We start from the raw sequence: 72,089 nt of genomic DNA, 5'->3' as shown, positions 1-72,089 counted from the left end.
TTATTTTTCTAAGTAAATTCTAATTCCATTTATATATCAGTAAAAGGATGTTTTAAAAGAAAAATCATGACTCATAAAAATATACAATTTTACTTCAAAACATTATATATTTCATTAATTAATGATGGCACCAGTAAGATATCACAGGTGGCTCAAAGGATAATCCAAAGAGCCACATGTATTATCTTTTTTTTTGAGACGGAATCTCGCTCTGTCACCCAGGCTGGAGTGCTGTGGCCGGATCTCAGCTCACTGCAAGCTCCGCCTCCCAGGTTCACACCATTCTTCTGCCTCAGCCTCCCAGGTAGCTGGGACTACAGGCGCCACCACTTCGCCCGGCTAGTGTTTTTTTGTTTGTTTGTTTCTGTGTGTGTGTGTGTGTGTGTGTGTGTGGTTTTTTTTTTTTTTTTTTTTTTTTTTTTTGTAGTTTTTAGTAGAGACGGGGTTTCACCATGTTAGCCTAGCCAGGATGGTCTCGATCTCCTGACCTCGTAATCCGCCCGTCTCGGCCTCCCAAAGTGCTGGGATTTCAGGCTTGAGCCAGCGCGCCCGGCAGCCACATGTATTTTAACAAAAATGTAGACTGACATAAATTTAGAAATAGATGCAAAACTATAAAATTATTTCCACAGGAAAGTTTATTTGCATTTACATTGTTTGTGTTTTAAAGAATTCATAGAGTTGTAAATTAGCTCATACAATGAAAGGCAGAGATAACCTGAGAGGATGCCCTAGACAATGCCTACATGTCTAGCTAGTTATCAATAATTTTCTTTGGTCCATTTCAAAAGCTTTTATGGTTTTTCCTTATAGTACTCTACTGTATTGACTAATACTGTTGCAACTAGTCACATGTAGGTATTGAGCACTTGATTTGCGCTTACTACTATTGAGAAACCAAATTTTTTAACACAAACCTCACTAAACTAGTTTCTGTGAGAAAAAAATGATTCATATAGAATGATTTTTTTTTCCTGCACAATGATGTAACATTTTAATGAACTAATTTGAAATTTCACGTAGGCAGCGTGAATTACAGCGATACCTACACAAATCAAAATTTTAAATTAAATACCCTTTACTAGTCGGGTGCGGTGGCTCACGCCTGTAATCCTAGCACTTTGGGAGGCCGAGGCAGGTGGATCACAAGGTCAGGATTTCGAGACCAGCCTGGCCAATATGGCGAAACCCCATCTCTACTAAAAATACAAAAATTAGCTGGGCGTGGTGGTGTGTGCCTGTAGTCCCAGCTGCTTGGGAGGCTGAGGCAGGAGAATTGCTTGAACCCAAGAGGCAGAGGTTGCAATGAGCGGAGATCAAGCCACTGTACTCCAGCCTGGGTGACAGAGTGAGACAACATCTCAAAATAAATAAATAAATAAATAGCCCTTACTTTATACTCTATATTAGTTTTTTTTGTTTGTTTGTTTGTTTTTGTTTTTTTGTTTGTTTGTTTGTTTTTGAGACAGAGTCTTGCTATCACCCAGGCTGGAGTGCAGTGGCCGGATCTCAGCTCACCGCAAGCTCCGCCTCCCAGGTTCACGCCATTCTCCTGCCTCAGCCTCCCGAGTAGCTGGGACTACAGGCGCCCGCGACGTCGCCCGGCTAGTTTTTTGTATTTATTTTAGTAGAGACGGGGTTTCACCGTGTTAGCCAGGATGGTCTCGATCTCCTGACCTCGTGATCCACCCGTCTCGGCCTCCCAAAGTGCTGGGATTACAGGCTTGAGCCACCGCGCCTGGGCTATATTAATTTTACATTGCTTTGCCAGCAAACTGCAACAAACTTCATGGCTGAAAATAACATAAAGTTATTTTCTTACAGTTTTAGAGGCCAGAAGTCCAAAACGGGTCTCAATGGACTGTGTTGAAGTTGTCAGTGATGCTAAGCTCCTTGTGGAGTCTCTAGGGCACAACACATTTTTTTGCCTATTTCAGTTTCTAGAAGGCATCCACATTCCTTGGCTCACGACTCTATTCTACCATATTCCAGGGCAGCAGCATTAGGATCAGTTTTTCACATACTACTGATTCTCTGGTTCTCTTCTGTCTCCCTTTTCTACTGAAGAACAGTAGTGATTACTTTGGGCTTACCCAGATAATAGAGAATAATCCCTATATCTCAACCTTGATTTCATCTGCTACCATAATTCCCTATTATCATACATGCAGGAAAAGATAAACTCAGCCTGGGTTGCACACATGCCTGCACATTATTAAGGAAATCTTGTTTTAAGAATCAGTCCCTGACTGGCTCCTGGAAACAGCTCTTGAATTCTATGGACTGTTCTACCCTATATGAATGTTTTTGTATGATTGTGACCTTGGCTCACACTATACTAATTTGATCACATGTTTTATACTAAAAATGTGCATTTATGGTGAACAGTTATTTTTGCTCAGGGGTCAGGAATCTGAGCAGATAAGGTCAGTGATGCAGACACTATATGCGAATGTGAGTGACCTCTCTGCAAAAAATCCTGGACTCAAGATTCAGATGAGCTTCTCTTGTGGGCAACATTTAAAACATGTAGCTACACATCATTGTGGGGTGAATTAAGTGTGTCCTGTGAGACTCCTTTGTGAAGAGACACCTGGAACCTAGCGCTTGGTTTTTTCTGAACTATACCTTTTGCACCTTTTCACTTTGCTGATTTTAATCTGTGTTCTTTCCCTGTTATCAACTGTAAGTAGGAGCATAGCAGTTTATGAGTCCCATGAGTCTTACTCTCAATGGTTACTGAAAGGGAGAATAGTCTTGGGGAGCCCGAGTATACCATGTAACTTTACATCATTATAGGTTCTGGAGATTAGGACATGGCCATTTTGGGGGATTGCTAGTCTACCTACAACATAATATAGTAAATTCATTTTTTTAGCTTACAAATTAAGTATGAACATTTTAAAAAATTAAAATAAATGTATACTTTTGAAGCAGAATCAAGTGAAGATGCAGAAACTATTACCAGGAACATTAAAGTAAAAAGAGAAGAAGAGGAGGAAGGGGAAGAATAGAAGAGGAGAACAAGAGGTACAGGAGGAAAAGAAGGAGGAAAGAGATAGAGGAATGGCATATTAATTCGCTGCTACATAAGAAAATGTAAAGGTTCTTGTCTGCACAATAAAATTTAAAGGTAATAAAGTGGACACTCTTAAAAGATACTACTTGCAGTGGCATAGTGAATTGTATAAGAAGAGTAAAAAATAATCAGTAAAACTCATCACCTAAAATCTGAATTTAAATAAAATAGAAGTTTCTTAATTTAAAACAAAATCTGAGCTTGTAAATTTGGAGAGCTGCAAAATACAAATAAGAAAACAGTTTTTAGCTGAGGTATTCTCTCAATATTTAAGTTGTATACATCTTAGAAATGTAGGAGAAAAGAAATTTTTTTTTTTGCAAAAGTGAGAGATATTTATTAAGCATTCAAACAACTAATTGCCTATAGAATATAAAACCTAGTTAATAACATCATAGATCAAAGGATTCAAAATTTGAAAAATTATATGTAACTTTCTTTAGATTGAGTCCATGATATGAGACACTGACAAATTAATGTTGGGCATATGTTTTGTCTCAAATGACTTCTAGATTTAAGAAGAAATATAATCAATTTGTGTCATAGGAAATCAAACCATGACACAGATGTTTTACAATCATTTTTGTCTCAGCATATTAAAAATAGGTTGTATTATCTTTGATCATGCTTTAGCTATATAGAAAAAACATTTGGCCTGGAATTTTAATACAAGAGATAATTCTTTTAATACAATAAGATAATTATCTCATTGAATATGTTTGCCTCCATGGTACATGTTAAACTTTTGAGCTCAGTTCTCTGAAAAGGACACTATATCATGAGTACAGTTGTAAAGAGTGCATTATGTATGCATCCAAATGGTATGAATAATTGCTAGGTTATGGAAATGTTAAAAAAAAAGACTATACTTTTTTAAATCTTATGTTTACTTATCAGTGCTTATTTGGGTGCGTTGTGGAAAAGTTTACAAAAATTTACAGTTAATTCCTGTTTAAGATTTTGTAGAAGCAATAAGAATAGTTGCCAAATTATTATCAAAGACAAAAAAACACAACACTTTGATGTTTACTTAACAATATCATCCTGCATATAGTACTCTATAAGAATTTATGTCTACATAAAAACTTTCTTAATATAAATATATTGTCATCATTTTATACACTTTTCCAACGTCCATCAACATGCAGATGATTTTAATTGTAATGGACAGGGACAGTGTTATGGCAGCAACAACTAAAAGGAAAATTTAAAGAATGTTTCTTTGATATCAATACCCCCAAAATTTCTTTTCAATTTTGCTTTTCAATTCATGCAATATCCTTTTGAATTTAATGTGAATTACAACAAATTGACATTACTGTGAGTAAATTTCCTTAACTTACATAGAGTTTCTTTTGTTTTTGTTTTTGTTTTTGTTTTTTTTGAGACGGAGGCTCGCTCTGTCGCCCAGGCTGGAGAGCAGCGGCCTGATCTCCGCTCACTGCAAGCTCCGCCGTCTCCAGGGTTCACGCCATTCTCCTGCCCCAGCCTCCCTAGAAGCTGGGACTACAGGCGCCCGCCACCATGCCTGGCTAATTTTTTTTTTTTTTTTTTTTTTTTGTATTTTTAGTAGAGACGGGGTTTCACCGTGTTCGCCAGGATGGTCTAGATCTCCTGACCTCGTGATCCGCCCACCTCGGCCTCCCAAAGTGCTGGGATTACAGGCATGAGCCACCGCGCCCAGCCTTGCATAGAATTTTTAAAGTAAAATACTATTACTTTGAAACCAGATTAATTATTCTAAAAAAAATGAAAAAGTGCCATTAATGTATATGTGAGTATCAATAGAATAAAAAGTTTGGTATTTGATCTAGTTATTATAATACTTTCAAGTATATTAACTATACTTGAGTATGTAAGTTTACTGTTTTAGTTGTATATTTTATGCCAGCCAACTATAAGTGAACTATTTCTGATAAAATGTTAGCTCTGAATTGAGATATTTTATAAATGCCAAATAAAAGATGGAAACTCAGTTTGAAGAAAAGAATCTCATCTATTTCATTTATCATTTTATATGATTTTTATGTAGAATAATACTTAGAATATAATATTTTAAAATTATATTTAGATTAGCTACCTGTTTTTTACTGTGGCAATAAACATTTTTAAACTACATATGGGAATCGATTTATTCTTCTATTTTACAGTGTTGCTGTATCACAATGAATTTAAGGTATAATTGTAGGTATGTCATAATACTTTCAGGCTAATTACTTCATTAAGATTAACACAACTTTTTTAAAGAACATTTTTAGAGACCACAACATGGTCTCTAGCATTTTTGTATTAATAATCAATGTAAAAATGTCTAAAACAAATAGTTGGTTCTTTCTTAAGAGGTCTGAAGGCTGGGCAAAGTGATTTTTCCACAGAATTTCATTAACTATTGCACTGAAAAAACTAGTCACAAAGAAAAGTTACCTCCAAAGGACTTTATCTTATTATTTAATTTCAAATTTTCATTTATTTATTACTCCTTTATATGCTAAGCAACTTTCTAAACGGAAAATGTCTATATTCATCACATTGTATATTCAGGTCGATTATCATATATTAAAACTGTTCATGCTGGCAATGATAGATATTTGACAAACTGCAGAGACCAGGAGAATCAAAGGGGTTACTCATCAGCCGCTTCCTCACAGATTTAGATGTATGCATGCACTTGCGTGCTTTTTAGTATTTACTTTAAACTTTTTTCCATATATAAAACCAAGTTCTAAGTCAGTTGACTAGTGGAAAATACTGACACTGCATGTGAGCCTTGGAATAAAACTATTAAGTCAAAAAATACAAAACCTATATTTTCATTGATGTCATTAGTTAACTATGATAAAATTGATTGTAAGAAAATCATGTATATCAGATTTAAATCAAAATGTATTTGAGGGAGAGAATTGAGAAAGAATATGTCTGTGGGAGTTTTTAACAATGTTTCTAAGAAAACTCAATTTTGGGGAAACATTTGGAATCATCTGAAAGTCTAGATACATTTAATACATTTGTATTAACTGCCTTATGAGAATTTAATTGACAAACTGCACATATGTAAAATGCAAAATTGTGTAAGTTTTGACATTAATATGTAAAAGTTGATCATAGGCATTGGATCATTCTTGTGATACTTAACTAAAACAGAGTTGAAATGCCAGAAGATAAAGGCACTCAGGACTTAGAACACTGCCCCAAAATTGTAATTCTCTGCAAGCCTGGCTGCTGACACTGCTTTTTGTAATCTGAAACCAGTTTCACCTAATAGCTGCTGAAATAACTAACTACAACTCTAGGCCTAATTTATCTACCGCCATCACTCACCAATCTAAACTTGCTAGCTCCCTAGACCCTTACTAGTGCCAATAAACTTTCTCAAACGGCAATATATATAACATTTCTCCTTTTTGTAAAACTTCCAAATGCCTCTTTGTTTTTAGAATATGCCAAAAGGCACTAGTCTGCATGTGTGTTCTTAATTGTGATTCTTTATTTCCAAATAATTTATTAATTTTGGATATTTATACCTACATTTTTACTTTTACTTCGACTTGTCTATGTCAAAAAACTGAAGGTCTGAGGTTCATTTACTTACAAGCTAACAGGTTCTCATAATTACTTTGTGATTTATCTCTGTTCTTGCTTTCATCAATAGCTCATTTTTTGTTATTAGTGATAATATTCCATTGTATGAATATACCAAAATTTATTTTGCCATTTACCTTTGCATTGTTTTTCAGTTTTAGCTACTACAGATAAAGTGCTATGCATAACTGTGTTCAAGTTTTTTGTTTGTTTGTTTGTTTTTGAGATAGTCTTGTTCCAGCCTAGGCTGGTGTGCAATGGTGCAATCTCGGCTCACTGCAACCTCCACCTCCGTGGTTCAAGCAATTCTTCTTCCTCAGCTTCCAGAGTAGCTGGGATTACCAGCATGCACACCCATGCCCAGCTAATTTTTGTATTTTTAGTATAGATGGCTTTTCACCATGTTCATCATGTTGTCAGTCTGGTCTCAAACTCCTGATCTTGTGATCTGCCCACCTTGGCCTCCCAAAGTGCTGGGATTACAGGCATGAGCCACAGCACCCAGCCTCAAGTTTTTATATGAGTATTTTTGTTCTCTTAAACAAACACCTAAGACTACAATGGTAGTATAACATGGTAAATGGATGTTAATATTTTGTGAAACTCCCAAAGTATTACCCAAGGTGTTTGTATCATTTATAACGTTTACCAATAGTGCAGGAGATTTCCAGTTTTATCACATAAAGTTTCAACACTTGATATTGCCAGTCTTTTAATTGAAGACATTCTAATAGTTGCTAATGGTTTCATATTGTGGGCTTACTTTGCATTTCCTTAATTACTAATGATGGTAAGCATCTTTTCATGTGCATATGCATTATTTAAATATGTGTGTGTAGGTGTAGGTGTGAGTTCGTGCGCAACCAATTGCCATCAAAAAATACAAGGTATATGTTTTCCACCTTTCCATATTTACAACTGCATTCTTATTGTATTCACAATTGAGCTAGATAATTTGACTTGTACTTTAAGTTCCCCCAAAATCTCCATTTTCTGAGTTCTACTGCTTATTTCCTATTCCACATTCGTTATCTGATATTAGTTCTACTCTTATAATTCAAAGCCCTCATAAATGTGCCAATGACATCATCATAAAACACTGAATGTCACGAGAAAACAGACTTCTGATTTGTTGAAGATGGAGATTGAGGATAAGTTGTTTAAGACTTCAAGCAATAACATCAAAAGAGTTTATTACCCCACATAACAAGATGCCTGCAGGTAAATAGAGTAGTCCCGGGTTAACTCAGTAACTTGTATTGTTGCCAGGAGCCTCATGTGTCCAAGTTTACGTGTTGTCATTCTAAGCATTTTAGTTTCATCCAAAGATTTATCTTCTTACGGGCTTAAAATGATGCAACAACTCCAGATATTATATTCAACTGCACATGGTAGTAGGAAAATATAAAGATTCATGACTTCTCACTCTTTTTAAAATTGATAAACTTTTCCAGAAATATCCCTAACAGATACTTCTCCCCTATGTCACGTGACTGAACTAGCAGCCTTTCTATTGCCAAAACAATAACTGGTAAAGGAATGAGAGCATATTTTCCCCAGATGAAGATGGTCATTCAAAAAGAAGAGTAAACAGTTATTTTCAGAAGGAATGAGCTGAGGAATAATTCCAGGGTAGGAAAGGAACATCACAATAATTCCACATAGTTATTTTGTTCACATGAATAAATACATGTTCATCATTGGCATAAAAATTATTTCAAGTGTGAAGTATATTGAATATAAATATTTTTTTAAAATGGAAAATACATCTTCTAACAAAGACATATATGCTGAATTTTATACTTGATTTCTTAAATAGCAGAATTATATAAAAGGAACGTTCTATTTGCAGTAGACACAAGATCAAAGGTATTTGTTTGCATTTAATGGTTACTTTAGTATTATTTAGTAGCAGTTGGGTTGGAGATTATCATCCCACCTCAAAACAAAGTACCTTCACTTATTTAAGGTGAATACTTTAATCACTCTTCCAAATACTGAGACTGTGGTAGTTTATGCTAGATGAGTTCTTCAGCCATAGTCAGTTAGCTCTTGTCTCAGTATAGTTTGAAAATGTCCACATTATCAGTGGTGGTCTAGTGACCAGCTTAATCTAAGGCTCCTCTGGTTCTAGAACCTAAGAAATTATTCCTCTCACTATGCAGATGAAGTAGACATAAAGATATAAATTACCTTAAATGGCAGTTAGAAAATATGGCCCATGGGGAAAACTAATCCACTGCATGCTTTTGCAAGTAAGGTTTTCTTGGAACATAATCATATGGAGTATCTGTATATATAATCTCCATGTTCGCTCTACCATGGCAGAACTGAAAAGTTGTGACAGAGATTGTAATGCCACCAAAGCCTGCATTATTGTCACCTAACCCTTTAAAGAAATATAATTGCTGACTTCCGCCTTAAATCAAGAAGCAATGAAGACACAAGACACGTGAAAATATATTAAGTAAGGTAAACTGGGTAAGTTCTGTGATTCAAATGAAAAGAAATGTAATTCTGTCATCTCTGCATTCTTTCTTGCATACATTTTTTACTTTCTTTTCTTTCCTGTATGTTATTTAGACTGAAAGAAAAAGAAAATAGATTTTTGAAAAACATCCAATTGTCTTGATTAAAGAAGTTTTCATATGGTGCACACACAAATACACATTCTAGAATATGTAATTTAAAACAAGCTGGAGAACAGGATGGTGTAATATCTGTTATCTTATATGTTCTGTATTCTTAACAAAACATTCACTCTTCTTTCTATCTTTTCCATATATAGGAGGAATGTGGATCAGAAGGCACCTCAGGATAGTAAAAGGTGCCAGTGTAGTTACATGTGCTGGCTGTTTCTTTATACCAATGAGAATGCAGGTAAGGCCATTCTGAACAGTACCAGGCAATATGAATAGTATTTAATAAATATTATTTGATGATATGAATATCATTTAATAGATATGAATAGTATTAGATCAATACTATTAATATTTATTAAGAAATCCACTTTATCTTATCTCTATATGTATTGATCTAATACTATTCATATTGAGATAAAGTAAGTTTCTTAATCTCTCCCAGGTTGAGATGATTAACTAATAAAGAGTATATACAGTGGAGAAAACAAGTAGATGTATTCTGTAATATCTAGTAGTCATTTGAACAACATTTAACATGCAATTTTTATTTTTTAAAAACTGCATTTGTTTTGTGTTTGCTTATGTATGTGTGTGTGTTTCCGTCAAATGAAAAAATAAAAGTAGATCAGCAAACTCTCATGATTTCAAAATTTCTCAAAGCAAATTTATCTTACAGAAATAAAATATTGCTAATATCTCTACTGGCATTAGCAACATCCTAAAACATTGCATATATTTAATTAAGTCAATATTTTGTAAATGCTTTCTAGAAATCATTGATAACCAAGTTTAAAAAATAAACAAATAAATGAAAAATGAGAAATCTAGAAAGCCAATATGTTTTACTTTTACTGTTTCTTATTATATGCTTGAAACTACCTCATAAAATATTTATAGACCTAGAATCATAATGATAAATGTCAGATATTTACTAAGATGACTTTTTCTAATTAGTATTAAATCCCAATTCTTTTCTCATGACATTTAGAGATAAATAATAAAATCGTTTATTAAAAAACAGAAAATTGGAAATATTTACCACAAACACATAATTTTGATTATTCTTATTATGGTAGAACAACATATGATTGAAAGATAAGGACTCACAGAAGCAAAAAAATAGCTTTCATGACCCTTTAAAATCTCTTACAAACAGACAGCAAGATCAGAAATATTGATCATCTGAAATTTGTTCTAAGCATTCTGATACCAACTATGGGAAATAGGGAATTTAGTATGAATGTCAAGCAATTAGAATAGATCATGTCCTAAATCTTTTCTTACATAACATTTAAAAAATCATTTCAGAAACTATGGTGCTCTAATTATCTGATAAGAATTCCAGTGCAATTTACTTCCTCTTTCTTCTTTAAGGAGGAAACCATGCTGTACATTTTACATTTCTTAGGGCAAATTTTCAGAAAGAAATATAGAAACAAGACATTCCCATGGTCTATAAAAAATAACTTGACTCTATACTTAAGAAAAAGCCATATCTTTCAACTAAGAAATTATGTTTAGAGTAAATAATCATTATTCTATCAACTAATAGGGAGAACTGCTTACGATTTGTTTCTAGCCAAAGAAAATTCTAAGCTAGAGATAGGATTAAGAAGTAACATCTTTAAGTACAAATCACATTAATGTGTACTGCTAATGTCCTGCAGAGGATCTCCTGAATAATGCTAATATATCTGTTTTCCTTTCCATTCTCTTGCCACTACTTTATTTCAGTTTCTCCCTAATTTATGTTTTCCTAGTTGTATTTAGGATTTAAATTTGCCAATTTTTCTTTTTTTTTTTTTTTTTTTTTTTTTTTTTTTGATGTAGTTTGCCATTTCACCCAGGCTAAAGTGCAGTGGCACAATCTCCGCTCAATGCAACCTCAGCCTCCTGGGTTCAAGAGATTCTCCTGCCTCAGCCTCCCAAGTATCTGGGATTCCAGGTGCCCACCACCATGCCAGGCTATTTTTTGTATTTTTAGTAGAGATGGGGTTTCACCAGGCTGGACAGGCTGCTCTTGAACTCCTGAAAATTTGTCAGTTTTTAAGTCTATTCTATCACCCTTGTCTTCTTCCACACAGATTGGATCATGACCTTTCTGTATATAAACCTTTAAGGACTTCCTTCAACTTTAACGGCATAATACACATATGGTACTTGATTACTATGTTTTGAAGTTTTGTCCCCTCCAAAACTCATGTTGGAAGTTAATTGCCATTGTAACAATATTAAGATGAGGGAAATTTCAGAGGTAATAGGGCCATTAATGTTATTATGAAAGAGCAAGCTCAGATCCATTTTGCTTCCTGGTTCTTCTGTCTTCTGCCATGTGAGAATCCAGCCTTCCTCCAGACACCAAATTTGCTACACCTTGACCTTTGATTTCTCAGCCTCAGAACCGTGAAACAATACATTTCTGTTTGTTATAAATTACTCTGTCTCAGATATTCTGTGACAACATCCCTAAGATAATGATGGTGTGATTTAGACTCCAGTCATCATTTTCATTTTAGTGTCTATAAACAGTTTATTTCCTCCTGGATGACTTCCCCTGTTCTTCATCCAGCCGTTCAGTTTTCAAGTTCATTAAAAAAAGTCAACTTATCCATCAGTATGCTTTTTTCTGAATCACATGACTTTTGTTCTTCTGGTGTTTTAACATCCTCAAATTATCTTAGAGTTCTTCATATTTATTAAATATTTATTTGCCAATCTTTTCCACTACAAAATGTCTTTGAGGGCATGTATTATGTTTTATTGGAATTTTTGTTCCTAGAGCCCATCTTAGTGCCTGGCAAATACTAGGTGTTTAAAAAATATTTCATAAACTTTAATGAAGGCTGGAGAAATGTTAGAATAGAAATGCTCAAGTTGAATGGATTGGATACATTTATATTATACTCCTAACCTTGTTTCTTCTTTTGTGTATCTCTGGCACTATGCTCATACCTCAGCTTCTGAAGCACTGTTTATCAGTTACATAGAAAATCAATTTTAATTAATTTCCACAATGTTTATGGCTTTTAAAGTAGCTATCATTTCAAAGAGACAGTACTTGTTTTCAGACAGAATAACCCAGCACAATGACTCACTCTCTGTATAGAGTAACTGAGTCAACATAAAGTTGTATTTACATTTTATATGTGTGTTGGGGAGAGTGGAGACAGAGCTCAAATCTGGTGGAGAATATAGGGAGGACTACAGTTGAGGACATAGACCTCTGCAAGGTCTGTGCTCCTATTCCATGTGGGAGTGAACATAAAACAGATTAACTTTTATCCTTTGTTTCTCCATGTCATAATGTATTTTTTTAACACTGTTTCCTTCATGAATTTTCATCATATATACCTAAGAATGCTCTAATTTCAGAAGATGTATTCAGAAATGCAGTCCCCTCGAGAACTTCGTCTGGTTTCCATCAGTTCTTTTGTGACTGATGTTACTCAGTAGCTTTGAGGGTCTACTGTTTCACTCAGCAGCATTTAGCAGAGGTTAGCATTTGCTTGAGAGTAACAGATGGAAAGTCAGGCTAGAGAAACATGACAAAATCTCAGACAGACTGAAGGTATATCATGCATGAGGCAAAGTGTACAAGAATAAGGCTGAAGGGTAAACAGTGACAAAATAACGAGCAATATAAGCTTTGCTAAAAAAAATTGGTTCATATCCAGATATCATTGAAAAAAAAGTGCATTTTGTAAATAGAGTTTTGACATGGCCCGCCCCTTTTATTTTATTAAACAAGGGACCAGATGCAAGAAGATTTTAATTGTTTATGTAATGAAATTAACACATTTTTATTAAATGTCTACTATACTTTTTGCAGACATTATGCTACACAAAGTTATCCAACAAGAGATTATAAGACAATAGTTTAAGACAATTGTCATGAAGGCAGGAAGAAAAGGATAAACAAAGAAGAGTTACAAATAATAGAAAGTGTAAAGAAGATAAAGAAGTTAAGGGCAATAATCAGGTTCTCCCCATGGGTAGATAAATATATGACAATCTTCAAAATACAAAATTCAGAGTTTTGCGCAAAATTATAGTAAAGAAAATCAATTGAGTTTTGGTCATTTTGAGATTGAAATGCCTTTTAATATTCCAGAGGATATTTTTGCACTCAACCAGATATAGCTCCCTGGTGCCATAAAGTAAGGATTGTCTGGGAGAAAAAATGCAGATTTAACAAGTAGTAAAAAAAAAAAAAAAAAAAAATGTGAAAAAATGGACTCACACAGGTAACTCTTATAAATCCAGAAGTTCCATTAATAGAACATAGATTATTATGTGAATGAAATGTACCACACATAAAAAAAACTATGAAAAAAATATTTCTAATAAAAATGAGATTAAAAGCAGTGAAATGAACCTTCTCAATATAAAATTGGGTAAAGTAAAAAATATCTTGGCAATAATTTTTTATTATTTTTGTGCCTTCATCATAAGCATGAATTGGTGCAAGTATGTGTAAGCATAGTTGTTGATTATGTATCAAAATATTAAATATGTTTACATTATTTGATAAAACATTTTTATCTGTTAAAATCTATTTTGGTTAAATATGTAGAGACATATCTTCAAATATAATTATTTAATATTTTTGTAATGTGGAGAAACTTGAGTCTATTTCTACAATGGAATTTTAAACATATTAGGTTGAATCTTTCTGGTGAGATAATATTTTGCAGTTTAAAAATTGTGATTCTAAATACTTTTTTATGACATGTGAAAATGGCATATTGAATGCATTTCATAAATGTTTGATGACAAAATTAAGTAACATGGTATGTCAAACACTATATCACTGTGATCCAAATCATCCCTTGTATAAAACATTGCACATTTACATATGCATAGACACACGCACATAACAAAGAGATGGAATTTATATCTGAATGATTTTAGCTCCATTACGGTTTTCTGCATTTTGTCATTTTCCTATCACAAACATGTTAATTTACAAATGTAAAGCATAATATTTCTCTGATATAACATTAATGGTCTCTGCAGATAGTCTACAGACAGTCTATTTTGGCATAGTAAGATACCAAAATACTGTAAATGACCTTATGTGGTTTGTAACCATCCAACAAGTTCACCTTGTTGCTGCCTAGTCAGAGCTGACTTATCAAGACACGGGAATTGCAATGGAGAAAGAGTAATTCACGCAGAGCTGGCTGTGTAGGAGTTTCATTAGTACTCAAATCAGTTTCCCCGAGCATTCAGGGATCAGAGTTTTTAAGGATAATTTAGTGGGGAGGAGTTTGGGAAGTGGGGAGTGCTGATTGACTAGGTTGGAGATGAAATCACAAGGGGTCTAAGTGAGTATTTCTTGTTCTCTTCTGTTCCTTGGGTGGGATTACAGAACAGGTTTGTCCATATTATTGGTCTGGGTGGTGTCAGCTGGTACATTGGAAGTCAGGGTCTGCAAAATATCTCAGGCACTGAGATTCTAGGTTTTACAAAAGCAACGTTATTCCCAGCAGCAATTTGGGGAAGTTCAGAAACTTGCAGCTGGAACCTGCATGGCATTTAAACTGTAATTTCTAATCTTGTAGCTCATTTGTTAGTCCTACAAAGGCAGACTGGTCCCCGGGAAGGAAGGGTTTTTTCAGGAAAGGGCTATTGTCATCTTTGTTTCAAAGCTAAACTATAAACTAAATTTCTCTCACAGTTAGTTTAGCCTGCACCCAGGAATGAACTAGGGCAGCTTGGAGGTTAGAAGCAAGATGGTATTGGTTAGCTCACATCTCTTTTACTGTTTCAGTTATAATTTTGCAATGGTGGTTTCAGCTTTGAAATCTAATTTTTCTTAATGAATTTGCTGATTCCATTTGACCTTTAGAAGAAAGAGAGATCAAAATACTTAGTTCTTTTCAAATAAACAGAATTATGCAAAATCTTTAATATTTAAGTAAATGTATCTGTGTTTATGTGATCAATGACAGAAACATATATGTTTGGGATTGTTAAAGAAAAATAAATCTCAGGATCTCAATGTCAGTAGGCCAAGGGAAAAGTCAAGCTGGGAGCCAGGTCAGGCAAACCTGCCTCCCATTTTATTCCTAAATAAGATAGCTAAAGAAGAGAAAAGAGCTACATACCACTCTCACAGTTTGCCCAGAAGGAAATTCCTCGTAGGCCTCAAGATCTTTATCCTAAAACAATTATGTTGAATTTCACCCTGGCAATGCAAACTGATAGTTTATCTTCACAGGTGCTGTAGACAGAAAGTCATCCCTATGCTCACCTGGGACAAATGCATATGTGATGTCTTCCTCTGCCCTACTGTGTATGTAAAAATGCAGATTCACTGAGCCACATTAAATTGTGTATTCAGTGAAAGGCTGATCAAGGACTCAAAATAATGCAACCTTTATCTTTTATCTACCTATGACCTAGAATTCCCCCTGCCCTCTTCCCCCTTTCAGTTGTCCCACCTTATGGGACTGACCCAATGTACATGTTAAACATATTGATTGATATTTCATGTCTCCCTAAAATGTATAAAAGCAAGCTGTACCCTAACAAAGCAAGCATACGTCCTCAGGACCTCTTGGAGCTGTGTTATGGGTGCATCCTTAGCTTTGGCAAAATAAACTTTCTAAATTGACTGAGATCTGTCTCAGATATTTTGGGCTCACAGTGTAAATACTATTCCACTTATTTTGAGAGAAGCTTAAATGCATCTGGAAATGCAGAGAGCGGGGCTGTCAAGTGTTAAGTATCTAATTGAAGCAACTAGTCATGAAGAAAAGAGTTAAGCTTTTGATCACTTACTTACTGTCATGCTTTAACAAGAGGCTAAAACCAGAAAAAGTTCCAACTCCCTCCAATCCATTTCCTTTCATAGAATGACATTGCAGTGCAGGGTCAGGTGGATCAGCACAGATGTGCGTGTCATAGCCCGGTGGAGAGAGTCTCGAAAAAAGATTCCAACAGTTTTAAGGACTTTGGTGTTCAGGGGATGAAGGTAAAGGAGAGAACTAGGTATGGAAAATTACTGAGAATTGAGTCAGAGTAGACAGAAGTTTCGGTTTCCTCTTTTCCCCTGATAAGGAGACCTCATTAGAAGTGCCAGAGAGGGCCTTAGATGAAGGCAAAGAGACCTAGGAATAAGGTGACTACACTAGGATGAACCGGGAAGAAACATGTAAGAATCAGAGATATTTATGGAAAATGATGATATTTTCTTTACTTCCAGGTATTAGAGGAATATGATTCGCAGAGGTAATGGTCTAAGATTTTAATATCTATGTTTACTAGTATTATTCTAAAATTAGACAAAATATTTCTTACTACAGGACTAAGTCATTTCCATTTGTCGTAGGGTAATCTAATGAGAGCCAGATGTCTTGCTATACCTACTTATGACTGTACTGTGAGAGTCCCAAAATAGGGTCTAGGTGTTTATTCAGGAGAGGAATCCTTGTACCCTCACTCTTCCTGAGGAAGAAAGATGAACACTCCACAGTGTAAACAAATTCTCCTCTGGAAAACAGTGGGAAAGATTCTGGGTTCTTATTATTTAGAAATGTTACTAAGTGTCTCTACGGGAAGAGATGAGAGGGATTTTCAAATTTAAAACATGGGATTAATCCTCTTTGAAATGTAATTATATAGGAAGATAACTCATTAAATTGCTCTGGAAGTTTCTTGGCTATTCAATTACCTTTTCCATCAATTCATGACCCTTCTCCTTGAACTTAAGTGGTCAAAAGAGATAAGAAAAAGATGTATATCTTTTGAATGAAAGCAAATGGTTTTACGATTAAGGAAACCAATGACTGCAAGCTTAACACCTAGAGCATGTGAGGAACAAATATTTCTGGGAGATACAAAAGTAAACATATTCTATTTCATAACATATAAGTGTCCATAACTCTGGAGACCAGGACTTTGAAGGAACATTGAAAATTTTGGGAAAGACTCGTCTTCCCTCAGTGACATAACTAAATCCTACAGAAAGTTTTTAGAGTGGTGGAAGTAATAAGCCAGATAATTTCAAGGCAGATGTCCTTGAGAAAAGTGTCTCGTACCTCTCAATTATAATCAGGGACAGCTATCCAGTTTGCCTAATTGCCTAGTTTTTGGGTCAATTATAACAGTAGAAAATAAGGAAAATTGCATTTTTAAAGGAACCTAAAAGGTGGCTATTTTTCTATGAAAAAATATGAATTACAAAGTATTAGAAAAAATACTAACTTTTTTTTATGTCTTTTCTCTCACAAAGTATTAGAAAACATACTAATTTTTTTTTTTTTCCAAATGGAGTTTCGCTCTTGTTACCCAGACTGGAGTGCAATGGCTCAGTCTCAGTTCACCGCAACCTCCGCCTCCTAGGTTCAAAGAATTCTCCTGCCTCAGACTCCCAAGTAGCTGGGATTACAGCAATGTGCCACCATGCCCGGCTAATTTTGTATTTTTAGTAGAGACGGGGTTTCTCCATGTTGGTCAGGCTGGTCTCGAACTCCAAACCTCAGGTGATCCACTTGGGATTACAGGGTGCTGGGATTACAGGCACGAGCCATTGCACTCTGCTAAAATACTATCATTTTTGATGTCTTTTCTCTCACAAAGTATTAGAAAAATAATTAACATTTTTGGTATCTTTTCCCTGAGAGTGTAACTATGCTAACTTAAAGATATTAGTACTTTAAGAATAATGTTAAGTGTCATTAAACACGTAAAAATGAATGTATGTTACAAAAGTTTATTAAAAAACTCAAGTATGCTTCTCTATTCTATAAGCAATAATGCTGTTTGACCCTGCACAAATTGGCAGTGTCATAAAAATGCTGTAAAAAGGCATTTTTAGAGATATAATACTGAATTTCATGATCAGAAAGGCATGTATTGTTATTGTGAGCCTGTCAGATGATGAATGAAGATGCAGCTTCCAAAAATTAGTTAGCTGAAAGAGTATCTACCGATTTCAGTAACTTTCTATGGAAAGCATGCAATTTTATGACAAACATCTTCTCCTTTTGTAGCTATTACCTAGTAATTTTGTAGATCCCTAAATCTGGATGCAAATGAGCTAAGTGCTAACCCATCTACAAAACATAATTATTGTTTGAGTAAAATTATCATTATAAGAACATAAGTTTAAGGCTATAAAATTGATTATTTTTGCCAAATATCTTCCATTTGAAAGTTAATGTGTACTTAAAACATTTAAAAAATTTCTTCTGTCTTCCTAAATGTCAGTAATAGGACTTTGTGTTTAAAAAAAAAAAAAAAAAAGAGTATAAAATGTCTTTAATCCAAAACTCACTGTGGCTGCTGATCTGTTATAATTTATCATATATTTATCTAACTTTTAAACTATTTCTACATATATTTTAATTATTTTGAATTTATGGACAATAAACTATGTCTATGTTATTTAATAATGCATCCACTAAAAAAATTGAGCTTACTCCAAAATGAATACAGTAATTGTCATGCGCGTCTGTGTGAAGAGAACACCAAACAGGCTTTGTGTGAACAATAAAGCTTTTTAATCACTTGGGTGCAGGCGGGCTGAGTGCGAAAAGAGAGTCAGCGAAGGGAGATAAAGGTGGGGCCGTTTTATAGGATTTGGGTAGGTAAAGGAAAATTACAGTCAAAGGGGGGTTGTTCTCTGGCAGGCAGGAGTGGAGGTCACAAGGTGCTCAGTGGGGGAGCTTTTGGAGCCAGGATGAACCAGGAAAAGGAGTTTTACAAGATAATATTATTACTTAAGGCAAGGACCGGCCATTTTCACTTCTTTTGTGGTGGAATGTCATCAGTTAAGGTGAAGCAGGGCATTTGCACTTCTTCTGTGATTCTTCGGTTACTTCAGGCCATCTGGGCATATACGTGCAAGTAACAGGGGATGCGATGACTTGGCTTGGGCTCAGAGGCCTGACAGTAACAACAACAAAATGCCAATTTGATTTTTCTGGTATTTGATTGTGTCACATAAAACTTTATCTCATTTGTTACTTTATTAATCATTATTTGATCAAAGATTTATTAAGTCCCTGCTATGAGACAGAGAGTATGCTAGGCATTATGCTTTGCAAACATGACTGAGCCTTGAATGAACTATATTGCATGATAATTAATCTCTTTGTCTTTGAAACCAGATAGACTTGAGTACAACTCCAATTCTATGACACTTTAGATGATAATTGCATGTTTGTTCTTATTGTAAATTTAACTATAAATAAAAATATTGTTGTGCCCTGAGTTCCAAGACCCCCCTCAAAGACGATCACCAGAAACCGAAGTCAAAGCCAAGCGGCCAGGATCACTTTATTGCAGGTTCGAACCCGGACCTCTCTCCCTACAGGCGTAGTCAGGAGGGCAAGAGAGAGGTCCCCAGCACAGCTCAAGCCTACTTTTTATAGTAAGGCACAAACAGGTTACAGAAGATTAGGGGATTTTTACAGGTATAAACTTGTGATAGGTTGACATTTGAAGTTGAATATTTGGCAATTTCTGATTGGCTCCCGCCCTTGTACTAAACCACAAACGTCTAGGGTTTTTTTTTTTTAGACAAACTGCTTGCTTAACCATGGGTGGGAGGGGGGTGGTTTCGATTGAGCAAGCAGTGGGTACGTGACTGGGGGCTGCAAGCACCAGTAATCAGAACAGAACAGTACAGGACAGGGACTTTCACAACGCTTGTCCATACAACGTCTGGAATCTATAGATAACATAACCGGTTAGGTCAGGGGTCGATCTTTAACCAGGCCCAGGGCACGGCCCGGGCTGTCTGCCTGTGGATTTCATTTCTGCCTTTTAGTTTTTATTTCTTCTTTCTTTTTTTTTATTTGGTCTTTTAGCCCTTACAATACCAATAATATAAATAACAAAATTATGACTTTAAATGAATATAGACACAGAACTTATATCTTCATAAAAATTTATTGAAAACAGGTCAAAGATATAAATATAAAATATAAAAACATAAAACTCCTAGCAAAAAACATAGGAGAATTTTTTTTTTTTTTTTTTTTTTTTTTTTTTTTTTATTGAGAGGGAGTCTCGCTCTGTCGCCCGGGCTGGAGTGCAGTGGCCGGATCTCAGCTCACTGCAAGCTCCGCCTCCTGGGTTTACCGCCATTCTCCTACCTCAGCCTCCCGAGTAGCTGGGACTACAGGCGCCCGCCACCTTGCCCGGCTAGCTCTTTGTATTTTTTAGTAGAGACGGGGTTTCACCGTGTTAGCCAGGATGGTCTCGATCTCCTGACCTCGTGATCCACCCGTCTCGGTCTCCCAAAGTGCTGGGATTACAGGCTTGAGCCACCGCGCCTGGCCAGGAGAAAATTTAGATACCCTGGTTTGGGAATCACTTTTCATACACAAAAACAAAAGCATAACCCATTAAAAAATCCAAAAATGTGAACTTCATTAAAATTAAAACTTGTTATATGCAAATAATACTTATCAAAGAATGGAAAGAGAGATCTCAGGGTCAGAGAAAAGTTTTGCAAAATAGATGTGATAAAGGACTGGTATCTAAAATATATAAAGAACTCATAAAATTCAATAAAAATTAGCTTAAAAATGTGCAATAAATCTGCACTGATACTTCATCAAAGAAGATATACAGATGGTAAATAAGCATTTAAGAAGATCAACATCATATGTCAGGTCATTAGAGATTTGCAAATTAAAGCAACAGTAAGATATCACTATATATCTGTTAAAATGGCCAAAATTTTCAATAATAACAATGCTAAATGCTGGCTGGGATGTGGAGTAACAGGATCTGTCACTCGTCGCTGGTGGGAGTGAAAAATGGTACAGCCACTGTGGAAGACTGTTTTTTAGTTATTTACAAAAATAAACGTACTCTTGCCATACAATCCAGCAATTGCATTCCTAAGTATTTACTCAAATGAGTTGAAAACTTATATATGCACAGAAATGTTTATACCAGCTCTATTTATAATTGCCAAAACATGGAAATGACCAAGATATACTTCAAGAGATGAATAAATAAACAAACACATACTGTATGATTCCAACTATATGACACTTTGAAAAGGGTAAAATCATAGACAGAGAAAAGATCAGTGGTTGGTGAGGGTATGGGGGTTTGAGTAGAGACAAAAAAGAAGTACAGGAGATGTGTAGGGTGGTAAAATTATTTTGTATGACACAGTGATAATTGAGAAGTCATTACATATTTGTCAAAAGCCATAGATATATAACACAAACAATGAACCCTAAACTATGAACTTTATTAACTTTAGTTAATAATATATCAATATTGGTTCATCAAGTATATCAAGTATACCACACTAACACAACATGTGAGTAATAGATCAACTTGTATGTGAAGAGACAGAGTATACGTGGGAACTCTATATTTTCTGTTTATTTTTATGTAAGGATGATAAAACTATCCTAAAAATAAAGTTTATTTCATAAAACACATGAAGGGAAGATTCAGAGAAGACTGCAAAAAAATAGAGCTTTATGTGTTTTCATCTTGCTCTTGGCTCAGTGCATGATGAACAGATATAAGAACTATACGGCAGTAGTGATTCTGATGAATATGATAAGGAAGATAATAAGAGAAAAAAAGAGAAAAGCTTAGATTGGTGTGATAAGTATCACTTTACCAAAAAAGAGCTTCCCATACTCAGAAGAATAAATGAATACCTCCATTAAGTTTGGGAGACGGAGAACAGCTATGTAGAAAGTTTCTACAGAAAAATGCCATTTAAGCTGAGATTTTAAGGACAAGTAAATTTGATTAGACAGAACAGGAAGTAAAGAAGCTTCTCAGAGTAGAAATGCATTTGCAAAGCAGAAGTATCATGCAAACTGTCAGATTTAGGAAAATGACTAGTAAATATGTCAGAAGAACTAAATGCATGACAAGATATGAAGATGAATTTGTAAGCCAGGAGTCCTTTAAAGATATTCTACAGATTACTTGATTTACATTCTAAGTTTAAACAATAAGTATTGGAGTTATAATAATTAGTAATTGTTTTCAATATTCACATTAAAAAGTTATCAAATAGGATTTCCAGAGTGCTTCCCCAGCAATCTAGTATTCAGTATTTTTGAGGTTCATGAAAATGCATAATTTTAGGTAGGATTTTAGTTTTACGGTTAAACCTAAAATTAATTGTCAGTAGAGATAAACTAAAGAGCCTAAAGATATTTAGGTATTGAAGTATTTCAGAACATGTTTATTGATTACTTCAACATGAAAGACAATAGTAAAATATGTGTTTCCCATTTTCTCCATCCAAAAATTTTACTGAGTGAGAATGAATGGCTGAAATTTTATTATTGCTGCTTTGCTATGATTGAAATGTCCCCTTCAAAACTCAGTTGAAATGTAATTGTCATTGTGATGATATTAAAGATGGAATAATTAAGAGGTGATTAGACTATAAAGGTACTCTCTTCATGAGTGGATAAAATGTTGTCATCATGGAAGTGTATTTTTAACACAAGAGTGAGTTGCTATAAAAAACAAGTTTAGGTCTCTCTTGTTGCTTTTTAGGCTTTCTTGGCCTTGTGCCTTCCACCACTAGATGATGCAGCAAGAAGACCATCACAAGCTACTGATACCTTAATTTTGGACTTTCCAGCCTCCACAATCATAAGAAATAAATTTATTTTCTTTATAAATTATCCAGTCTGTATATTCTATTATTACAATACAAAGTGGATTAAGATAGAAAATTGGTACCAAGAAATGGGACTGTTGCTATAACAGACACTTGAAAATGTGAAAGTAGCTTTGGAACTGGCTAATGAGTAGGGGGTGGAAGAGCTTGGCAGAATAGGCTAGAAAAAACCTAACAGTCTGAACATTGAGTATTAAGGGCAATTTTGGTAAGGGCTCAGAAAAGCCTAGCTGTAGGGAAAGTCTGGAAATTATTATAGATTATTTAAGTGGTTGTGACCAAAATGTTGGCAGAAATATGGACGATAAAGGTCATTCTGTTGAGATCTTAGATGTAAAAGAGAAATAGCTGATTGGAAACTGAGGTAAAGATCATCCTTGTTATGTAGTGGCAAAGAATGTGGTTAAATTGTGTGCATGCTCTAGGGCTTTATGGATGGTGGAATTTTAAAGTGATGAAGGAGGATAGCTGGTGGTAAAAATTACTAAGCAAAATATCAAAGCAGCTGTGGAGCTACTTTTAACTATAAGATGCAAGAGGGTAAAAAAATGACTTAAAGATGCAATTTTTAATGACAAGACAGATTTTGAAAATTTTCAGCATGGCCGTATAAATAATAATAAAGCATTTTCAGGTAAACAAACCAATTATATGACCTCACAGGCCCAGAGATCTAGAAGAGTCAAAATGGTTTTGAGGGATGGGATGGTCTTAGGGTGCTCTTCATGGGCTCACTGCTTAGGGCCACCCTGGGTATTTGCTTCCTCACATTCTGGCACAATACATTGTGGCAGCTCCAGCCATAGCTCAAGTGGGTCCAGTTGTAACTTAGCTTCACATGTCCTTCTACGAGATGCAAGCTGTAAACCTTTACAGATTCCACATGATGCCAATTCTTCAGGCAAACAGAATGCAAGAGCTCTAGGACATGGCTTCCTTTACCTACATTTCAAAGGAAGTTGTGGATAGCTTAGGAGCTCAGGTAGAAACTTAGAGACAGAGCCACTGAAGAGAATTCCAGATAGAGCAATGCCTAGTGGAGCTGTGGGAGTAAGAACACGCTCAGAATGATACCCAAGAATGGTTAAGCTACCATTGTGCAACACCAGCCTGGGAAATCTGCAGGCCCAAGACTCCAACTTGAGACAGCTGAAGAGTATATTGAGCCCACTAAAGCCATGAGGTTGGAACCACCTGAGGCCTTGGGGACCAAACCCTCACCCTAGTGTGCCCAGGGTAAAGTAAAAGGAGATTATTTTGGCACTTTAAGACATACTGTTGTTTTCCCTGTTGAGTTTTAGACTTACTTGGAACCAGTTACCCCTTTCTTTTTGCTATCTCTTCCTTTTGGAATGATAATGTCTATTCTGTGCTGTCCCACCATTGTATATTGGAAGCACACAACTTGATAATTTCACACACTTGCACCTGGAGAGCAATTTGCCTCAAATAAATTGTTCCTTGAGCCTCCTCCATACCTGATTTAAATGAGACTCTGGATTTTGGATTTTGAGTTGGTGCTAGAATGATTTAAAACATTCAAGGCTATTGACATGGATTGAATGATTTTGGTATATGGAAATTACCCGAGTTTTAAGGTGTCAAGAGTAAAATGCTGTGGTTTGAATGTCTCCTTCAAAACTCATGCTGACATTGAATTGCCATTGAGATGGTATTGAGAGGTGGGACTGTTAAGGGACAACTAGACCATGAAGGCTCCACCCCCATGAATAAACTAATGTCATTATCATGGGAGTAGGTTTGTTATCCCAAGAGTGAGTTATTTTAAAAGTGATTTTGGTCCTCTTGTTGCTCTCTTATGCTTCCATGCCTTCTACCATGGAGTGATGCCACAAGAAGTCCCTCACCATATGCTGGCCCTTGATATTAGACTTCCCTGTCTCCAGAAGTGTAAGAAATAAATTTATTTTCTCCATAAGTTACCCAGTTTATAGTATCTTGTTAAAGCAACACAAAAGGTTGAAGACTTGCTATTAATCTTAACTTTTAAATAGAATCACTGAGGAGGCAATAATGGACAATTTGTAGGTGATTAAATATAAAATATTTGACCAGAGAAATAATTTCCAAAGTTTATATGCTATAAGCACTCAACATATTTATGTATATTCAGAAACACTGAATAATTTTTTTCTAAATTATTTTATTTCCTAAATCAATAAGTGATGTAATGTTTTCTTTCTTATACTTCTGTAAAGACTCTACTATATACAATTTATTGATTACTAACAAAGTGTCACTGTAAGAAACCTGTTTATACATCTGAAATCTTTTATAAATCTACTATGCTATTTAAAATGTATTTGCTATGCTTATGCTTTGTTCTTAAATTGCTTTATTTATTTATTTATTTTGAGTTATGATTTCTTTAGTGCACTATATTTCTCTAAGAGTAATGCTATCAACTTTTAATTTTTTTTCTTTTTTAACTAAATGCTAGCAGGACCCTAATAACAGTGATACATGACTCAGAAATCACAAGGTGATTGATGGCTCCCCATAGGTCTGATAATGACATAGTCTGAAATGAAAATATCATTTATCTGATGTGAAAAATAGAGTTGTCCCTAAAGCCTCTAAAGCATCATTGTGGATGTTCGTAGAAAGTATCGGTAGTGATTACAGTCCAAGTATACCACAGTTAAATTTAGTCTTTGAGGCACCATTTATTACTGTCCCAAGTATTTTTTTATAGTATCTATAAGCAGAATTCATGGTCATCCAAAAGAGATCAAACTTATAAGTTACTATATCAACTTCTAAAAGTTAACGAGCAGCCTGGGGACTTAAGATTTACTGTCAGTCCACCAAGAAATGTCAGTGCCCTAGATATGAGGAGGCAAGTGTCATCTAACTGGATTTGTGAACTTTTCACTTTGCCATTCAGTAGACAGCAAACAGAAAATTAGTCTATAAATAATTGAACTTGAATTTTTTTTTTGAAAATCTATCACAGCATGTTAAAAGCAATTTTGTTCTTGAATTAGCTCTCCACAAGTAGTAAATATGTCAAACAGTCTTTAAATAATGCAACATATAGAGCAACAGATAAAAAAGTTTAATAAAAATAAAGGAAAGGAAGACATTAGAAAATACACAAGATGTACGATTTTGTTGCTTGTATTTTCATTCTCAGAAAATTGGAATATAAATTCTGGTTCAAAAATGTCAATTAAATGTAGATAATTTGCATAATGATGCTTTAATATTCCATAAAGTGATTCAAACCTGTAAATAAACATTTCTAGTATGACTTTATTCTATACACAAAGGAACCTATGTTTTAACCTTATTAAGAAAGAAGATAGAGTTACAAGTTACACAAATGGCTCATAAAGATATAGAAAATGTATAAAGAAAATATTATTTCAATAAAATACCTACTAATCAGACATACAAATAAAAAGACAAAATGTTTTTAGGTGGTTTTAAAGAACCATATACATAACACTAAAAGGTTGATTTTTTTGTTTGTTTACATTTTGGTATGCAAAATAAGGTAAAAATGTATAACTTAACCCTGATGTAAATAAAATATTAGAGTTGATTTGGGTATTTGGTATAAAATCTAAATTTATTGTCACTAGTGATTATAAATACTTATGAAACTAAAAGTACTATGAAATAAAGGGTTGCATGCCAATAAATATCTATCAAAGGAATCATTAGTTTGCCTAATTAGATTTATTGTTAAATATTTTTAAAGGTTAAATAATCTCAAACTGATAGAAAGTTGCCAAAACAGAACAAATAACATTCTTATTCATAAGCTAATTGAGTGTAAGTTGCTGATATGATGCCTCATTGTCTAAAAATACTTGGGTGTGTATTTATTACAAATAAAAATATTACCCCACAAAACCTGATACAATCATCACAATCAGGCAAGTAACATTGGGGAGGTAGTTTAAGAATATAGAATTATCTCATTCTTCATCAAACTTTTAATATTTACTTATTTCTTTCTATCAGTCTGTTTTCATACATGCCTATTTATTGGCAAAAATCCCTTATTATCATTATTTATTTTGATATTGGATTTTTCCCAGATTTGTAGAGTGAAAGTCCCTTCAAGGTAGCTTGTCGGTGACTTTGACATGTTTGCATTACATGTGAACATATTCTTACTTCCTGTCATGTGTGTGGAACCTGTAATGCAAATATGTCAAAGTCAGGCACAAGCTACCTTGAAGGGGCTTTCACAGTCTTACTTCCTGTCTTGTGTGTGAGTTGCACGCGCGCACGCGCACACACACACACGCACACACAGACACCATGTTCCAGGCCATTTTTTAGTTTTCTATTCAGCCTTGGAAACAGTAATTTCTCCTGGGAAACTTGGTTCCTTTTAAGGGAGAATGGTATTATAAACTGTTATATATAAACTGTTATTGATAAATGGTATTAATTAACTGGTAAGTATGAAACATACACATATACATGTGTTTATATATACATATATATGTACACATATGTATATGTATAATATATATTTATACACATATGTATAAATATCTATGTGCTGTATATATTTTACACATATACACACCTCCACACACGTATGTGTATCTACATATATATTCATATACATGGAGATATGTATATAGATATATATATAATATGCAACTATAAGTTCATATCTCAAATTTCTATCCAAAACTACAATGTTTTAGTTTCCTCTCTTAACATATGTGTGCCTTTCTTCTTTCTCAGTGAAAAATCTTTATGTAATCATCTTAAATCAATTTACTTGTTTGACCAATCTGATTGTATGTATTCAACTCTCATTACTGCTACTGTTTATGGTTCTTGCAGAAATACCTGCCTCAACCTACTAGGTTTCAATCTCCTCCATTTTCATGATAATTTGAAGATATCTACCTGACACATAGTAAATGTGGAAACAGTTGAGAAAACAAATTGTGGTAGAAAATATGGCTTCTTAGCCACCATCCACTTCAATATTCTAAAATGACTTCTTCCTTGGCAAAATTCAAAATCTAAAAACTGTATTTCCCAGAGTCCTTTGCATTGTTGCTCTTGGTTTAACTGACATCAGATAGATGTACTCCTGCAATTTCGACAAACGAAAGGGAAGAATATTTTGTAGGCTACTATTATTTCTATATTATTTCTTCAGGTACCTATCATCATGGAAGTTTTCAGTACTTTTCTCTCAGCTTCCTGGTACTGATAGTTTCTAATCATGGTGGCTTCTAATCATAATTGCCTTACTTAAATTGTGTTTGTCTAATCATAGTTTTGTAGTCAGAAGTTGTTATGGCAGCTTCCTAAATAGGGTGCCAGAGCTGCCTTAGCTACCTGGTTCTTTAGAATAATCCCAATGTCATTTCTAAAATCCAAACTGAAGTTTATTTCTTCAATATTAGTATTGTAATGAATAGTATTGTAATGAATTTCATAGATGACAATATTTTCTCTCGGATAGAAAGTATATTCCATAAATATAGGAATATAGTCTATTTTATTCACTGATACATGCAGACACAAATACCTGAAACAGTGCTTGGTCCCAAGACTGTGCTTCATACGGCAATAAAAGCCCGGAACATAATCACTTGTTAACAATTTATTTTTCTGTAGACTCCATGCAATTAGAAATTCAGTCCATTTCACCAACTATACATTTCTCTTTTCACCATAAAGTCTCTCAGCTTTTAGCCTATTCAAGACATGTATTTCAAGAAACCAGATGTCAATCATGGACTACCAATACATGACCTTCTTATGCTAATGGAAACCTCTTTTGCAAGAAAGTGATGTTATTCTTTTGAAAATTTAGAGGTCTTGCTCTTCTAAAACATTTCTGGAGACACATTAATTTGAATTCGTTGGGCTATTGTATCCAAGCAAAGACAAAGGTAAGTTGATTTTTTTTTTGAGTACTTGCTATATTTCATTGTTCTGTGTGCTGGGATATAAACATTGCAGAAAAACAGACAGAAGTGCCTGTCTTTATGAAAGCATGAAGTTCGGAAGAGAGGTAGTATACATGATTGGTATGAAATAATATAACTTATTAGATGATAATTATTACAAAGAAGAAGTATAAATGCAAATGCTGGGCCTTTCCCATGTGGGCCTTTTAACTTGGATTTTATAACACACTAGATCCAAAGGTGTTTGAAATGCTTTTGGCAGATGAGTGATAAGCATAATAGGAACATAAATAGAAAAAATCTAGATTTATTTCTTCTTTGGAAAATACATATTTTCTTTATGAAAAACTCCTGGACTTTTTAGGTCTTGAACAATCCTCAATTTCTAACAGTAAGTTACCATTTAAGCATGCAACATGAGCTAGCCATATCAAGTACAGTCTGATACAGAAACTCAAAAATATAAGTGGATATAGTAGCAAGATTCTACTGTTACTTGGAAGTTGCCTTTTCAAGGAAAGATTCAAGTAAATTTTAACTGTACTAATAAATTGGATGAACATGTGGCTTGTGCTTTCAATACACCTACTTCTGATTCAGTGACACTTCTTCCTCAATACACACCTAGGATTCCAGGATAAATTTATTATGATCTTTGCCTGAAGAAGAAACAGTTGGCTTTGATTTATGCATTTTGCATAATATGCTAGTATCAGCTGGGATTAGACTATTAGAGGATGGAAGCGCCACTTGAGGGTGTTCTCAAAATACGATAAAAAAATAGAATCTCTATTAATGGGCTAAACTTCAAGCAATATATCTTTGCTGTCTGCTATAGAAGGGGAATTGTTTAGAAGTACTAGTCTATGATTCATAGACAGTTGCTAATTGCTTTGTAAAACTATCAGATATTTGCTATCATTGAGAATACGCATTGGTTACAAGGAAGTTTGGGTTATGCACGTGGAACACTTAAAATGTCTTAATATAATAGAAATGACTCCTTCCATTCTGAATGTTGACTAATTATTGTAATAAACAGATGGTCAAAGAAGACCTATTCTATGAACTGTTTCTATTGTTTTATTGAGTACTTGTTATAGCACAAGCATTTTCTATGGGATTCCAAACATTACATATAATAAACAAAAATGCCTATTTTCACATAAACTTTCTAAATTTGTGTAGAAAGAAAAAGGACATCATCAATATGAAATATATACGCATTAGATAATTCCTATGGTTTGAAAGTGTGTGCCCCTCCAAAATTCAAGTTGAAACTTAGTACCCAATGAAGTATTATTAAGAGGTAGGCCTTTTAGGTGGTGATCAGGTCATGAGGGGTCTGCCCTTTTGAATGGGATTGACACCTTTATAAAAGGACTTGAGGGAATTTGTTAATCTCTTTTTGTCCTTTTGTCCTTCTATCATTTGAGAAAACAGGCAGAAAACACCATAAATGAGAAACAGGTCCTCACCAAACTCTAAATCTGCAGTGACCTTGATCTTGGACATCCCAGTTTCTGCAACTGTAAGAAATAAATTTTTATTGTTTATAATTTGCCCTTAATAAACTCTAAGGTACTTTGCTATAGCAGCAGGAACTGAGACAGAAATTGGTACCAAGAAGTGGTGTGTAGAAGCAGCTTTAGAACTGGATAATGGGTACAGGCTGGAAGAATTTGGAAGTGCAGGCCAGAAAAGGTCTATATTACTGTAAATGAAGCATTAGGGAAATTTTGGTGAGAGCTTAGAAGAGAACTGTAGAGAGAGACTATATCTTCTTAGAGATTATCTATGTGGTCGTAAATGGAATGTTGATAGAAATATAAACAGGAAGGTAACTCTTTTCTTTTTTTTTTTTTTTTTTTTGAGACGGAGTTTCACTTTTGTTGCCCAGGCTGGAGTGCAGTGGTGCAATCTCGGTTCACTGCATCCTCCGCTTCCTGGGTTCAAGCGATTCTCCTGCCTCAGCCTCCCAAGCAGCTAGGATTACAGGCATGGGCCACCATGCCCAGCTAATTTTGCATTTTTGGTAGAGACGTGGTTTCTCCATGTTGGTAAGGCTAGTCTCGAACTCCCGACTTCAGGTGATCCGCCCACCTCAGCATTCCAAACTGATGGGATTACAGGCATGAGTTACCACGCCCAGTCGGGAAAGGCAATTTTTATGAGATCTCACATGGAAACAAAGAACATGATATTGGAAACTAGAGGAGAGGCCATCCTTGTTACAAAGCGGCAAATATCTTGGCTGACTTATCCCTGTCTCAGTCCTCTATAGAAAGCAGAACTTAAGAGAGATGAACTAGGATATTTAGGGAAACAATTTACTAAGTAAAGTGTTAAAGGTGTGGCATTGGCCGGGCGCGGTGGCTCAAGCCTGTAATCCCAGCACTTTGGGAGGCCGAGACGGGCGGATCACGAGGTCAGGAGATCGAGACCATCCTGGCTAACACAGTGAAACCCCGTCTCTACTAAAAAATACAAAAAACTAGCCGGGCGAGGTGGCGGGAGCCTATAGTCCCAGCTACTCGGGAGGCTGAGGCAGGAGAATGGCGTGAACCCGGGAGGCGGAGCTTGCAGTGAGCTGAGATTGGGCCACTGCACTCCAGCCCTGGCGACAGAGCAAGACTTCCTCTCAAAAAAAAAAAAAAAAAAAAAAAAGTGTGGCATGGCTTCTTTTGACTGTTTATAAGAAAATGCAAGACAGAAAAAAAAAAAAAAAAAAAAAAAAAACACAATTTTTAATTAAAAGGGAAATAGAACTTAATGAATTGGAAAATTTTCAGCCAGGCCTGGTTGTGAAAAAGGAGAAAGTGTGTTTAGGACAGAATATCAAGGGTGTAACCAAAGGAACACCTGAAGAGGAGATGAGTTTGAATAGAAAGATGCTGGATGCTATTCATTAAGTCAACAGAATAATAACCTCAAAGGTATTTCAGAGTGTCAGGGCCTAAAGGTAGAACAAATTCAAGGGAGGGGCCCAGCGCACCTTTGGTGCCTCAGGATTCATTGCCAGGGACTCTTCAGTTTTCTGCCCCATGCATTCTGGTGCAGTGTTCCTCAGTCAACCCAGATGTGGCTCAAGCATGCCCAGATGCAGCTTAGATTGTCCCTCCAGGAGGCACAGGCAATAAATCTTTATAGCATTCCTGTGGTGCTAACTCTGCCCAGGCAGACAACTGCTACAGAAATGGAGCCACTGTAGAGGGCTTCCACCAGTGCAATGCCTAGTGGAACTGTGGAATTGGAGCAATCACAGAGAGTCTCAATTAAAGCATTGCCCAGTGGAGTTGTAGGGTAAGGACCACTGTCGGGAGCATCCAGTAGGGCAATGTGTAGTGGAGCCGTGGACATGGGGCCACTTCTGGGACCCCAGAACTGAAGAACGACCAGTATATAACTCCAGCCGGGGAGAGACACAGGCAGAAGACTCCAACCTGTGAGAACTGCAATGTGTACTGTATTGAACAATGCTGTGGTAGTAAGGTTTCCCAGAACATTCGGTTTCCAACTCTGGGTGCCGCAGTATATCTAGAAGGCAGAACATGGAGTCAAGGAATATTATTCTCCACCCTTAACATTTAAGGTTGTTTTCCCCGTTAGATTTTGGACTTCCTTTGGACCTATTACCCTATTTCCTCTTTTCTAATGGGAATGAACATTTAAAAAATTTACCAACTACCTTTCAATCTGCCATTTATTTGCCTTTCCTCAAGGGACTCAAACTCTTTTCCCCTGTCTTGTCACTTCTGTAAAAATGTTCTGCACTTTATTGAAGACACAATGTATGCTGCAATTCAAAGTCATCTCTTTGAGAACTCTTCATTCTCTGGTGTCTCCTGTGTTCATGTTGTAAAATGTTCATGTTGATGAATTTTTCTTTGTTTTTCTCTTGTTAGTCTGTTTAGGAGGTTAAGTTTCCCTGCAGGAGGTTGACATCTTTCTTTCCATAGGTAACCATTTTTTTATCTACTTACTAAATCTGAGAATTGTTAATATAACACAATTTGACACAAATTTCAAAAATATGAGAAAGTATTTCATGACAGTTATATAGACAAGAAAACTAAAATAAGAAATGAATTAAAACTGATAATATAGGAAATCATAAAATATAATCAATGTAAAACATATTGTTTGTTTCAATATGTTTTTGTAAATTTTTTTTTTTTTTTTGACATGGAGTCTCGCTCTGTCACCCAGGCTGGAGTGCAGTGGCAGGATCTCAGCTCACTGTAAGCTCCACCTCCCGGGTTCACGCCATTCTCCTGCCTCAGCCTCCTGAGTAGCTGGGACTACAGGCACCCACCACCACGCCCAGCTAACTTTTTGTATTTTTAGTAGAGATGGGATTTCACCCTGTTAGCCAGGATGGTCTCGATCTCCTGACCTTGTGATCCGCCCACCTTAGCCTCCCAAAGTGCTGGGATTATAGGCGTGAGCCACCACACCCAGCCTATTTTTGTAAATATTAAAAATACTTTAGTCCAAGGAAAATGTTTTGACCACACTTTGGAAAGAGAAAATATATAACCCTTGAAATTACTGATCCTTTAAGTCTTTTGCTAAAAGAAAAAATAAATACGAAATGTGTGATAAAATCAACTTCTCAGTACCTGGATGAGAAAAGGTTACTCTGAAGGGCAAGACTACAACTGAGAGTTATTGTTCATTTGCTTAGTGACCTGAAGAATAATTGGCACTTTTTGGAATTTTCTTGGTTGGAGGGAGTAATACTTTCCTGCTTTTGACAGCATGTTTGCCTCCTGGCCAGTCAACAGGGGAATTAGTCTGGTCTATTTTAAAGAGGTAATTTACCCTTGGAATTAGTTAATACCAGCAATGGCTTTATAAAGTACGAGTCCTATCAAACTAATCTAAACTTGATCAATCAAGGGCAAGCAATAGATGCAATATTTCTTGACATGAGCAATGATTTTGGTGCTAACTCACATGAAATATTTCTCAGAAAACTGGGAAAATGTGTTCTTGTTAGAGCCTGATTTTTAGTTCATTGTACAACTGTTTGGTCTTGCTAAACAAATGTTCACTGCCTTTTTGGCAATCACAGTATAATAACAGCAAGAACAACAATAACAAACATAAAAAAAAAGTATAAGAGGAAATAACAAATATCCTTGATATATGAACTAAATTTAATTTTACTTACTAACAATGATAATGTCAATTACATTTAGAGTAATATTGGGCACTTTACATACAAGTATGTACTAGTTTACAGTGGGTCAACCGTGTGTTAGGTATTATTATAAGGATGCTAAATTTATTTCTGCTTAAGAGCAAAAATTTGTAAACTATGGCTATAGCTCCTAAACTGATGATTACTACATTCTACTCTATCATCTCCCAATGCATCATTTTTAATCTGATTTTTTTTGTTTCCCTCTGTTGAAACAAAATAATGTTGCACTTCTCAATATATTTTTTGGAAGGGGTAGATAATCCCTATTCCAGGCCACTCTTATTCACCTGTTAGATAACTGAAATGTATATACAAATACAGATAGCTTTCATTGGCATGAAAAATATTTATTTCCTACATAAGCTTGCACTTCTTTGACCCCTTTTTCTAAGTATTTAACTTCTATTTTTTAAGTATACCAGAAATACTTCTTCACTATAAATGATTCCAAATCCATAATTCTGATATCAAAGAATCATTTTAATGCATTTCAGAGTTGAAAAGGATATTTAAGCTTATTTAAATCACTCTTTCTGTGCTTGAATTCCTTTAAAAGCATCAAATTAAACTTTTCAGTTAAATTCAATTACAATTGCATTTATTGAGTACTTCTCCTTAAGCTAGCACTAGGCTGGTCTCTAAATATACAAAGATAAGTATGAGGTTTCAGCCTTAGATACTCGTTATTTAATGAAGAGGTAAGGACAAGCATAAATACAAATATAAATTGATAAAATTAATTTATTAGGCAGGGCATGGTAGTCCATGCCTGTAATCCTACCACTCTGGGAGGCCAAAGAGAGAGGATCACTTGAGGCCAGGAGTTCAAGATCATCCTGGACAATATAGTGAGACCATTTCTCTACTTTTTTTTTTTTTTTTTTTTTTTTTTTTTTTTTTGAGTAGTCAGGTGTGATGGTGCATGCATGTAGTCCCAGCTACTCAGGAGGATGAGGTGGGAGGATTGCTTGAGCCCAGGAGTTTAAGGCTGAAGTGAGTTGATTGTGCCACTGCACTCCAGCCTGAGTGATGCAGCCAGACCCTGTCACTGAAAAACAATAAAAATAAAAGTAAAAAAATAATTTATTCAAGTTTTCATGGTATATAATAACAGCACAGTGTATAGATTCCCTAACATTGACTGAGGAAGTCAGAGATTTTCAAATAGAAGATTAAATGTAGGACAGGACATAGTGGAGTAGGAGGAGACATAGGAGGAGTCTAGAAAATAGGCATTCTGATAGAGTGTCTTATTCACATGTGCATAATGGGAAACAACTCAATACACTTGAGACATGGCACTTGCCATATCACATCAAATTTTGTTTTTTGCCCAATTGTCTCTGAATAGATTGAAAGGATTTGCAAAAGAAAAAAAAAAAAAAAAAAAAAAAAGGTACTTTATTTTCCTATTTCTGGTTCCCAGCAAAATACCTAACTAATTGATAATCTTTTTAAGAAAAATTTACCAGACTGTAAAATCATGACTCATAATCATTAACGGTGTAACTGGAGAGATAGGTTTAGATGAGATCACTCATAATGTGTATCTAGAGTTAGATGAAATGTCTCAAGATTTAACTTAATGGATATCAATATTGAAAGGTGAAAATGAGTAAAAAAAAAAAAAAAAAAACTACACAAATAATTAAAGAGCAGTTAGACATGTTAGGAAATACAGATACTAATGCAAAGGCAAACAAAGTAGACATGTCTTTCAAGAATATGTGTGTAGGCAAATGGTAGCAAAATGTTAAGCAAGGGAAATGTATTCATTAATTATAACTGGTAGAAGGTAACTGAAGACCTTTGGGGGATTGTTTCATAAAAGGGTTGGGATTTAACTCATTATACTGAGCTGAGGAGTAAACTTGTGGTAAAAGAATCACATCAAGTAATTTTTAAGAGTAGTCCTATAAGGCAGGTTCTGCACATATCCCATATTACAGGTGAGAGCACTATGATTAGAGAGCTTAGAGAATTAAATAAATAATCATGGTTATTTCAGCTAATTATCTGCATATCTGAGATATGAATCAAGGTTACTGACTCATGGTGGTGTGTTAGACCTGGCTCAAATTCTTGAGAGCCATTTATTAAATGTCTGGAAAATGTGAAAGCCAATGGTCAAACCATTGGTAGTTGGAAATATGTCATGAGGTCATGTTGAGAATATTTACACCACAAAAATTGAGAAGCACTATGCCAAACCTTTTTTTTTTATTTTTTTATTTTTTAGTAAGATAGCCAGTTTACTGCCAAATCACTGCAGGATCCATATTAACTACTCCTGTACTATGTATTTAGGTCTAAGAGTAGTTTATAATTAAAGAAACTTATGTAGACTCAAACTTCAGGTGTTTTACTCAAACATGTTATTATTTTTATTATTTTGGAGATGGAGTCTCACTCTGTCATCCAGGCTGGAATACAGTGGCATAATCTCGACTCACTGCAACCTCCACCTCATGGATTCAAGTGATTCTCCTGCCTCAGGCTCCCAAGTAGCTGGGACATAACACTTCTCATATCACCTGCCACCACACCTGGCTAATTTTCGTATTTTTAGTACAGATGGGGTTTTGTCATGATGGTCAGGTCAGGCTGGTCTTGAACTCCTGACCTCAAGTGATCGCCTCCCAAAGTTCTGGGATTACAGGCGTGAGCCACTGTGCCCAGCCATATTATTATTTTTGATGGCAGCAAAAGCCAATCTAGAACAGCTGCTGCAAGGATGCCAGCTGCAGCAGGGGAGGCAGGGCCAGGGCTGCATGCTCTGCAAAGCCAGTGGGAGCTTGAAATAGGCAAGATCCCCATCCCCTACCAAATTAGCAAGGCAGGAGATTAGATTCTTGGGTGCCACCACAGCTGCCCAGCCATGGCTCCACATCCCAGCACCCCTGTGTTTTCCGAGGCCCAGGAGGATCTCTGCCCCTGCAGGCCTGAAAGTGCCTGTTTCCACTCCCTGTCCTTTCTGGGCTCCTGATGCCCACTCCAGGGCCAAATAAATTTGTGGACAATTCTGGGTGCTGTTTCAACTTGGCTGGATGGGTGTGCCCTCGGGGTGGCACTAACATACCAGCCCCTTGCTACCTTGGCCGTCTCTGGACTTTGGGCACCAATGACAGCAGGAAGGGAGCCAGAGTCACTGAAAGTTTCCCGGCATGGGCCTACAGACACCTCTTGACACAGATAGCCTGGTCTCCGTGGATGGCATGTTAAAGGCAGACAGGTTCCTAGGTGGGAAGGGGTGGGTCCCTAGTGAAACCCCACCTTCAGGCCAGGGACATTCAGCAGCCTGGGTTCTGCACTGCCGATTGTGAACAAAGTCTGCTCCCAGAGAGAGAGAGTCAGTGATGACCTTCAGCCAATCAGATGGTGCTTTTTCCAGGCCTGCTGGTGGCTGCCCATGGACGAATCAGCATGCACGTCCCCCATTCTGAGCACATAAAAACCCCAGACTCAGCTAGACTCTCTCCTTCATCAGGATGACCTTCTTGTGGAAAGGAGCTGCCCTTTACAGGTCTCCTCTCTGCTGAGAGCTGGACATAGGTCAGGATGTCCTGCTTGAGGAAAGGAGCTACCCTCTTTGGGTCTCCTGAGAGCTGTTTTGTTGCTGAGAGAAGCTCCTCTCTGCCTTGCTACCCTCCAGTTGTCCACATGTCTCATTTTTCCTGGATATGGGACAAGAACTTGGGACCTGTCAAATGACTGAAAGAGTAGTAACACAAACAGGGCTGAAATACACTCCCCTTCCTCACCCCCACCACATTGTGGGTGACAAGGAGAGAAGACCTGCTGCCCCTCAGGGAGTGCAGACCTAGGGGCTCCCCAAGCCAGAGCTGTGATACCCTTTTTGGGGCTCTGTGATTCCTGGTGTCTCCAAACTTCCCAGTGCCACCACATTCCCCTGGTCCAGATGTGGGTACCTGCAGCAGAAGCCACTTGTGGTACATCTGATCCTTGCACAGAGTTGGTGCCTGTGCTGGTGCTTGGAGCTGCCCACCCCACCATAGCAGCCAGCACGCCTGGCTGTGTGTAGTGCAATGTCTGGACACCACGTTCACTCACTCAGACACCACTTGCCGCTCTACACCTGACTTGCCCTTGGCAGGTGTGGGATCCAATCTGGTAGTGTGAGCCAAGCGGTCTGAATGAGCCCAGTGGGCCTAAGCAAAACTTGAGCAAAGGCCCCACTGGTCACAGAGATTTCTGTCTGGAAAAACGTCACCCTAAGGATCCTGTGACATTTGGATTCTATGTTTTAGGATGCTATATGCGTTCCAGATCTATAAACTTCTGAAGTACCATTTAAAATGTTATCTTACAAACAAATGCTGAGGCAGGGAATTTTCATATATAGTGGTATATTCTTATTAGCATTGCTTCATATTGAAAAACTGGATGCAAACTAAAAACTTTCATACATGGAATACTGTGAAGATTTTAAAAAGAATAAAGCAGTTTTACATATTTGCACGGGGAATAATCTCTAAAATATATTATTAAATGAATAAAGCAAAGTGTACAGAATTGCATTTAATATGTTATTTGTGGTCAATATTTAAGTACAGGTCTACATGCATACAGTATGTATGAAATGTTTTATAAGAAACTGGTAGAAGTGTCTTCATTTGGGAAGAAGCTCTGGGAAGCTTAAAGAAAAAATTTGGGGTGAGACTTCTAATGTATTGTTTTGTGCTTAGATTACCTATTAAAATAATTCAGTAAAAACATTGAGAAGATGGATACTTAATGAAAGATTGTTAATAGATATGAAAACCTTCCAATTTTAGATATTTTAATATTTACATAGATTTTTAAAATTATAGATATCTTCAGAACCAGCATTCTTACTGTATTCCTCCATCTACTCCCCCAGATATGCCCCTAAGGAACTCCTGGAAATCCCTTTAACTCATTAAACTAAATTTTTGACCCTTGATCGCTTATTGCTAGATCAACTTAAGTACTTATATGTTCAGTAGATAATCATTGGTACCTTTGATCTCTCTGATAATACTCCAAATTTGCTACACACCAAATATTATTTATTCTTCTCACAAGGAAAATATTTCCACTTTTTCTGTACAACTCTCATTGCTGCTATATTAGGTATTACTTTTAGCAATAAGACTACTACTACTATTTCCTCTTTCCTAACATTGTACCATCCCACTGTATTTTTAATGTATTGCTGTATTTATTTTTCTAAATCACTAATTGATGTTATCCAATTAATTAAAATGTTCAATCAATGGCTTCTACTTTGTACAAAATGAAGGGAAAATACTTTAATCTCCTAGCTAAATCTCTTTACATTGTAGTTTGGAATTAATATAATAAGATCAATTATATAAATGAGGACCAAGTACATGAAAAAGACTCACCCAAGATATGGAAGCAGTTATTTAGCATTAATGTGAGGATGCAGTACACACAAAGTAATATAAAAGAACAGAAGTTATGATAAAATGATCCAAAATCATTACAAAATATGAACTTCAATAGATCAGAGAGCTCTTACTAGTTGGTCCAATGGCACCACTTTATGACAGTAGAAATAGCATCTTTCTGTCTATAAGGCTGTGGAAGAAAAATACACCTCCAAAAGGCTGATAAAGTGAATGTAGTTATTGATTCACGGAATGTTTTCCGTGACTAAATTAAATGTTCCATCTATCAGGTCATCATAGTCTGTGAAATTGTATGCATGACTAAACCTGCAGTTTTGAAATTTACATTGATGAGTATTATCTGCCACAAATACAAAGGTCTATATAGATATAATTTAAAATTTATATCACAAGCAAATTTCAAATCTAATGATCTCTATTTATTTGCTAATGCAGGTCATTAGTGGCCAGGTCCTTGAGAAATCAGGCTTCATATTCACTTACTTATGTCTGCTTTAATCTCTTTATCTCACATTTATCATATTATTTATTTCTGATAGTCTACAGACTTACATTGTAGATTTATTTATTATTATTTTGCTATACAATACTTTAATATCTTTAGAATTTACTTTTATATACGTTAACATGTGGGTAGCTATTTGTCAATCTATCTTATCTATCCTATCTATCATCATCTACTAATATTTTCAATTCTATTTGCTCAAAAAAAATTGCAGATTTTTTTCTTTATGAATTAAGGTAGATCCTATATCACATTTTAAAATCACTTATTTAGGTATAATATACATAAAAAGGGAACAAATCATATAGTTCACAAATGGATATGTTGAATTGAACATGCCTATGTAAACAGCTCCCAAAAACCCAAGAAATAGAACATTAACATCATCCTTCAGGCCCCTGCTGACCTCCTTTCTTGTCCTTAACCCCAAGTGTAACAGCATAGAAAAATTCATCTGTTTCTGTGGTTGATACAGATATAATTATATATCATAATTTTTTGTTGTTTTTAGCCTTCTTTGATGAAGAGTATATTTGAAGGATGCATGTATTGTTTCCTGTCCTGAGAGACCATTCATTCTCGTTGCAGTAGGGAGTTGGCATGTTAGTATGTCACAATTTATTTATCCATCCAACTGCTGGTGGACATTTGAGTGATTTTCAGGTTGTGACTATTAGAAATAATATTAATATGAACAGACAGTACATATCTTCCTAGGTATGCATTTCTGATGGATATATGCCTAGGAGTAGAATTACTGGATCATAGGAAATGCATATATTCAACTTTAGTAGGTGATTCCAAGCAGTTTTCCGAAGTGTCTGTAACAATTTACAGTCACACTATGATTTGTATATGACAGTTCTAGTTGCTCTAAATTCTTGCTATCAATTACTTAGAAGTATTTTTTTTGTAGTCATTTTAGTGGGTGAGAATCAACCCTTTTGCAAGTCTATCTTAATTCAGTATTTATGATAAATTGCTTCCTATTGATCCGTGGATCATCGTATACTGACTGATACTGCAACTACAGTATATTTGTATGACTCCTCACTGAATTTCTCTCCCAAATTATTACTTTTCTCATCTGTTTGTGCAAATGTACTTTAGAATAATATTTCTAGAAATTCTGTTGAGATTGCATTAATTATACAAATTAATCCAAGGAAACATAAAATCTTTACCACAGTCAGTGTTTTTTCCAGGATGACTCTATTGTATGTGCATATATTGTGTGTCAAGGCATTAGGCAATGAGGTGGCCCTGTTCACATACATGGATATAAGTGATTTTTCATGTATTCCTGAGTTCTTAAGACTTTCAGTAAATTTTACCTTTTTTGTCAAGATCTCTGAAAGATCTGAGTTTTCTTTTTTTTCTACATAAGAGCTGTATGAATTTTCTATCGATTCTGTATCACACATTTATTAGATAAAACAGCATCTATTTATTATCTCAGATCTCTGTAGGTTAAGTGTAACACCAGCCTTCTTGGGCTAAAGTCAAGATATTGGCATTGCTGTATTCCTTACTGAAGGCCCTGGTGGAGAATCTGGTTTTCAGGACCTTCAGGTTATTAGCAGAATTCAGTTCCATATAATTGCAGGACTGAAATATCCATTTATTTTCTAGTTATCTACTGGAAGTTTTTCTTAGCTACTACAGTCCATGGACTTGACTTAAATCACATTCCCCACTGTCCTTTCCAAAACTGGTAATGGTACACTGAATCCTTCTTACTGTTTGAATCTCTCTGACCTCCCTTTAGGCATCTGTCCTGCTTTACTCTTCTGCCTTATTTCTCTGACTCCAGCTGCCAAAATGTCCCTGCCATTAAGGGATTTGATTGGGCCCACAAGAATTATCCATATAATGTTTCCATTTGAGGTCCGTAATATTCATTACATTTGCAAAATGTGTTCATATCAGTACCTGCATTAGTGTTTGAATAACGAAAAGAATGATGGGAGTTATTTCACTACTACATGAACTAATGGGTTAACCTGTTACCCGTTCATGGATGCTGGTACCCATTTGGGACTCTAATGAGACAGATAATTTTATTACTCATGTCATAGCAAGCAGTACCTGTATTAACATATTTGCTCAAGTTAACATTTCCCCTAAGTCCCTCGGGTGCCATGCAGAAAGCCAGATGATTCTTGTACATGCAGTAGGTTGGACTGGAGAGGAACCCAGACCCACGGGCCTAGCACTTTTCAAGCAAGCCATAAATAGTATAGTTAGCAGCAAATAAGCCAGTCCTCCTCCCATCAGGGAGCATACAGTTTCAAAGTTTTCACACTGTAGTTTCTTCAATCTATTTAGTTGTCCATGTGACAAGCCATAGAGACTATTATCAAAAGGTAAGACAAGCCTGGCATTCTGGCAAACTAAGCAAGAGTGTGCAGGGATGCTCAGGGCTTGTGGCAAACTGCCTCTCTCAACACATTTCTTCACATAAGTATTTCATCTGTGGCTGCTCACTCAGTTCCTCTTTTATATTATTTCTCATTTATTTTCCTCTTGCTCTTTCCATGCCAACCGAATGTTTCTTCAAATGGCGCTTCCATTCATGTTTACACTGTGTATGTATATGTACATGTGCATATATGTTATCTTTGTATATGCTTCTAACATAAGGTCCACATAAGTCCAGTGCTACCAGAATAATTTTCTGCAATGATGGAAATTGTATGTCGTTTGCACTGATCATATGTGGATACTAAGCACTGATATTCAATCACATAATTAAATGTTTACATTTAATTCAATTGAATTGATTTTATATAGCCACTGTGGCTAGTGGACTGTGCAGTACTAGATGTTCCATGTACTTGCAGTAACCATCTCTGAATACTTGCATGCCTAACTCTACAATCTTCTCGAGCCTTTATCCAATTGATGCATTTTGTGTGAGACCTTTTCTGCCTTCTCTATATAACGTTGCAACTACTTCCCTCCTCACTTATAACCTCCATCCCCTATCTGTTCTACAGTTTTACTCTATAGCACTTATTGCTTTGTTACATAAAATGGGATTATACATTTTTAATGTTTATATTTATTTAAGATTTTTGGTGGTATTTGACTGATATAATTTATCTTTTCCCAATTATAATTTTTGTCCTTTGTTTTCTGAAATCGAATGTATTACTTTTTATTTTTCAGTAACTTTCATTCTAAGATTCTCAGGCTTTTAACTTATTTCTATACCTAATAGTCTCTACTAAAAATAAGCAATTCATCTCTTCTGTAGGCTATAGGGTATTGTATGACTGACTATCACTTGTTAATATATTTAAAGAGTGAAACTTACTGTACACATATTAAGAAGAAATAATAAACAGATTCAAAAGTCTCCACATGGAATGCTGAATGTGTCAAATGAATCCAACTTTATGACATAATTAAATTGAGGACAGTGGAAGGATAAATAACCTTGAAAAATTATTTGAATGGATAACTGTGAGGCTAAGAAAACAAAACAATAGCCATAAATAGCACACTCTTCTTGGGAAATTCGTTTCTCACAGGAATGCAGGAGTCTAGTTGACAAATTTCAAAATTACTTTCTATGTATATTAAGTTTGTACAAATACGTAAATAAATTATAGATAATGGGAACCAGGTTTCTCACTGCCAGAATAAGAAGTTAATAAAGCAAGAGAGGGAGGTTATAATAAACTCTCTGGTTCTAGATCAGAGTCAAAGATATTATTATGAGCTCATGTTTATTTTAATATATATGTGTGTATGGGTATATATGTATATGTAAAAACTTGCAAGAACCTTTGAATATTTACATGGCTTTCATCAAGTTGATGGATATATAAAGAGTTATAGATATGTATGTATATATGAGTTTGTGTAATTATATAATTACTAGGTCTATCAACTGAAAGGGCCTAGAATCAGTGACAACACTGCAATAATATAGTTTTAGTTGTTTTTCTTAATTTATATACCATATAATTATACCTAAATTAAGGTTTTTTTTTTTTTTTTTTTTTTTTTTAACAAACCATGCTTAACTTTTACTACTAAGTGTGATTTTGGACATTATCAATTACTTTACTTTTGATTCTCTAAACAACTTAAGTATATTTCAGTTACTTTGATAAATAACGTAGGCTTAAATTGATTAATTTTATCTCTTTAGTGTAAACTGCATTTATAGTTAGACAAACTTCAGCATATAGTTGGGCATATAGACCTAATTCTGGACCATCAGTGTACATTTTGGAGAGATTTTCCCTAGTATATTCATATACCTTTACTTAAATTAGGTCTTATCTAAGATTCTCGTTATTTCAATTGTAGTGAATAGAAATCATCTCTACATTGATAAGAATTTGTCATCTACAATTAAAATCGTAGTTAGTCCTAAACAAGATGCTATTTTAATCTGTTTATATACAAGCATAAGTTAAATAGAGTAAAAATACTAGGTGTTAATAGAATCATCACTCTATTTTATTTTTTTATTTTTTTGAGATAGAGTCTCACTCTGTCACCCAGGCTGGAATGCAGTGGCGTGATCTCTGCTAACTGCAACCTCCACCTCCCAGGTTCAAGCAATTCTCCTGCCTCAACCTCCTGAGTAGCTTGGATTATAGGCGCCAGCTACCACGCCCGGCTAATTTTTGTATTTTTAGTACAGACGGGGTTTCACCATGTTGATAGGCTGGTCTCAAACTCCTGACCTCGTGATCTGCCCCCCTCGGCCTCCCAAAGTGCTGGGATTACAGGCATGAGCCACCACGCCCATCCTAGAACCATCACTACTGTAGAAGATTGATTGGTGGTCTCCCCCAAAATATGTCTATACTGAAACTGTGAGTGTGACCTATTTTGGAAAAACGATCATTACAGATAAAATTTCGCTAAAAATCTTGAGATGATAATACTGGATTTTAAGTGGACCCCGAATCTGATGACAAATGTTCTTATTAGATAAAAGAAGAAGAAAAACACAGAGGAGAAAGTGATGAGATGATAGAGGTCTATTGTATTTATACCGTCACAGGACAAGGAATACCTGGAGCCACTGGAAGCCAAAAAAGGCAAAAAAGGATTCTCCTCCAAAGCCTTCATGGAGAACACTTGATTTGAGACCACTGGCTTGCAGAACTGTGAGAGAATACATTTGTTTTTTCTTAAATTTGTTTAATTGCAATTTAATAATTGCACATATTTATAGGATACAAGGTTTTTTTTTTTTTTTTCTTCTTCTTTTTTTTTCTTTTTTTTTTTTTCTTTCTTTTTTTTTTTTTTTTTTTTTTGAGACAGAACCTCCCTCTGTCACCTAGGCTGGAGTGCAGTGGCATGATCTCGGCTCACTACAACCTCCACCTCCTGGGTTCAAGCGATTCTCCTGCCTCAGCCTCCCGAGTAGCTGGGACTACAGACACCCACTACCACGCTGGACTAATTTTTTGTACTTTTAGTAGAGACAGGCTTTCACCGTGTTAGCCAGGATGGTCTTGATCTCCTGACCTTGTGATCCGCCCATTTCAGCCTCCCAAAGTGCTGGGATTACAGGCATGAGCCACTGTGCCTGACCAGGAGGTGATTTTTTATATCTATTTTGTGTAGTGATCAGTTCAGTGTAATTATGTAACTATCATCTCAAACATTATTTGTTTCTTTCCATTGGGAATGTTCAATATGCTCCTACTAGCTCTTTGATACTATGTATTATTGTTAACCATTGTCATCCTGCAGTGGTATAGAACACTAGAACTGATTCCTCATGTCTAGCTGTAATTTTGTATTCTCTTAAGCCACCAATTTTGTGATGATGTATAAGGCAGCCTAGGAAAGCAATATACCTTTACTCAACTTTAATTGTCCTTCAATGGAAATTTGCTGAAAATCTTTAGTGGCATAGATCACTTCTTTCACTATACCTTTTTCTTCCCTATCTATTGATCTGGTTTTTTGGCCCTTTTTTCCAAAATAGGTCACACTTATAGTACCTGTTAGTACTAGAATTGCCATTGATCTGCCTCAGAGGCATTAGTATAAACTAAACCAAAACAAAACAAAGCAAAGTAAAAAAATCCTCACTTTGTCTAACATGAAGTACAAGTTTCACAGTTTATTAATTAAATGGACAGATAATTTACTTTCTCTCATAAAGGCAGCAAAATATGTACTTCTGGTTCCTTTTTATACCAGCTATAGTTTTTCTTTCTGTAAAATATTAGGAATCTGCCTTCTTATGTAATGTCAGATTTCTCAATATTGTGTTTCACACTAAAGATAGAAGCTCAATTTTCTATGTATTCACCCCACCTCAAAAAAAAAAAAAATCTGTTTCAAAATCTGGTTTACTATAAAAATAAAATATTAATTGTAATACATTTTGATTCTAAGATATTTCTAATTTTATAAATTATTGTTCTTAACACACTGAATTTTTATTACCATATGACTTTTTCTGTACCATTATTATGAAATAATGAATAAACTAAACTTTTGCTTGTGAAGATACAATAATTATTGAACATTCAATGCAATTGAATAAAATGCATTAAAGAGGAAGAAGTCAACATTTGTAAAATAAAAATGAAGATTTGGTCAGAGAAAATTCACTCCTTTGACCATTATGATGAATATCATGAACATAATGAACACATAAAAGTTGAAAAAAAAAGCTGAAAGCTGATCAGCTAAGAACAAGAATAGAGAATAAATTTTTGAGTGTTTGAGGAGAAAGGGGAATTTTAAAATAGTCACATGGGAAGGGGGAGAGATGACTCAACCAGTGATGATTGCCTAGCAAGATGAAACATGCATTTTAGGCTCATTGTCATGAAGCTGAATTTTTGAAGTATCTGTCTTGAGGCAAATTCTACTGTGCTGAATATAAGGAGAACAGTATTTCTATAAGGCACTGGCTTTGTCAAGCAAGACAAATGGAGGCAGTCAGTTGAGAGTTTGTTGGGGAAGTAGGAGGAAAGGAAGGAGAAGATATGGAGCCATGAGGCAAAATAGATGATGTCAAGTAGATGGTGTAAAGTAGATGGTAAAGAACATAAGAAACAGACACTCTTAATCAATATCTGTAGGAAAAAGTTAAATCTATTATCCTTTAAAAATCCTTTCTTAGTATGTAGGTGTTTCTAGGGTATTATTTTGCTTTTTTTTTTTTTTTTTTCTTTGAGACGGAGTTTTGCTGTTATTGCCCAGGCTGGAGTCCAATGGCATGATCTTGGCTCACTGCAACCTCCACCTCCCGGATTAAAGCGACTCTCCTGCCTCAGCCTCCCGAGTAGCTGGGATTACAGGCATGCACCACTATGCCAGGCTAATTTTGTATTTTTCATAGAGATGGAGTTTTTCCATGTTCGTCAGGCTGGTCTTGAACTCCCAAACTCAGGTGATCTGCCTGCCTCGGCCTCCAAAAGTTCTGGGATTACAGGCTATTATTCTGCTTTTAATATTATTTTATTATTTTTAGATAATTTGTCTCTCTTGTTTTTCCTTACCTAATATATTTTGTAAACTCTTCATGAGAAGAGAATTTATCTTGTACTTTATACATACTCTGAAGACTCCTACATTTTTATACTCATGCAATTGTCATTCAATAGAAATGTGAAATGAATATCTCTTGATGTTTTTGCCAATCTTCATTTTCCAATTTTTAGCTCATATACATAATGCATAAATATACAGTCTACGTTTTGACTCATTTAAGTAGGGCTATTTTAGGATATGAGGTTTTATAAATGTAGATGATCCTTCTTAGCTTCAATAATATAGTGGCATTAATTCATCTAAATGGAACTTTTAATGTCACTGTGCATTTCCTGCTAAATGGCATGCATACATTTCTGCATATATTAACTTTTTGGCATAAATTTAACATTTATTTTTTACTTATTCTATACATATATGAATATATATGTATATATATGAAGTGTATACTTTTTCCTTGTTTGATTTTTCATATTTTCATACAAATGGATAAATATGTTAAAAAAATCATAATGGGTGTTAACTGAATAATAAATCCAAATAAATTTGGAAAGAAGGACTTTCTTTCTCATAAAAGGTTGCAGCCTTAAAGTGTGGCCATGCCGACAGGTTGGGAACCATAGGTCTTGGTCAGAAGCTGGAAACAGATATTTCAAGGGAGTGGCAAGGGAACAGGAATTTATGCTGAGCAGGATGGCCAGATATAGAGGAGTCATGAATATTTATGAAAGGAGAAACATGCACATGTACAGTTAAGCTTCATGCCTGTCTGTGGGTCCCATGTCCAAAAAATTAACATGATCCAATGGTGGAGTTTCCAGCCCTCTGTACTCAAAAGGTGAAGCAGAAGACATGAAAAATCCTCACTGTACATTATTCATAGATTGGCCAGAACCACCTTCCTGTTTGGTTGTCTCTTATCAGGAAGGAATACTGGTAAGTTGTTTCATTGAAGCTGCTAAAAGGGAAGACTTTGCATTATTAGACGGTTGTTAAAAATTGGCTGTGCAGAGCCTTTTGAAAGGGCTGTTTTGCCTGGGCAGGGTGGCTCATACCTGTAATCCCAGCAGTTTGGGAGGCTGAGGCAGGTGGATCAGCAGGTCAGGAAATCGAGACCATCCTGGCTAACACAGTGAAACCCCGTGTTTACTAAAAATACCAAAAATTAGCCGGGCGTGGTGGCGAGTGCCTGTAGTCCCAACTACTCGGGAGGCTGAGGCAGGAGAATGGTGTGAACCCGGGAGGTGGAGCTTGCAGTGAGCCTAGATAGCGACACTGCACTCCAGCCTGGGCGACAGAGCAAGACTCCATCTCAAAAAACAAACAAACAAACAAACAAAAAAACAAAAACAAAAAGAAAGGGCTGTTTTCTGTTTAGTGCTTAGGGAAGAAAGCCTAATGATGATTAGTGAGGGGTCCTAGTGTAAAAATGTATGTCCAACCTCCCATTCTGTCATGGTTGGGAACTCAATTTTCACGATTTCTCCTAGGTTCCCTTGGCCAAGAGGGTGTCCATTTAGTCATGTGAGAGGCTTGGGATTTCGTTCTTTCTCACAAAGGAATTCATAGGAAGTCAGATACCTGCACATTAAGGCCACATGTTTAGTCATTCACTGTTACTAACACAACCTCACTCTTAAGCTCAATTTTCTTCAGGTTCCTCATCTTAAAAAAGTTGAATTTACACTGAGTAATTTGTAAATTTGTGTTGCTTATGATTTAAGGCTAAGTATTTTTTTAGGTAATGTTGCTGAAAAAAAAGTGTAAGAAAAACAAAACGTTATAAGAATAGATTCAATGACAAAAACCTATTCCCATAAAAGGGTTTTGTATAAAAATAATGAACATTTGCCTAATTGTGCTCATAACATGGAAATTTTATTAAATTATGCAAATATTTTTGAAGTTCCCTTATAGTTTGTAAGTATAATGGTACATTATTAATAGGAATAGGTATATATTTCATTTTAAAAAATCCCACTATTTCAGAAATATTATTTGAGTTTGCAGAGATATGTGTTAAATAACTAAACACAAATTGCCAGCGTGGATTGTTGAGAGACTGTTTTCTATGGTTGTCTTGCATTTCTGAACATCTTGAGATGAGGCAATTATGTTTGTTGGTCTCAGCTATCTTTCTAAAGATGTCTGTATACTAAATGGGTTTGTAATACGTGGATAAATATCTATTGCCTCGAGGCAAAGGGCAGATTTGCTTATAGGATTGGAATATGGAGATAGTGTTTTCCTCTATAGCAGACAGTGAATGTGTTCACTCTCCAGTTCAATCAATGCAGTGCCTGAATTCAAAGCAAAGAATGAGCATGCTTTAAGTCATGACTGTTTTCTAAGTGGAGGGCCCCTATTCTTTAATGCAAACCACTTCATATACAGGCATCCACTGGGTCTACATTGTCTTGAATCTGTGAGATTTGGCTGGAAATCACGTGTTGATATGCATCCTGATTGCTGTGCTGTGAGTAATGGGGTCCTTTCTCTCTGACTCATAAGTGTTGTCTTCTACCAGTAACTATGAAATTGTGGCAGGCTAACTTGTGACTGGCAGGTAAGGTAAAATTTCAGACCCTTGTTATTTCTTGACATTTTGGTGTGAAAAAGTGAATGCTCATAGTGAGATGGCTTTTTCTGAAGATTTGGTAGACAATTTATAGGACTTGAGGGAGTCCATAGACATTAGTAGCAACAGGTACATCAATTTTCAGGAAAATTGGGGATATGCTCCAGGATTTTGTTGACTTTTAGTAAAGAGGAATTGAGACGTGAGTGTTGGAAAATGGTTCAAAAATCAGTCTTCTGAGTGTTGTCTTGGTTGGTGGTAATTCTTCTTCCAGAAGAGGCATTTTCTTGCTGTCTGGCATTCAGATAAGTTTGTTCCACTGCAATCGTTAGTACTGTGATTTATCCTGGGTGAGCAGAAGGTTCTGACTTTTCTCTCTGACAATAGATACAGAGATATGTTAACTCTGCTGCACAAAAAAAGAAGAAAATTCATTAATACTATCAGTCAAAAATCAGAGAATTTTTAAAACTTTGGGTCATTGGGAGAGAAAGAGGTGCTTGTTAGGAAAACATGGCAAGAGGTGGCCATTGTACAGTTCAAAGTCCTCTATCATGACAGCATTGTATTAATTAAGAAATAAATATAGAAATAATTTTTATTGAGTTATTGACAGTAAGTATAGGGTATTGTAAGGGATTTGGTAGTCTCGGGAAAGTTTCTGTGAGACAGACAACTCTCATGTGAAAGCACAGATAAAGTGTTGAATACTATTGTAGATTTTATTGCTCCAAATCAGGCTTAAAATACCAGTGAAGTGAACTTCAAGAGAATAAGCAACAGACCCAAATAAATCTACATAAATTCTTGCAATCATCCTTTCTAACATGAAAGGCACCCCTCTCTCTCTTGAGTTAAAACTGTCCAGAAAGATGAGACAGTATCGGGACAATTGTACAGAAAATGACTCAAATAAAAATAAACTTTTTAAAAGGGACTATTTAAGCATCTTATAGATTTTGGATATTAGACCTTTGTAGGAGGCATAGATTGCAAATGTTTTCTCTAGCTCTGTAGGTTTTCTTTTTACCCTGTTGATAGTTTCTTTTGCTGTGCAGAAGTTCTTTAGTTTGATTAGGTCCCACTTGTTAATTTTTGTTTTTTGTTGCAATTGCTTTTGAGGTCTTTGTTGCACAATTCACAATAGCAAAATGTGGAATTAACCTAGAAACCCATTCATACTAGAGTGGATAAAGAAAACGTGGGCCACGTACACCGTGGATTACTATGTAACCATATAAAAGAATGAAAGTATGCCTTTGCAGCAACATGGGTGCAGCTGGAGGCCATTGTTCTAAGCAAATTAATACAGGAACAAAAAAATCTAAATACCACATGTTCTCATTTATAAGTGGGAGCTAAACAGTGAGTACCAATGGACTCAAAGAAGGAAACAATAGACACTGGAGCCTACGTGAGGGTGGAGGGTAGGAGTAGAGTGAAAATCAAAAAATTATCTATTGGATGCTATGCTCACTACCCTGGGCAACAAAACAGTTTGTACACCAAACCTCTGTGACACAGAATTTACGCATAAAACAAAACTCCACTTGTACCTTCTGAATCTAAAATAAAAGTTGGAAGGCGAAAACGAGCCTAGGCCATCCAGAGGGGTAAACTATGGTTCCAGAGGAAAAGCAAAGTGATGTGGCTGTGATTGATGAGTCAAGGGATCTTCAAAGCTGAAGCTGTTGGTGCTGGTAATGACTTTACAACCAATGTGAGGTACGAAACATTAGAACAAAATATTGTAAATCTGGTTGAGCATCAAGCAACTATAATGCTGCATGAAACTAAAAGTAAATATTCCTCAATCACTGGTTTGGAGACACTCTTGTCCTCTATTGATTCTCATCTGTCTTCAGCTGCTTTAACATGAAAGATGATTTTCTTCTCTCTGCAGCTGATTTAACATGAAAGATGGTTGGGCTGGAGATGAATTCCAGTTATTTCCAAGAGTGACTATGGCTATACATTCTCAGAGAAATTTGAGGAGGGAAGAGAACCAAACTTTTATGTCTCTTTTAAATATTGATGCAGAAGTTTCTGGAGTTCGGGTAAGTTTTTGAGTGGAGAAAGCACCCTAACATGAACTTGTGTGTGGCACCTTTTAGGACCATGTAATGTATGTTGTTGTTTCTATCTCTATATGTATAGTAAGAACTGATGTATTGTGAACTGCTTCTTATATTCTATGCTCCCTCTTCCCCATCCTGTAAGTCCCAAAGTAGATTCTCTGATTGAGGGGAATTGAAAGTGCAGAACCTCTTGTATTTTTAAGATTCCAATATGCTAATAAAACCTATGAGGTAAAACCTCTGCTATAGATATTTTGATGATTAGAACCTCTGGCAAATGAAGGCAACCTCCACCGAGAAGCACTCTTTGGAATTTTGAATGTGTTGCCTATCTCTAATAGGATCGGTTGTGGACAGCTATCAGGTATACCCTTTTTTGAAAAGCAGCTCTTGTCTTGCTACTGGAATTTTGTTGAAACTACATATCTCACCCAATGAGGCCATTTGACTCTCTAGTTTGAAATTCTCAATTTGCTGTAGATCATCTTGGATTTCATGACTAACATGGTGGGTAGTATACAAAAAATCTCACTAGTCAAATGGAGATGATATATTCTAGAATGCAGCCGAACAGCCCCTGTAGCAACTTGATTATACATAAAATAGTAGCAGTTGTCTCTCTGATGAAACTTTTATCTCTCATTTCACCATATGAAGAAAAAGCACTAGCCTGATAGGTGAAAGTCTGTAAGTGGAAGACCCTAAGTTCCTGGTCCATATTACACACACAATGCATTTATTAAAACATACCGAGAAGCTGATACATAAGTTTGAAAATTGTAGTTAAATTTACTAATATCAAAAGTTCTTCTTCCCTGGGACCATGGACCCCTAGTTTGAGGTTAAGGATATATAACATGCTATTGTTTTTATTTCAGGGGTATATTCTTTTATATAAAAGTTTTATTCTGATTTAATTCACACATACATTTTACCAATTTAATGTATAAGATTCAATGGTGTTCATTATATTCAAAGAGTTGTGTAACTATCAACACAATGTTAAAACATTTTCATCATCATAAAAAGAAATTCTGTGGGGTGGGTACAGTGGCTCATGCCTGTAATCCCAGAACTTTGGGAGGCTGAGGCGGGTGGATCACCTGAGGTCAGGAGTTCAAAACCAGTCTGACCAACATGGTGAAACCATGTCTCTACTAAAAATATGAAAATTAGCTGGGCGTGGTGGCGGGATCCTGTAATCCTACCTACTTGGGAAGTTGAGGCAGGATAATCACTTGAACCAGGGAGGCAAAGGTAGCACGGAGCCAAGATCACACCATTACACTCTAGCCTGGGCTACAGAATGAGACTCCATCTCAATAAAAGAAAAAAAGAAACCCTGCACCATTAGTAGTCTTTCCTCATTTCCTCCCATACCTGACCCCTGGGCAAATGCCAGTCTACTTTCTGTCATCATAGATTTCACTATTCTGGACATTTCATGTAAGTAGAGTTATAAAATATATTTTTTCACTAGTTTTTTCACTTAGCATATTATATTCATTGATATCGTATCATTGAACATGCTATGTTATGTTGAATGTTTAAACATTCAACATGTTTGATTCACACTGTAGCATGTAGTAGTTATTATTCTTTTTATTGATGAATAAGATTCTATTATACATATATACATTATCCACTCATCAGTTCATGAACATTTGTTTAGTTTCTGATATTTGGTTACTATGAATAATACTCTTATAAACATCCACATGAAAGTGTTTGTGTGAACATATGTTTTCATTTCTCTTAAGTACATACCTAGGAGTGGAATTTCTGGATTGTGTGGAAACAGTACATTTAAATATTTTGAGGAATGGCCAATCTGTTTTCAAAAGTAGGTGCGCTATTTTACATTCCTACGAGTAGTGTACGTGGGTTCTATTTTGTCACTTTCTGTATAACACTGATTATATTTTTATTTTATTAAAGCAAATTTAAAAAATAGCCTTTCTAGTGTAGGAAGAGGTTTTTCATTATGGTTTTGATTTGTGTTTCCCTAGGCTAACAATGTTCAGCATCGTGTGTGTGCGCGTGTGTGTGTGTGTGTGTGTGAGAATGAGAGAGAGAGAGAGAGAGAGAGATAGGGTGTCAGCCTGTGCAACGGTGTCATCTTGGCTCACTGCAACCTCTGCTTCCCAGGCTTAGATCATCCTCCTTCCACCTGAGTCTGCTGAGTAGCTGGGACTACAGGCGCATGCCACCATGCCCAGCTAATTTTTGTATTTTCTGTAGAGACGGTTTCAATAATGTTGCCCAGGCTGGTCTTGAATTCCTGAGCTCAAGCGATCCCCTCTCCTCAGCCTCCCAAAGTGCTGGGATTACAGGCATGAGCTACTGAGCCTGGCCAGCATCTTTTCATGGGCTTATGGGCCATTTGTATATGTTATTTAAAGAACTTTCTATTATTATCCATAATCTATTTTTAATGAGTTTTTCTTTGTTTTATTGAAATGAAGGGGACATATTTTATAAATTAAAGTCTATAATCAGATGTATATTTCGCAAATATTCTTGATTATCTGAGTTGTCTTTTCAGTCTTGATGGTATATTTTGAAGCACAAGTTTTTAATTTTGATGAAGTTCAACTTATTCTATTTTTGTGTTGCTTGTGATTGTTTTATGTATGTTATAGCTATAAAGGCTCTATCAAAACCAAATTTATAAAGACTTACTCCTATATTTCCTTCTAAAAATTTGATAGTTTCACTTTAACAGTTACATATTTCATCATTTTGGCTTAAATTATTTATGTGGTTTGCAGAAGAGAAAGAATTTCATTCTTTTCCATGTGGATATACAATTATCCCAGTTATTTTCCCCATCAAAATTCATTTGCTCATAAACACAGGGGTTTATCGCTGATCTCTCCATTCTATTTTATGGAACTGTGTCTATCATTAAGGAAGTGTCACAATGTCTTACAAGTTTTGGGTAGTTTTGAATGCAGAAAAGATAAGTCATCTAATTTTTTTCTTTCTTTTTCTTTCTTTCTTTCTTTTTTTTTTTTTTTTTTTTTTTGAGACGGAGTCTCACTCTGTCGCCCAGGCTGGAGTGTCACCCAGGCTGGAGTGCAGTGGCTTAATCCCAGCTCACTGCAAGCTCCGCCCCCTGGGTTCATGCCATTCTCCTGCCTCAGCCTCCTGAGTAGCTGGGACTACAGGTGCCCGCCACCTTGCGCGGCTAGTTTTTTTTTTTTTTTTTTTTTGTATTTTTTAGTAGAGACGGGGTTTCACCGTGTTAGCCAGGATGGTCTCGATCTCCTGACTTCGTGATCCGCCCGTCTCGGCCTCCCAAAGTGTTGGGATTACAGGCTTGAGCCACCATGCCCGGCCAATTTTTTTCTTTATTTTATAAATTGTTTTTGCCATTTTGGGACTCATATGTAATAATTTTAAAATCAACCTGTCAATTTCTTCAGGAAATGCCAACTAGGATATTGATAGGAATTGTGTGAATTAATTAGGTAATAGCATTTTATCAATATTAAATCTATGAAAATGTGTTTTTTCCCATTTATTTATTATTTCATTTCTTTAAATAAAATGTTTTGTAGTCTTAAGTGTACATATCATGTCCTTTTTGATTAAATCTTATCTCAGTATTTTGTACTTTTTGATGGTATTTGAAATCATTTTTTTCCTCATTTTGATTTTCATTTAGTTCATTGTCAATGTGTACAAATAGAATTGATTCTTGTATATTGATTATGCATCCTGTAACCTTGCTGAATTCACATATTTGATTAATATATTTAGTAAATTCCTTAGACTTTTCTATATGTGAGATTATGTCGTGCAAATAGAGATTGTCGTTACTTTTTTATTTCCATCGTGTATGATATTTACTTTTGTTGCCTGATATATCTGGTGAGAATTTCCAATACAGTATTGAATAATAGTGGTGAGAGAAAGCATCTTTTTCTTCTCCTGAAGTTAGAAGGAAACCATTCAGTCCTTGACTATAAAGTATGAGGTTAGCTGGGGGTTTTTCATAGTCACTATGATAAATATCAGGGTGAAGAAATATTCTTTTATTTCTAGTTTGTTGTCTGTTTTTTTTTTTATCTTAAAAGGTGTTGGATTTTATCATAAAGGTATTGAATTTCTATCTATATCAGAAGTTTTTTTTTTGGGGGGGGGTTCGTGGAGATGATAATGTAGTTTTGGTCTTTTGTTCTATTTATACAATATATTGCATTAATTTATTTTGGGATGTTGAGCCAACCTTGCATTCTGAGGATATTTTCCATTTGGTTATGGTGTGTAACCTTTTTCAGTTAATGCTGAATGTACTCTAGTTGTATTTTTTTCTATATTTTTTTATTCTCCATTTCATTCTAATCTTTATTATTTTATTTCCTCTCTTTATATTAGATTTAGTATGCCCTTCTTTTTAATATTTTGTTTCTTTGATTGTAGGCATTATAGGCATACATTTCTAAGCATGGATTAAGCTGTATTCCATGCATGTGGGTATGTTTTGTCTTCATTTTCATTAATATCAAAGGGCTTTCTAATTTCTCTTGTAATTTCTTTTGTAATTTATTGATTGGTTATTGCATGTTGTTTAGTTTAATAGTATTTGTGCATTTCCAAGATTTTTTTCTGTTACGGATTCTAACATTATTGTATTTCAGTTCCAAAATGTATACTGTGTGCTTTCAATTCTTTGAAATTTATTGAGGCTTATTTTATTACCTATAATTTTTTAAAGAATATTCTGGGTGCACTTGAGAAGTAAATTCAGCTTTCATTGAATGAAGTGTTTCATAGATGGCTGTTTGTTAGGAACAACTGACTTGTAAAGTTTAAATCTTCTATTTCCTTTCTGATTTTCTTACTATTTGTTCTATTTATTATTGAAAGTGGGATATTAAAGTTTCTATCTGTTGCTATTTAATTGCCTATTTTTCTTCAATTCTGTGAGTTTTTGTTTCAACAAATTTGGCACTGTATTTCTGGTTGCATATTTGTTTATATTGTTATATATTTCTGATGGATTGATTGATTGTTACTATTAAAATAATTCTGTTTCTTCTGTACATCTGAAAACATTTGTCTGATAATAAACTCACTCAATTTTTTCTCCTAATATATTTACTCTAGCTTTCTTAAGTTAACTGTTTGCATAAAGCACAGTTTTTGCCCTTTAATTCTGAATCTATTTGTGTCTTTGGAGCTAAAGTATTTCTCCTATAGATTGCATACACTTGAGTCTTTTTTGTTTGTTTGTTGATTGGTTGGTTGACTTTTTTCTAGTCTCACATTCTCTGACTTTTGATCAGTTTGTCTAATCTGTATATATAGTAATGTAATTATTATGATTTCATTTTTAAGTGTACTATATTTAAATTTGTTATATGCCCAATGATGCAATGGTATAACTATTGTTTTATAGAATTACTACTTAAGTTGGTTAAGTGTATAAGAAGAAGAAATATGCATTTTTACTATCATTCATACTTACATAATTTATTTTTTCCTGTGCTGTTTTTTCATGTGGATTCTAATTACATTATGGGGTCACTTGCTTTCACCATAAAGAACTTCATTATTTCTTGTCAAACAGTTTTGCTTGCAAATAACCTCTATGGTTTGTTTATTTGGGCATTTCTTTATTTCACCTTTATATTTGAAAACATGTGCTCGCAGTATAAGATTCTTGGTTGATACATTTTTTCTCTCAGTGCCTTGAGTATGTCTTCTCACTTCCTCTGGCCTCAGTTGTTTTTGGTCAGAAATTAGCTGTTTCTCATATTAGAGCTTTTTTGAATGTGATGAAATGATTTTTCTTGCTGCTTTAAATATTTTTTCTCTGTCATTGTCCTGAAGTATTTTTACTATGATGTACGTGGTTATGAATCTCTCTGCACTTATTCTACTTAGAGTTCATTGAACTTGTTGGTGTAAGGATTAATGTATTTTATAAAATTGTTAAGTAATTACTTGAAATATTTATCTGCTACTTTCTTTCTTTCTTGTTTTCTTTCTTTTGGTGTTCCCTTCACATATATATTGTTGTGCTTAATAGTGTCCCATGTATTTCTGAGGTTCTATTTATGTATTTGTTTATTCTTTGTTTTATAGAGCACACAATTTCTACAGATTTGTCTTCAAGCTTGCTGACATTTTCCTCTGCCAATTCATATCTACTTGTGAGCCCCTTTGGTAAATTTTTTATTTCAAATATTGTACTTTTCAACTCCAGAATTTTAATTTGATTCTTTATATTTTCTATATCTCTAGTGATATTCTATATTTGATGAGGCAATTATATTTTATCTTTTTTTTTTTTTTTTTTACATCTTTAAACATGGTTTTCCTTAGGATTTCAAATATAATTATAATAGTTAACTTTGAATACTTTGTCTACTAAGGCTGACATTTGAGCCATCTCACATCCAGTTTTTAACACTGCTGCTCTCCATCTCCCATTTCTGGGGGGTCACAGTTTTCTGTTTAGGTGCCTCAAAATTTTTTGCTTAAAGTTGGACATTTTGGATAATTTATTTTATCAATTCTAGATATTGATTTCCCTTTTCTTTTTCTTCAGGGATTATATTTGTTTTTATTTCATTGTGTGCTTATTTGTTTAGTAACTTGGGCAAGACTATTTTAATTTCATTGTGTGTTTATTTGTTTAGTAACTTGGGCAAGACTATTTTAGTAAAGTGTATTTTCTTTTCTGTATCTTTTTTTTTTTTTTTTGGGGGGTCTCCCTCTATTGTCCAGGCTGGAATGCAGTGGCTCAATCTAGGCTCACTGCAACCTACAGTAAAGTGTATTTTCTATACAGTGTAAAGCCTCTGTTGTCACTTCTCCAAGGTATAAGGAGATTATCTTTGTGTATGAAGACAATCACCCTGGTATAATAGTGATTCTACAGGGCTTTCATAGATAATCTTTCCCTGATATTTCTGTTAACCTATCTACCTCTGTTGGCATATCCCCTATCTGGTAGACATCATGAATTGCCCACTGATTGCTCTATTGATTTCAGCAATTCCCTGTGGCATAAATTACTTCACAGTCTCTTTGAAACAGTAGTTTTTTGAGACTAGATTTTTAGGTTTGTTTTTACCACATGAATGGTCTTTTTACCTTCATTTTCCTGGCCCGTGTGTGTGTGTGTGTGTGTGTGTGTGTGTGTGTGTGTGTGTTGTAACTTGGTAACCTATAGTTTGTCCTATTGTTATCATGAGATATCTAAACTCCCCTCTATTGCTTACCACCAAAATCTCTGTTTTGCAAATGCCTTTAAGTTCCCTACATTGTGGTCTAAATGAAGTCAATTCTCCTGGAGAATGCTTTGGAACTACTCTGTCTTATGACCTGTTTCACCCTCTATGAAAAAATCTCTGCATGCCTTCTCTATTGCTTGGAGTAGGGAGAGTGGCCCAATTATTTTAGAGTGACACACTAGCTTCACGAACAGAGCACTTTTTTGGGATCTCAATGTCTTCTCAGCTTGACTCTTTTAGTATGGAACCCCTCTGCCTTTTGAGCAAGTTGGTTGAGGGGCTTTATTATTCTCAGCTTTCCATGCCTGACTTGAGATCCTACCCTCTAAATGGGGTGGAGAAAGTAAGCCCTTTCGCTCTAATATATCCTCATCTGAAATATAGCCTCTGCCACACACTGCTTGGCAGAATGAGAAATGACAGCGGCATGATTCTCCTGAAGTAGTACTGTTGCCCTTGGCTGCAAGCTGTGAAAGAATAATCTCTATCTTTTTGGCTCACCCCTTCAGAGTGGAGCTTTCATTATGCTGAACTGAGGCGGGAAAGATTGGTTCATGGTTCAAGTCCACACATTCTTGTTTTTCATATAAAGATTTAGTACATTTTCTTGAACAAGTGTTTATTCATCTTTTGTATTCACTTAGAACAATTTCTGGAAACTTTTTTTTTTATTTTTTTAAATTTGTTACAGTTATTTACTGGGGAGAGAACTTTTCATACCACAATTCTGGAACTATTTTTCCTCCCTTGCTATACTTTACAAATTACTAAACTACTCTTAATGACAGCTATTTAGTTTGCAATTTGGAAAATAGCACACTAGCAGATTGAAGATAACCCTTTTAATGTCTGTGGACAGTGGAAATAAATTTCTGCTATTGGTCAAAGTATCTAGGTCATTTATGAAGAGCTTCAGAGTCAGGGATTGCTGATAACAAGTGTAATCAAATTGCTGATTGAGCTCAGATAACCATCTCTGGGGCCCAGATCAACCATCGTATAACATTCACTCATTGTAACACATCCACTCTATAGGCTAATCACAAATAATAAGACTATATGTTTGTAATATAAAGGCTACTGCTGCGTGTCCAACTGTAACCTAATGCCATTTTTTTTCCTCATAAAAAGGCACATTGTGCAGGACTTTGCATCTATATGCTCTTTGTAAATTGACTTTCTTGACATCCTCATGGGACTATCAGCGGTGCTTCAAAACTGTTGACAAATTTTTCGGTTAGAATTTTACTGCTCTAGTCTTACCAGCTAACTCCAGCCACATAATTGTCTTCTTTGAAACTAACATGTCATATTTTCAAAGTTCCAGAAAGTTTATAGTCTGTTTTATAGCTATATAATCTCTTTTCATATATGTTATATTCATAGTCTGATATATATAATCTGTTTTTATATATGTTATTTTTATGGACATATATACATGTTATGTCCAATATACATAAATGTCAGATATAAAGGTTATATACATGAGACATATATAACATATATACACACATATATAACATAATATAACCTGTATATCAGACATATATATGTATATATAACATGTATGCTATAAGGACACATTTTTATATATATGTCACTCAAAAATGAGCTGATAGTCAAGGTATATTGATGGACATCCACAGTGCGTACTGTAAAAAGTGAAGTAGAGGTTCCTTTTAAAAGAGACTTTCCTCCCCGACTAATTAAGAACAAATAGTAACTTCTCTTAAAAGCAAAATGTACTGAAAGACCTGTGCTACCACTCTTAAATATCTGTTAGCCATAATAAAGAAATCAATATACTTTGTGTTCTTAGCTCCCACAATTTAGCCTAAATATTTGCCCTGGCATGCTTATACTGGTCCAAACAAGCATTAGGTCATAGTCTGTTCCTCTTCCTTATTTGGAGGTGTTTTTACCTCTCTCAGCATTCCACAGGTCACTTCCTCCTTCCTTTGTTCTCCTCCATCTTTGCCTCTTTTGAAAAGTTTTAAGTTGCTAGCCAATCCGGACAAATACAGAATGTGAGGTCCCATTCCAGTTCCAGCCAATGGAAGCCGGACACAGCAGCAGGGTGGATGCTTCAGGTTATAAATAACCCTGTCTCCTTTGTTCAGTGTACTCTCATGGTAAAACTGCTGATGAGCGTACCCTTTCTGCAGAAAGTGAAAAAATGGCCTTACTGAGAAAATTGAATTTATGTTCAAGTGCTATTTCTTTGCAGCACTGGGGAACAAACATTTGCAACACTACCATCATTCTGTTTTTTGAACCTACCCCAATGTCAATTAAAAAAAATTTCTAACCCTGTCTCTCTTACTTCCTCGAGGGCCAAACATCTTAATAAGCCGATTTGCTGTATGTATATAGTTGGCACAAGCAAAAAATCTTCTTCTCTTAACCACTTCCTGGAAAACAATTTTTTTAAACTAGGGAGTTTTATTAAAATGTTTTTGAATATTCAGGATTTAATCTTTATCATTCCTAGACATACTTTTTTTTTTTTTTTTTTGCACTTATCACTACACCCAGACCATCTGGTTGGTGCAGCTCCAAAGTGACATACCAGTGAAAACGGGATCTAAGAGATTCAATTTAATTTTGATTGAAGCATCTGCATTCACTAGTTTGACTAACATGATCTCAGTTATGAAAAATAATGATTGAATACTTGGTTGTGTATTGTGTTTTCTAAGTCCACCAAAACTGGCTCAAGAGGGAAATGGTTGTGGAAATAATGGATTTCTGCAAGTTTTATACAACTGTGTTTGTACTTCTTGTACCCAGTCCCTCCAAATGACAAATCTGGGTGTGATTATGTGATATTTAGATAAAAAATTAAGTTATAGTTACTTGAATAGAATACATCTTTTCTGTCATAGTGGAAAGAGAGTAACAACCTTAGGCACCAGTGTAGGAAGCTCCTTAGACCTTGAGAAATACGGGAGAAACAGAGACATTAATGAATTTGTCTTCCAGACCTGCCCCTTTAATCTTTTCTCTCAAAGAGAAAGAATCTGATGTGGCTCCTTTAAACTAGTATAAACACCTTAATTTGGCTGGGTGCGTTAGCTCACACCTGTAATCCCAGAACTTTGGGAGTCTGAGGCAGGTGGATCACAAGGTCAGGAGCCTGAGACCAGCCTCGCCAACTTGGCGAAACCCCATCTCTACTAAAAATACAAAAATTAGCCAAGTGTGGTGGCACACGCCTCTAGTCCCAGCTACTCGGGAGGCTGAAGCAGGAGAATCACTTGGACCCCAGAGGCGGAGGTTGCAGTGAGCTGAGATCACAACATTGCACTGCACCCTGGGCAACAGAGCAAGACTCCATCTCAAATAATAATAATAATAATAATAATAATAATAATAATAATAATAATAAACAAACCTTAATTTAACCTGACTTTTGGGTCTGCATCTCCCTGCCAAATGATTCTGATCATAATTTGATCAACACATCCGTCAATATTACCAAGAAGTCTCTGGAAACATCAGGAGGACCCTGATATTGTCCCTCTCACACGAAACACCTGGCAGCAATTATGGATGACTTTTGTACATGCAATTCCATAGCCATTTCTCAATTATTCTGTGTAGCAGATGAATGCAACCTGGGTGATGAAGTAAACAGAAAGCATGGCTTGGATAGCTGTCTTCTAATTGAACTATGATGACATTCAATACTTTAAACTGAACTAGGAATTTAAAGACCAGCTAGCTATCTGGAAAACCACATTGGAATCATTGACTGATATAGGTCTCACCTGGGAAGCCTCAACAGTTGTACTCAACGTAATATTTCCAAGGTCACCATATGTGCCCTAGGACTGAACATCTTATGTAAAAGTAAAGCATTTGCTGTCTCTTTCCTGGAAACACAGCCTTAAACCAAAGAGGTTGCTATAGGAGTTTAAAGAAGCACAAGCAGTAGATCATGTATCTCTCAGATGACTACATATTCCTCCCCAAAATGAGGCTTCTAATGGTCTTTGTGGGAGCTTTCTTGTGGGATAAGTGACTGATTACTTATGCCTACCATTTGGGACATTATCTCTACAATGGGAGTCATCAAATTAGAAAAGACAGTAGAAAAATTCTTCCTGAAGTTAGCTGAAGTGATCAGTAACACCTCTTCGGTCCCCAAAGTGATTTAAATCAGTCTCAACTCTCTGGTCAGGGTTGTTCTGTGTTAAGTAATTTCCCTACTCTTTGTTCTTACCAAATTGAAGTCTGTGAAATAGTTTATGGAATTTTTTTTTTCCTTGGATCCGGCTAGATGTGGAACTCAGGGGTGAGGCATTGCTGAGGTCAATATTGTAGGTTGGTTTCATCTTCCTGTATAGAATCCTATTGAAAGTCGTTTTAGTTGAATGCTGTATGGCACAGATTAAGTAGATATGGTTCCAGTCTTTTTAAGTTAGATTAATTAGATTGTAGAGTGGTATATTCATGAAAAAGATGCATAAGCCAAAAAGTTATTAAAACAAGGTAGGAATCTCTTTGAATTTCCTGTGTTCGTATATCTTTCAAGCAAGTAACTTGTTGTCCTTAGCAGTGAACAATCTTTTTACTAATTTTTTTTGAGACGCAGTCTCGCTCTGTCGCCGGGGCTGGAGTGCAGTGGCCGGATCTCAGCTCACTGCAAGCTCCGCCTCCCGGGTTTACGCCATTCTCCTGCCTCATCCTCCCGAGTAGCTGGGACTACAGGTGCCCGCCACCACGCCTGGCTAGTTTTTTGTATTTTTTAGTAGAGACGGGGTTTCACCGTGTTAGCCAGGATGGTCTCGAACTCCTGACCTTGTGATCCGCCCGTCTCGGCCTCCCAAAGTGCTGGGATTACAGGCTTGAGCCACCGCGCCCGGCCTACTAATTTTTTTATAGCATACCTTCTTAGAAGATTAATAGTGTCTCTCTCTAAAACCAAGTCCAGTTATGCTGACTATGTAGTATTGTAAAGATAGTGTATTCTTCCTGAAAAAAGGGGCAGTCATGCTTATCGCCCAATATAGGAGATTCAGATTTCCTTTCTTATAAGTTAACTTACTGCAAGTGCAGTGCATCTGGGCCCATATTGTGTTGTTTCCTTGGGACTTGGAATCTAGGGAAAGCAACACAGATGCTGATGCTCATGAAGCTGACTAATCTGTGACTTATAATGTTTTTAATCCTTGATTCATAAGGTCTCATGTCTTACAAATAGCATTCAAAAGATTGTGGCAGGCAAAATTTTTAGGATGCAAGTGGCATAAAATGGTGGACCATGAACATTTTTTGGCATAGATGTAACATGTTTTAATCATATCTTTTGGATTATGTTAAGTGAAGAGTAGGTATAGACAAAAATCCAAAAGGAAATATTTTAACGAAAATAATTTAGCTAAGTTTATTTTTTTCTTATTTTAAGACAATTTTAATTTTATTAAAAACAGAAAACAATGAATTTTCCTTGTTTAAAGACAGTTAAACTCCTTTGAATTATTTACAGAATAAAAATGTTTGCTTTGGGACTTTAATATAAGGCATTATACATTCTGTAAATAGCATGAGTAAGAAATATAGACCTTAGAATGATTAGAGTGTTCATTCTTGAGTGCTTTAATTGGAATATATGTACATACTTATTTGAACTATTTCTATATTTTATGAAATATATTTCCCCATGCATAGGTTAACATATTTTGTAATATTTTATTTAATATGGTTTAGCGTAATACAATGTCCATACTTAATATAAAATTAATACAAGTCTAAGTTGCAAATGTGGTGACATTCAACCCTTCTTCATTTTAGGAAATAAATGCTAAAATCTCATTTTTATAGTTGCAAGATAAGCATTTTTCCCTCTATTTTGTATTTTTAGAGGTCATTTGACTGAAGGCCACCAAAACAGTTGTCTCATCAAGTGTGAAAAGAGGTATTTACAAAGACTTGAAACATTCTTTCATATTCCCAATGACAATATTTCAAGCAAGTAGTCAATAATGCTATAATGTTATAAGGCTAGGAGAAATACATCTTAAAATAAATGATTAAGTTTATATAGTTCCAGAACTGAACAAACAATTTTTCTCTGTTTTCCAAATATTTGAGTATTGTGGTAAAATAGCTATTATGACCTCTCCTATGGCTTGTCTTTTATCTTTAGATAAAATTTATTTTTAAAATCAAATAAGCAACACTTAATTGGAGTTTGCATCTGACTGTTGCCTAATAAAACATAACAAATCATATAATAATTTCAGTTTGAGCATTTTATTTATCAGCACTTGCTAGACAGATTAACTGTAACTTAGCATGTGTGAATCTGAAAATGCAACCCTATTTTGGAAGATTCTAAGAAATATATCTGATTATGCACAAAGTTCTTACAATATAGACAAGTCAATAAAACTATTATTTTCATATCAAATGAGTGCTGGAAAATTTTAGTTAAATTTTTGTTAGAGATCTTTGAAGAAGCAAGTGGCTTATTCTGGAGATAAATAGTAAGATTTGTTCTTAATAGTTTAAAACTACTGTTTGAGATTATTTCTTTTTTCATTATATCATTTTAGATCACTATATTTTGTATAAATGAAGAACCTGAGTTAAAGAAAGATTAAATGTCCCAAATGATATCAATAACTAATGACTGATGGAGTGGTAAGCCTAGAATTTTATCTTAATTGGTGACACTCAAGACACTCATGGTAAAACATTTTTTATATGTCTCTCATCGACTCAAATATAAAGGAAGAAGTCACCATACTAAAACTCCATAAACCCTATCACTACTATCCTGTAGAAATCTCTACTTAGTAGTAATATATTTTTTGTTTTGACATTGAAAAAGTATCACTTGAATTTCTTTTAAAAAAATTTCTTTTTCAATTTAAAATAAAAAGTTATAGAGCACTAAGAAAGAAGCCACATATTTGCAGTTGATATAATTTAGGAAATATTTCACCAAATTGCTAATGAATTTTACCTTGTTTACTTACAGAAATTCAAATTCCACATCTCAAAATCTTTAAATAGAAATCAATAATTTTAAATATAAGGAAAATATTATAGACATGACTAGCCCACATATAAGCTCATAATACTGCCATGTGCCAGGCTATGTGAACAGCCTACACGTAGTACCGTTACACATAAGCACATAATACTAAACACATAATACATAAACACATACTACTACTAAAAGAGGGATGGTCACTTTGATCATTTTAAGTGAAAATTTAAAATAATTTATATTCAATTATAATTGTCAATTGTCATCTAGAGTGACTATATTTAAAAATATAATTTCTTAAGTTATTACCCTAAATAAAACTCTAGGTTATTGAAGATTGTCTTAAAAGAAATTGAGTATAGTACTATCATTTTTATGATCATGATTTTGGTAGATTTTCTGCATCATTCTATAATACTTCTTTATTAATTAAAGGTATAGTAATATGGGCATAAATTATGCTATGTAGCCACTGCTTGACTCTCTAGGGCAATACAATAGATCCCACAAGAAAGATTTGTACTATTCAAATGGAATAGACTGATTTCTTTGAAGAGTTTCAATACCAAAGAATACACTACATGTCTTTAAAAGTCACACAAGTGTGTATACCTAAGGATGTAAGAGGAGAGAGTGTTTTGCATTCTATTTAATTTTTCAAGCAAAAATGTTACTAACAATAGTCTATATGTTAATCTTTTGAAAATTGGCTTTGAAAAGAGTAAAAAATAAACTAGGCATACTCTATACTTTCTAAAACATATGCAAATTTTGAGACATATTCATTAATGTCTCAAATGAATTGAGACAAATTCATTAATGTCATGTGTACAATTCAATACTTATCATAAAAGTGTTTTAAAACATTTTGTAACCTAAATTATCTTGTCCATTAATTGTTAATTCTCATTCTTTCACCTCTTCCCTATTTCTTGCACCAGGCAACCAGTGTCTGCACTTTCTTGTCTAAGTTGTGACTTTGAGATTTTAGACTTACAGAAAAATTATCAAAATTCAGAGATTAACATTAATATGATGTATTAGTCTGTTCTTATGCTTCTAAAAGGACATACCTAGGTAATTTATAAAGGAAAGAGGTTTAATTGCTTCACAGTTTGGCATGGCTAGGGATGCCTCAGAAAACTTATAATCATGGTAGAAGGGAAAGCAAACACATCCTTCTTCACAAGGCAGCAAGAAGGAGAAGAATGTGGGCAAAAGAGGCAGGGGTGGGGGAAAAACCATCAAATCTCAGAACTCATTCACTATCATGAAAACAGTATGAGGGTAACCACTCCCATGATTCAATTACCTCCCACCAGGACCCTCCCACAACACCTGGGGATTATGGGAACTACAATTCAAGATGAGATTTGGTAGGAGACACAGCAAAACCTTATATGGTATGATGAACTGAACAGCAGAATTTACTTGAATTTCACCATTAATATTCATTTTCTGGTTTGGAATCTAATCTAGGATTGTTTTATTTCTCATCTTGCTGTGATAGGTAGAATTAAGCTCACACTGTCTTCTTCCCCAAGATGTCATGCTTTAATGCCCAATACCTGTGAATATTTTACTTTACATGGTAAATAGACTTTGCAGATGTGATTAAAGGTTTAGGTGCTGAGTTACGCAAATTATTCTTTATTTCCCAGGTGGGTTCTTTCTTATTGCATAAATCCTTAAAAGCAGAAAATTGTTTCTGGGTGTAGTCATAAATAGATGTGAAGATAGAAGATAGGTGACAGAGATGTGAAGTTGTTGGCATGAAGGATAAGGAAAATGGGCCAAACCAAAAAAAGTTAGTCATCAACTGGACTCTAGAACAGCCAAGGAACTGAATTTTATCCCAGAACCTATATAAAGAAACACAGCCCCACGAATACCTTCTTTTAGACCATGAGAACCATGTCAAACTTCTGACGTACAGAAGAGTAAGACAATAAACTTGTGTTAGCTACTAAATTTGTGGTAATTTTTTATTTTATTTTATTTTATTTTATTTTTTTACAGCAGCATCAGGGATCTAATACAGTTTTCTCCAATCTGTGACAAATTTCAGTGTTTCATTACATTTTATGATCTTGACATTTTTTAGCAGTCAGGTCATTTATGTAGAATATTTCTTAAGTTTTGTTTCTCTGACTTTTTAATGATCAGATTGAAAAGGACACCCCAAAACTGGTTTGCCCTTCTCCGTGCATAAATCAGGGAGTTACATGGTGTTAACCCAAGCATTGCTGGTTGTATAGACCTTGAGCAATTAGTTAAAACAGTACCTGCTAAAAATATACACTGTACATTTACTAGTTTTCTCTTTTATGATATAGTTTATAATTCTCATTTTGGAATTCTATTGGTGATTTTCTATCCCTCAAACTTTCTACAATTTTAATTGGGTCTCTTCTCTAAACAGTTGCGTCTTTTTCTTTCTTCCACTCTTTCTTTCATCATCAGGGACTCAGGCGTGCTTATTTTATTCTTTAGGTTATAATTCAGTGTTATCATTATTGATTTTGTTCATCAAGGTATTGTAAGTTTGCTGTGGGGAAAATTTTCAGGTTAGTTCCCTATGCACTTTTGACATTTCTCTGTTTTCTTTCCTTTCTCCAGCACTGGAATCAATGAACTCTACAAAGATCCTGGACTCCTTCTGCTGCTGCAATAATAAAGGTCTGGGCACTGGGTCTGCTTCTTGCTTCTGGGGTATTACCGATAGATTTTGAACTGTAAGAAGGGAAAAATGTTCTTCAGTGATTTTTAATATTATTAATTCTCAAAGGGAGTTTTGGGTTACAGAGGCAATTTACATGTTAGTTTCTGTTGTCTTAAGTCATTTATTTTCTATTTCTATTACTTTGAAATTTTAATCAGAAACCGGTTTTTATTGCGCTTATTATCATTGTGTAAAATGAGCACAATGCTATAATAGGGATATTCAAGAAAACAATCATTGCAGATCATTATTGATGATTATGTTTTGAGGCAAGATAAAATTAAGCATGAAAAATACTATTATAAAAGAAAGGTAGAAATAAATATAATTAAGTATCAAAGATTATCTCAAATAACTATGATAATAGTGCTATTCTTAAAGAACTTAAATCCTGGGCAAACTATTTCCATTGTCAATCTTCAGAGTTGTCATAAATAGCCTTGTAGGTGCTTTTAGTATTGATTTGTACTAGGGTCTTTGGAAAATTTACTTCTTTAGTCACAACCATTGATAGTAGAAGCTTAGAATTTCATATCCTAAAATAGGTCTTGACTTCAGGAAAGTGGCTTGACACCCAAGTAAAAACTATTACAGTATTATTTAACTTTATTAAACTTTAGGTATTTTATTTAAAATTAAGAATATGAAAGTTTATTTTGTAAGGGTTAGCTTAAATGCTATAGTTCATTTATATATATATATAAAATTTTGGAACATTCTTTAAATAGGTATCTTGTACCTTCATATATTCTTAACAATACTACAGCTAACTTGGATAACTTGGTATTGTTTTAAATGAATTGCTCAAATATGTTGTGCAATCAAAATAAACTAGGTAGACAATTTTTTGGCATTATTTTCCTAGAAAGGTCAGAAATATCTGAATGAGAGCCTAAGGACCTCTTCTATGAGTAAAATGCATGGACATTGGTGCTTAATCCTCATATTATCTAATTTGGCAGCTCTGAGAAATTGTTTGTTCCTTGCTTCTTATTTGCCCCAAATTGAACTCTTTCATGCTTCAAAGAGTGCTTCTAAATTTAATGTACTTTTGGTTGGATGACTATGCCTTACTAATCCTATCCACATCCCCCATTAGTTTATTAAAGACTAGGCAGTCATAATTCCAAAAGGCTTAGTTTTATTAGACAAAGAGTTTTAATACTTTTAGCTTCTCCTAAAAAAGCAGTTACAGTGTCTTTCTGCCACTTTCACCCAAGGTGAAATATTACTTATGATTTACACTCAGAGAATATTGAACGTGAAAGAGGGTACTAATGGCTACAGGACAAATGAAATATGCATTGGAGTACATAAAGTCTATTGATCATGCTACATATACACTTTTCATAATTTTAAATAACTTTAAGTGTTTTCCTAATCAGAGTAGTATTCCAATAAGGATGTGCTATGGTTTGTAAAAGGGTTCAAATTATTCGCATTTAACATCAGGATTTTACTTTTGTCAAGATCTTTTTTGAGAAGAAGCTTTACCAGAGTTTTTCTTTCTGTCTTATTCTGTTTTCTATCAATTACTAGGAACCATGAGCTGCTCAAGCTACTTAGATTTTTTTCATATAATTGTCCAGCATATGCATGATATTTATATGATTGCATGTTTTCACATGAGAAATCCAAAGCTAGGAGAATTTCAGTGTAATCTCTAAAACTTCTGATAGAACAGAGGTTCAGATTTGCAATCAAGTGCCATATCATTTCAAATCCTCATTCACAAATCTCATGGAAAAATAGCATTATTACATTTATATTTTAGTTTTCCTCAACTTTAAGTTTCACAATTTATTAATTATTAATTGTTCAAAGACAAGAAGTGTGGATAATATGAGATTATACACTAAAGCTATATTTCTGAGATGAAATCACAGCTCTGCTACCTACAAACTATGTGATCTTGGAAAAGTCACAAGCTTTCTGCCCTGAGGTCCCTCATTCTGTGAACCCTCCCAGGGGAATCCACAGTTGTTTTAAACCATAAATCAGTTTATGTAGTTAAAATATTTATCTATTTTATAATAAGTTTGTTATCTTATGTAAAGTGTTTATTTCATTTTAATTATTTTGAACTGTAATTAGATTTAATATATCTAAATTTTTAATAAATACATTTAGTTATAGCTAATTAAAATATAAAAAGCTATATAAGGAAATATAAATATATTCATACATGTTTTATTTTATGAGCATTTTATATGTGTATAAATTTTTTAAGTAATATACCCTCTTAAGTATATCTGCTTATATATTTTACAAATGTGCATATGTAACTATAAGTGACATATATTTGTAAATAAATATAAATATAATATGTAAGGTAAGTGAAAAATAATACTGTAGAACAATTTGGATAGTATATGTAAAGTGCTAATACTTATTACATCTTAGTTATTTTGATACTTCATTACCAGGAAGAATTCTATGTTATCTACAAACTTAGAAGTTTTCACTTTAGTATAATTTCTACACTGCTGAGAAAAATGCTCATAAGAGACTGGTCACAGAATGGGGCAAAGGGGAAAAGTTGCTATTTATTTGATTTAGATGTTATAATAAGAATATACCTATAATCTTTGTTCCCATTTTCATACCCTATATTAATTTCTCATTCATCTAAGTACACTTCATTAATCTCAGTAACCCTATTTTAAATATGGTATACTTTAGAACACTGCTGCTTTTGAAAATTTGAATAAATAAAACATATCCATTGGTTATACTTTTTCTCCATGCTTCTTATCCCCTCAAAACAAACATTTAGAAAATTGTTATCACCAAAGCTACTTTTTTTTGAGCTGTTGTCATACACTCCTCAGAAAAATGTTGTAAAGTTGGTATAAAGTTCAGGCAATATAACAACAAGAACAAGATAGTTGAAATGTGAGGTGTCAGGGCACTCGCCCAGGCCTGGAGAATTGCCAGTGATATAGCTGTGGTAAAAACTCGTATATGCTTGGCTCCAAAGCGACTGTC

This window comes from Piliocolobus tephrosceles, chromosome X (genome assembly GCF_002776525.5).
Source record: "Piliocolobus tephrosceles isolate RC106 chromosome X, ASM277652v3, whole genome shotgun sequence".
Taxonomy (NCBI): Eukaryota; Metazoa; Chordata; class Mammalia; order Primates; family Cercopithecidae; genus Piliocolobus; species Piliocolobus tephrosceles.
Note: the sequence above shows the minus strand (reverse complement) of the source record.